Source organism: Sorex fumeus, unplaced genomic scaffold, assembly GCF_029834395.1.
Source record: "Sorex fumeus unplaced genomic scaffold, SorFum_2.1 ptg000002l, whole genome shotgun sequence".
NCBI classification, from domain to species: domain Eukaryota; kingdom Metazoa; phylum Chordata; class Mammalia; order Eulipotyphla; family Soricidae; genus Sorex; species Sorex fumeus.
In genome coordinates this window covers 32,576,494-32,637,441 of record NW_026606059.1, presented here as the reverse complement: position 1 = coordinate 32,637,441, position 60,948 = coordinate 32,576,494, and the positions used below count along the sequence as shown (strand labels likewise).

General features: G+C 38.7%; 2 protein-coding genes across 4 annotated transcripts; one reads left to right on the top strand and one right to left on the bottom strand.

Annotated features, from left to right (window-relative positions):
• The first annotated feature begins 5,162 nt into the window (after nucleotides 1-5,162).
• On the top strand, nucleotides 5,163-49,250 carry TRIM55 (tripartite motif containing 55). Of its 3 annotated transcripts, XM_056110698.1 has the most exons (11): nucleotides 5,163-5,459; nucleotides 5,980-6,152; nucleotides 12,890-13,055; nucleotides 14,189-14,284; nucleotides 28,653-28,886; nucleotides 29,410-29,432; nucleotides 29,536-29,660; nucleotides 31,030-31,352; nucleotides 32,712-32,999; nucleotides 34,232-34,319; nucleotides 48,244-48,353. In XM_056110698.1, exons 1-11 carry the CDS (start codon nucleotides 5,292-5,294, stop codon nucleotides 48,252-48,254), a joined length of 1,695 nt encoding a protein of 564 aa, XP_055966673.1. In that variant the 5' UTR covers nucleotides 5,163-5,291; the 3' UTR covers nucleotides 48,255-48,353. The 3 variants fall into 3 exon arrangements, with proteins under 3 accessions (XP_055966673.1, XP_055966656.1, XP_055966664.1); XM_056110681.1 differs by lacking the exon at nucleotides 34,232-34,319 and having other exon boundaries at nucleotides 48,244-49,250; XM_056110689.1 differs by lacking the exons at nucleotides 32,712-32,999; nucleotides 34,232-34,319 and having other exon boundaries at nucleotides 48,244-49,250.
• A 1,112-nt stretch (nucleotides 49,251-50,362) lies between these two features.
• CRH (corticotropin releasing hormone) lies at nucleotides 50,363-52,339 on the bottom strand. The gene is made up of 2 exons (XM_056109996.1): nucleotides 51,987-52,339; nucleotides 50,363-51,229 (listed from the first exon to the last, which is right to left on the bottom strand). The coding sequence occupies exon 2, from the start codon at nucleotides 51,214-51,216 to the stop codon at nucleotides 50,599-50,601; it is 618 nt and encodes a 205-aa protein (XP_055965971.1). The 5' UTR covers nucleotides 51,217-51,229; nucleotides 51,987-52,339; the 3' UTR covers nucleotides 50,363-50,598.
• Between the last annotated feature and the right edge of the window lie 8,609 nt (nucleotides 52,340-60,948).

The following is a 60,948-nucleotide window of genomic DNA, read 5'->3' as shown; positions in this document are numbered from 1 at the left end:
TATCTCTTGGTTAGTCACTAATAAAAATTAAAAAAAAAAAAGAAAGCTGTTCAGGTCTACCCTCTTACTTATGCTGCAGTATCTCTACGGCTGCTCAGACTCAGGACGTCTGAGTTCCTTTGTGCATTCTATTTTCCTAACTAGAGCTCATTTCCTCCCTTCCTTCCCCACTGCCATTGCCAACCACTCAGGCATCATGATCCTTCACTTAGGCTCTTGTCAATAATATCCTGTTTGGTCTTTAGCCAAGTTTCCTTCACTTTAATCTATCCCAACCACCAATGGGAGATTTATCTAACCAACACAGATCTTATGAGTTCACATGGCAGTGGGTGCTGCTGCAACACGTGTGCATTCTGTGGCTGAGAGCTGCCTCCCATCCTCCCCAGACCTTCCCAGCAGAGAGACAGAGAGAAGGGGACCACAGCCTGATGGTAAAAATGGCCCATTTAATGCAGAGCTGCTAGCATCCTTATAGAACATCCAAAGGGACCAGAGGTGTAGGGCTGCATGTCTGTGTGATTTACAGAGGTAAAACATTCCAGCAGAGGCAATTCTCAAGGGGAGAAACTCAAGGAGACACTCTATCTTCTAGGGATATCTATATTGCTTTTCTCTCTCCTAGTAGTATATATCAAACAATTAAGTCAGTTAATCAAACAATTAATTCTACTTCTTACCAATACTTTCAGTCATTTGGATAAGCACAGTAAGAGCTAAAGATCCCAAAACTTAATTCTCTGGGCCCTGAGAACAAGCGAGGCTTTTACTGTAAATCCCAGACTTAGTTCTCAGGTCAGTTCAACTTGTCCTTCCCCATGGGGTTCCTGTCTCTTAAATCATAACAACTTGCATCAAGATCATGCATTTATGCTTTCTAAAATATCCCATTTCGATGCCGGGGCTGCTTTGCCACTCGCCCCAGGTCCATCCCAGTCCCACGGTGGGACCTCCCTTTTGGGATATTTGGAACTACAGCAACTGAAGCCTGAGTCAAGTCATTATGAACAAGTAATTATGCCCAGTAGTTATATTTCAGAGTCAATCAACTCTCAAATATCAGGAGTATAGTATTAAGGTCTTTCTGTGTTTAATCAAAGAACATTGCTCTATAGTAAAATATGAAAAGGCTATAGGGGAAATAGAAAAGCAAGTAATTCACTACAAATACAAAATCCAGAATTACCAGAAAGTTTTGGCTCATAAGTAACCAAGATTGACTTGGGGAACTGTGACAATGAGGTATAAAACACAAAGGAAATGTTAAAGAGAAACTCAGGGGATTAGGGATGCTCCCTGTGAGCTTCACTGGGAGAAAGATAAGGGGCAACTTCACTGATGAAGCCCAAAACACTTAGGGTTAATGTACAACAGATCTCATGGAAACGTCCTGCAGAAAATGCTTAACCACTCCTCTTGACTAGTAATTTAAGTGCTAAAAAATTCTTAAGCCCAGTGTCCAGAGTCTGTCAATAAGCCAGCATGCTCTGCACTCTAGTCCCAAGCATCATACACTGAGTATTTCTGGCACTCCTGAGATTCATTCTTTGCTTCTGTTCCTTTTCCTGGACAGCCCCGCCCATGCCCTATTTACATGCCCATCTGTTAAGTTTTTTGGTGGATCAATTCAAATGTTATCCCACCCATGGAAGTATCCTATTTGCTCCAACTCTAAAGTTCTATTAGCATTTTACCACATTTTTTGTACTAAATTTCTGTGTGTGTATATATGTATATATGTGTGTGTGTTTATGCACACATATGTATATGTGTATATATATGCACACACATATATATGCATATATATATTGATCTATATGTTGATCTATACTACCAGACTGAGCTCCTGGAGGATAATGACCTTAGTCTTGTTTGTCTTCAAACCTCAGAGTCTAGCACAATGCAAACACTCAATACATGTTTTTGAAAGCAAGAATTTATCAAAAGAATAGACTCTGATACATGTTTATTATTGAATACTTTTGTTTAGATGCATTTTACAGTAGAAATTGTCTTTCCAGGAAAATAACTTGCACATAGTACTCAGATTTCCAAAACCCATGAAATGATAAAAACAGGCAACCAAATCTAGGTGAGCTGAAATAACTAAGTAAAACATGAATTTCCTTCTTTACTGCAATGAATTAAAATTTTCCAAACAATTCCTGAAATGTTATGAATACATATAACAGAAGAAGACACATTATTATTATAGGAACTTGTCACATCCTTAAGAAGTTCTTAGTACTCAAAGCATTAAGGTAAAGGTAAAGGTAAAGGCCCTCCCGTTGATCGTCGATTTGCTCGAGCGGGCCCAGTAACGTCTCCATTGGAGACTTTGTTGTTACTGTGTCTGGCATATCAAATACTCTCGGTAGCTTGCAGGGCTCTCCGAGAGGGGCCGAGGAATCGAACTCGGGTCGGCCATGTTGGCCGCTTGTAAGGCGAACGCCCTACCCGCTGTGCTATCGCTCCAGCCCCAAAGCATTAAGATTATTGGTAATTATACATACATCAGGATTATAGTCACAATATGTGTCTATTGTTTGAGGTTTATAAATCAATAAATAAGTCTACAAATTCATCACATAAGACACTGATTTTTTTTTTATTAGTGAAACACCATGAGGTACAGTTGTAGATTTACAATTTTTTGTGCTTGGGTTTCGATTATACAATGATCAGATACCCATCCCTCCACCAGTGCCCATTTTCTACCACCATGGATAATATCCCCCCACCCCCATCCCCCCATCGCCCCCTGCCTCTGTGGCAGGGCAATCCCCTGTGTTCTCTCTCTCCTTTTGGGTGTTGTAGTCTGCAAAAGAGGCATTGAGTGGCAAACATGTTCAGTCCATAGTCTACTTTCGACATGCATCTCCCCTCCTGGGAGGATCCTCCAAACACCCTTTATTTGGTGCTCCCTTCTCTATCTGAACTGCCCTTTCCTCTAGGATACCCGGCTGGTCTCTAAGTTATGGAGTAATCCTCCTGGTGCTGATCTCAGCTATTCTTGGGTATTAATCTCATATTTTGTTACTTTATATCCCCCAGATGAATGCAATCTTTCTATGTCTATCCCTCTCTTTCTGACTCATTTCGCTTAGCATGATACTTTCACTTGTATGTAAATTTCATGACTTCATCTTTTCTAACAGCTACATAGTACTCCATTGTGTAGATGTACCAAAGTTTCTTTAACCAGTCATCTGTTCTTGGGCATTCAGGTTTCTTCCAGTTTCTGGCTATTGTAAAGAGTGCTGCAATGAACAAACAAGTGCAGATGTCACTTTGACTATACATTTTTGCTTCTCTGGGATATATTCCCAGGAGTGGTATTGCTGGGTCAAATGGGAGCTCAATTTCTAATTTTTTGAGAATCGTCCATACTGTTTTCCAGAAGGGCTGAACCAGTCGACATTCCCACCAACAGTGAAGGAGAAGACACTGATTTTTATATGATTTAAATTATATGTATTTATTTATGTTTGGGGCCACACCCTGAAATGCTCAGGGGCTACTGTAGGCTCTGAGTACTCAGCAGTACTTGAGCACTGTGTGATGTAGGAAATTGAACCTCTCATTCAAAGCAAGCGCTCCAATTCTATGAATGATCTCTCCAAACCCTGGTTTAAATTTTTTAACTAGAATATGTATTGATGAAACACTGGTTTCACAAAATCCTGGCAAATATCAGACCTGCTGCTTATGATTCACAGGCAGACCAAGAATATCAGGATAGAGCATATTTTTTAAAAATTAACTTGGAGATGTCAGAGTGAGTACAGGGGATAAGGCACTTGTCATATGTGTCTGTGCATCATACCATGCCCCATGATCCTGGCACCCCATATTAGTCCCCAAGGTACAGTTAGGAGTCACTCTTGAGCTCAGAGCCTGGAATAGCCCCTGAGCACTAAAGGGCATGGGGTGTGTCCCAAACTTCTTTCACCTCACCCTTGCCTCTCAAAACAAACAAGTAAAAAAACTAGAGAAAGATATAAATGCAAAGGGTTGTAGGTACTGTGTTTTAGAGCCTATGAAACAATGGTTTTAGAAGCAGAACTCCACTTTTGCTTAATAATGGCACTGGATCTGCCACCCACTGCTAGTTACCATGCCATTATTAGTCATTGTTCCAAACTAACTTTTTAAAAAGTTAAAGATTGTCCAATTTTCTTTGTGCTTTGGGTGAATAAGGGTCATGGGGAACACAAAAAAAATTGGGAAAAGAGAGAGTACTATGGAAGAGAAAAGTGCATTTTATAGTCTTTTTAGACAACTTTAAATGCAGTTGTATCATCAGCTGGTTTTTGGAATTGGTGTGTATAGACTTCCAGGCTAAAAGCAAGAAAACAGCTATTTTTGAAAGTTTATGTAATTTAAATAACACATAATTTAAATATGTAAATAATACCGAATTTAAATAATACACAATAATGCTAATGTTTATGTTGACATATAGAATTACTGCACCCACCATTGAAATCAGTTGTCAAAATTTTCTTCAGACCACAACCCTCAAAGAGATCTACTATTTAATAGTAAGCAAGTCTTTCTCTAGAATATTACTCTGTGGAGAAAGGATAATGATTTGCTTTTTCCCCTTCGCTCCAGGGAACCTAGGTCCTCACACATGTGAGGTATGTGCTCTATATGTGCTCTATATGGATGTATGAGCCACATTCCCAAGCAGGACACAGATTTCCCAGATACCTTTGGTTTGTTTTCACCTAAGATGGTACGATCATGCCACTTTTGATGACTCTTTCTCAACTCTCAGGGTGGAAATGGTCCTCATCATACAGTTAGACCCAGGGCTGTATCCTCTCTGGTCATGGAAAAGCCGTCACCACACTCTTATTGAGTACTCACATAGTGGATGGCTCAGTGACTAGGCATGCACACTGGCATTTGCTGTTGACAACTGTCAGCTTTGACCTCCTTCTCCTCACAACCCAGTCTAAAAGAGGCTTGTAATCCTCCTTTCCACCCACTCTCTTTACTCCCCTGGAGAAAGAATGTTGGCGCCTGTTCTCTGTCACCTGTCAAAATCCATCTGCCTGTCACTGGCTTTTATGGACAAGTCAGCCAGCTGTCACGTGACATCCCCCCAACTGCTAAAAACAGCTCCAGCACCTACTCTGAACCGGGACCTGAAACAATGTCTTCCACCGAAGGAAACAGAAAGGACACTTGATCACACAATCCTCGAAATTATTTCCAGGAAACACTTGCAGAAACCCTTTGGGAACCCTTTGCCTGGCAGCACCAACGGGGACGGCCAGGAGATGAGCGCATCTTTGAATTACAAGTCGTTTTCCAAAGAGCAGCAGACTATGGATAACTTGGAGAAGCAACTCATCTGTCCCATCTGCTTGGAGATGTTCACGAAACCTGTGGTTATTCTTCCTTGCCAGCATAATTTGTGTAGGAAATGTGCCAGTGACATTTTCCAGGTAGGTTTGTGTGGGACGTGGAAGGGTGGTGGTAGAAAAGATTCCTTTCCCTCCATATGATTTACTTCATTTTGAGATGAGCTTCTTTATATGACTTTTTAAAGTGCAGTCACATTCAAGAATAACGAAAATTAGAAAGAATTTGCTTTGTGCTTTGCTTCTTAATCCCCAAACCTTGATTGATAACTAAGTACCATTCCCCCCCCCCCAATCATTGAATTCATTCCAAAACTGTAAATGAATTACTGATCAAAATGTTAATGTTATAGTTTCTGATTGGGAGCTTTTGAAAAAGCTCCCAATTGCATGAAAAAGCATATCTTGCTGAGAATGACATACTGCAGTTGACAGTAGACAAGGGCTGGCTCTGTGTTTTGGACCTTTGCTGATAAGGCCCAAAGAATTCTCTACAGCAAACTGAAAGTACAAGCTGGTGTTGATAGAGTCAGATCATAGAGTCAGATCAGAGAAGTCACCTGTGGCATTACTCAATTTCTCTTTTCTTGCTTGGCAAGAACAGGCCTCTAATCCATATTTGCCCACAAGAGGAGGTACAACTGTGGCATCAGGGGGCCGATTCCGCTGCCCATCTTGTAGACACGAAGTGGTTTTGGATCGACATGGGATATATGGACTTCAGAGAAATCTGCTGGTGGAAAATATCATTGACATCTATAAGCAGGAATCTACCAGGTATTGTTTCATCAGTCAAACCCATTTAAAGTTTTTTTTTATTTGTTTGTTTTAGTGGACCACTACAATGATTGCTTATTTACAAATCATGAACCAATAGTTTTATAGGAAAATATTTTTCCAAGTCAGTCCTTCCCAATAGGAGGATTCTCTTGTGAGGAGAGAAAAAAATTGGGGCCTATGATTATTATTTTTCTACATATAAAAGAATGAAGTGATTCATTACCATTAATCCATTCCATATAATGGTGTCGAATTATACATAATGCTGATCTATACTTGTACTTCACCTATTTTAGGGATTTTGTGACTGTTGCAGCATCAAATTATTTAGAGCAGAAAAAAATATAGCAAAAGATGGTGACTATTAACAGAAATGCCATCTTCCAATATAATCCACCTCCTAGTCTAAATGGTCTAACTTTAAAATTATCTAGATGATTATAATAAAAAAATTCCTCTAAGGTAGTTATTCATAGTATTAACTCTGGTGGTGAAGCAAGATATGGTCCCACCCTTTAGCAACTTGAAATTTAGAGACATTTTAGAGGGGAAAAAAAATCATGGAGTTTAGGTTATGTTTCCAGCTGCCTAGGTTGTGTTCGCTGCCTATATTCAGCACTGACCCATTGATTGACATACAGTACATATATCCATTCACTAAAAAGAAAAATACTACTTGCTCATTGAATCACAATGCCTACAATGTTCCTGCCCCAGACACAGTACTGCAGGGGTTCATTCCTAGAAGGCATGGTGTGAAGAACCTTCCAATTGTATACAGGTCAGTCTGGTCCACAAAGCTTGATAGCACTATTGGACTATTCAGAATGACCTCATTGTGATTCTTTTGAGGAGACATGTATTTATGGAACATCTGGAGGACTCTAAGAGCCGTATGCTCTTAGAAGGAAAGCTGTTCTATAAATCCAACATGCAATTATTATCATCATTATGGTTATTAGTTTCTGCTTAAGATTCCAGTCTAAATTAGAGAGTGTCAGGATATAGCTGGAATTGGAGAAGAATAATTACTGATGGCATATTGCAGAAATATGGGAGTTGGCTGTAATCCCTTGCTTCCAAAACATTTTAACAAGAGAGAAAGTACTATTGTTATTGCTATTTCTTCACGAAGCCATTATATTTCACTACTTTAGAATGCAAATATATGCACTGCTTCTTAAAAATTAGCCAATCCATAAATAACTCGCTAATTATATTTTAAATTCTATTTGAAGCATCCTGATTTACGTTAACAATAGTGTTTTATGCATTCAATGTTTAAATACCATACCCTCCATCAGAGTGGCCACTTTTCTTCGCCATTGTCCCAGGGTCTCCTCCCATTCACCCCCCCAACTCCCCTTAACTAGCCAATAATTAGGAAATGTATGTAGTGACTAATTCAGAGCCCAGTACAGTGCCTTGCACAAAACAATTCCTCCCTAAGTCTCTGTCAAATCACCACCATAAATATTAGCAACATTTCTGTTTTATTACTTGCCACAATGGGAGCTTGAAAGATGTGATATAATAACATTATCAGGAAATCCAGAGAAGAGATGATAAAAGTTGTGGCACTAATAAAACTACAAGAAACATGCTGATTTAACAATAAAGTTGTTGTACTTTCATCTACCCCAAACAGTACTCTGGCAAGCAAATTATTTAAAAGCAATAAGCCAAATACCCAATGATGAAGTTCATAGCCAAGTGTTTTTGTGATATCAAGTTATTTTGATGTTTGTATTAAACTTGAGACTGGTCTCTGGGACATTTTACTTATTAGTAGAACCACATGTTGCATAGAGGGCTCGGGCACTTGTTTAAACATATACCTAGTTGTTCCCTTCTGAAGGCTAGCTATCTTACCAACTCGAACTCTGAGTCTTAGAGGATTTAACAAAACCAAAATACTTTGAATACACAGAGTGAGATGAACCCAGGTTGAAGCCACAGTCATTGGGCTGAGAGTAAAGAGAAAGCTGGGGACAATGCCGATCGGAGGGAGTCAATTCTGATCATCCACAAAAAGGCTGGAGATCATAGGTCTCCAAAGAGCCTGATCCTCTAATCTAAAGTTTACATAATGCTGATTGGCCTCAGTTAGTGGAATGACAAGAGAAGAAACAATATATAAAGTATGAGCACCATAATGACAATTACTATTAAATTATCGTAGCCAGGGATGTGACTCAGTGGTAGAGTATATGTGTCATAGGTATGAGGCCCTAGACTTGATCTCCACCTTTGCAAAAAACTAAATGAAATAAAATACATATATTTTCAATTAAAAGATGTAAAATGTAAATAAAACTAGCATTGTTGAGTATGTTGTGAAACATTGTTAAGAATGCTTTACACATGAAGTTTGTTAACTAGAACAATCCAGTGAAACTGTGACTGTTATTGTTCTCATCTTATTAAAGTCTTCATCTAAAAGCTTAATTTCATTAGATATTAAAGTACCATAATCTACAGTTATTTTTAGCTGAGTTTCAGATGTGGAATGTTCCAACACCAATCTCATCGCTGGAGAAGTATCTACTTCTCTCTACATGTCCGTAGATTTCCCTCACAGAACCTTATCTGCCTCTTCAACAGGCACATTTTAAAGTTTGATTATTGTAGTTTGGATTTCATCTTTATAGATTATTGGCTCTGTAGTTTAAATATATACATATATCACATCTTTATAAGACCAATGTTCTCGAGACACTGAACCTTACTCTGTAAACTTCCTCTTTTTATTACCCCATTTGGTTGCTTCTCTTTCCAGTGCTCCTCAATTATATGCTTAAGGGTCAAGGCTACTCTAGGCATCCCCTCTTTGAGACCATGCATTCCCTTTTCTGTTATTCTATATACAGTAGAAAAATGAGATCATCCAGTAGTTGTCATTCTTTTGACTCACTTCACTTAACATTATATTCTCCAATTCCATCCAAATTTCAGCAAAATGCATTATTATATCCTTCCTTACAAATGCATGGTATTCCATTGTATAAATATTCCATTACACACACACACACACACACACACACAGACCATAGTTTCATTATCTATTCTACTGTTGGACACCTAATCATACATATTCTAGATATTGTTTTGAATGCTGAAATGAATAGTGTTGTGCAAATGTCCTTTAGAATGAATATTTTTTCTGTTCTGGGGATAGATACCAAGAAGTGAAACTGCTGGATCATATTATAACTCTATTTTTACTTCTCTGAAAGAGCCCCCATACTATTTTTCTTCGGGGTTGAATGCAACAACATTCCCATCAGCAGTAAACGAGTGTTCCTTTTGTACCACATCCTTGCCAATATAGATTGTTTCCAGTTTTTCTGATGTGTGCTGTTCTTACTGGTGTCAAATGACATCTCATTTTACTCTTGGTTTTCATTTCCCTGATAATAAGTGATGATGAGCACTTTTTCATGTGGTTATTGGCCATCTGTTTGTCTGTCTTCAGGAAAATGTCTGTTCATCTCTTCTCGATTGGGTGGTATGTCTATTTTAAACCTTTGACTTCATTGTAGGTGATGAGGGCTGTGCCCTGACCAGGTTTGCCTTTACTTTTCCCAATGACAAATTCTTTGTGTCCTGGGACCTGTGTTTCCTTTTGGTTGGTTTACTTGACTGCTTTATTTTGTGCAGTAAATTCTCAAGTAACCTCCTGAAATGTAGAAAAAGTCCCCTTTTCAGTGTCTCCCACTGAAAGCAGGAAAAATTTTCTTTTGTGAAATCAGTTTCTAAAATCTTGAAGCTAGCTGTTCACATAATTTCCTCACAAGATTTGAGCCTGCAAATACATGATCTCACCCATTTAAATCGATGGATGGACTGGGAATATGGCGAAGCTCTTGCATTGCTTATGCAAAGTCCTGGGCTTGATCACCAGCACTGCATTATCAGCAGTTTATGAATTTTTTAATCCCCATATCACAATACAATGTATATACTGTGATCCAGTGACATACATTCATTCTTTAGGTGTGTATAATATGTGTATAGATATGCATTTATACATTTATATAGAAATGTCAATATAATAGAGTTCCTCATAACAATAGCTTTTCTTACTATAGATAATTTATAATATTTCCTATTCTATTTGATTTTTGAGTTTTAATAATGATGGCCATGATCTCCCAACTTAATTTCATAGTCCATAGTAATCAATTTGACATTCCATTAAAAATATTTAGTTTAAAATATTTTAAAATTTTTAATTAAAAAATTTCAATTTATCTTTTGGTCTCCCAAGGCAGTGTTCTGGGATGGGAAGCAGGGGTGGTTACTGGTGAGTCTCAGCCAGATATGATATTGTTTGGGAGGTGCCGAGGATCACCAAAGCCACCCCAGTGCTAAGAGCCTCCTTGACCACACTCTCAGTAGTGCTGGTGTTTGTGTGTGTGTGTGTTTGTGTGCATGTGTGTGTGTGTGTGATGAGGGTGGTATAGGAAACTTCTAATGCTGCATCCAGTGATGCTCAGATAACCATGTGGTGCCTGGAATTAAACATAGGATGGGTTTATATTCAGAATGCACCCTAACCACTGTCTTACCTCCAAGTCACCCAAACCTACAGTTTTCAAAAAGAAGATTTTGAAAATAACTTGAAAATATTTCAAATTTCAGTTTCAAATCTGAGATACACTTCTAATAATATGTTTGGGAATATAAGGAAAATTTTGGCTTATATCTTTAAAAAAATCTCTTAATAGCCTCAGTATTTACTTCACGATCACGATCACGATCAGGATCATCCTGTTGTTTGTTGATTGCCTCAAGCAGGCACCAGTAACGTCTCCTTCGTTCTAGCCCTGAGATTTTAAAAGAGCCATATTCAATGCTCTTTCAGGGTTAGGAGAATGAGACCCATCATTGTTACTGGTATTTGGCATATTGAGTACGACACGCTTGGCTCTGTGGCGCAATGGATAGCGCATTGGACTTCTAGACTAGATTGAGGCAGTCTTTACTTAGTATATATCAAATCCCAAGTTTTTGTATTATAGGCTCTGTATCCCACTATGCTCTCCATAAGGAGCATAATGCACCATAATTTGGCATAATTCTGATTACAATGGCAAATCTACATTGGTGATTATAGGAATACACAAACACATGCTGTGAAGTTAGATTGCTCCACAAGATACACAGCCAACTGGTAGCAATAATTTGTCACTGGCTCTCTCATGCTTTTATCTTTTCATTTCACAAACATATGCAAGCCCAATTCCGCAGTATTACCTGCTGTGACTCGTAGAAGTTTGGGTGGGTGTCGACCTGTTGAGAAAATAGAAAGTTGGGAGTTATGTGTGAGATCCACATATTCAAGATTCCACCATGTCCCAGAATAACAATTTTTTTCATTGCCTAAAGTTAGGAGAAATTTATTTATTATTTTTAAATGCAATCACGGTGAGGTACACAGTTACAAAGTTGCTCATGATTGGGTTTCGATCATACAATGTTGCAACACCCATCTCTTCACCAGTGTACATTTCCCATCACCAATATCCGAAGTTTCCTCTCCTACCCTCCCCCTCACCCCCCTTCCCAGCCAGGAGGAAAACTTTCAAATTCATAATTTTTTTCAAATGTTGCAATATTTATTTTTTAAAAAAGCAGCAGTTGAACACTTTTTTTCTTTTTTTCTTTTCTTTTTTAAAATTTTTATTACTAAAACACCGTGAGGTACAGTTGTAGACTTACAAATTTTCGTGCTTGGGTTTCAATTATACAATGATCAAATACCCATCCCTTCACCAATGCCCATTCTTCACCACCACTGATCCCAGTATCCCTCCCACACCCCACCCATCTCCCACCCCAACCTCCCTCTGTGGCAAGGCAGTTTCTTTTGTTCTCTCCTTATGGGTGCTGCCTAAACCTATAATTCTTAAAATCAACATGGGAAAATGATGCACTGTAGCACTGTCCTCCCGTTGTTCATTGATTTGCTCGAGCAGGCACCAGTAATGTCTCACAACAAATTGTGAGACTTGTTGTTACTGTCTTTGGCATATAGAATATGTCACGGGGAGCTTGCCAGACTTTGCCCAGTGGGCGAGTTACTCTCAGTAGCTTGTCTGGCTGTCAGAGAGGGGTAGAGGAATCAAACCCAGGTCGGCCGTGTACAAGACAAATGCCTTACCCGCTGTTCAATAGCTCCATGAAAGTGATGATGTTTAGAAAAATTTTGGTTTGAAGTCACACCTGGTTATGCTCAGGGCTTACTCCTGGCATTTAGAGCTCAGGGATCACTCCTAGTGGGGCTCAGAGTGTTGGGGAGAGAACCCAGGTCCTGGCCTGCAGGCAAACGCCTATCTCACTGTAATATCCCTCTAGCCCTTAGAAAGTGATTCTTGAGAAACCTGGGGGCATGCAAAGACAGTGCTAGAGCACAATCCTAACACCAGAGCTCAGGGTTCAACTTTCAGGAGTTTCACTAGCTGGTTTTCAAACCTTCTGCAACTTGAAATTGGACACTTTGGGACTCCTCACACCACGGCAACTGTTCCTGTGCTACAGTCAGCCTGCTCCTCCACTGCTGAGCTGTAGGGAAACGGAATTTGAGCTCTGAACCATGAGAAGGACTTTGGGAGCCTCCCGGAGCAGAGATGCTTCAGCAGGTTCCAGGCACTACCTGGGGGTTGTGATGTGTCTAAGCCTCTCCTCTGTTCCAATGGGCCAGTTCCATTTATCTCCTTGCCTTCTCCCAGACCAGAAAAGAAATCAGACCAGCCCATGTGCGAGGAGCACGAAGACGAGCGCATTAACATCTACTGTTTGAACTGCGAAGTACCCACCTGCTCTCTGTGCAAGGTCTTTGGGGCACACAAGGATTGCCAGGTGGCGCCCCTCACCCACGTGTTCCAGAGGCAGAAGGTAACAGAGCCCAAAGACCTCTGCTGTGGCCCCTCCCAAGGGCCAGCGGGAACGCAGGCTAGTGTTGCATGGCTGAGGAGGCAGGAGCAGAAAGGGTCTTCCTGGTCCGTGCTTGACCCCAGGCAGTGAAGTGGCGTCACGCGTGGAGGATGGCAGGAAAGGGAAGCTGAGGGCCAGGAAAAAGCACAGAGCAGAAGAGCTGCTGATTTCCTGGGCTTTGGAGGCCGCTAAATGTTACGGACCCAGCAAAGTTAGAGGGCCCAGTCCAAGCTCAGGCTATTCTCACACAACTTGAATTTGGATAATAGATAATAAAAGGATACCTTTTTGCACTAGGCACACAATACTTTACTAAAGAAAGGTACCTGCCACCCCACTCAATGGTCTTTTCTCCCTTACTCCTAGTGGAATAAGTAATAAAGAAAAGTATTTAGATTAATAACAATTTTAAAATATTGCCCTCAGTGAGCTACCAAGGTGAGCATAAACTGGCTTCCTAAACTTTCACCTTGGCTTCTTCTCAAATTGGCTCTTACCTTAGAATCACTGCCACAGTCCCCTAATGCTTATCAAATTCAGCCTGCCCCCCTCCTTATCACTAGCCTACTAACCAGATCTCACCAATGGGCAAGTAGGAACTTAACCATTTAATTAGAGTAAGTAAGGGGTCCAATTGGTTCAATTGGTACAGACATTCCAGACACCTAGAATTTGAGAAGATCTGTATCTCAGCATCTTCCTGCTAGAATGAATCATAGATTCCTCATTTGGTCACGGTTTTGCTCTGAGAATGCAAGTTGAAATAAAATTTGAAGGCCAAAGTTTTGGACAACACCAGTTACAACCAATGAGTATATCCCTGTGGTCTAATATCCCCCATGCGGGGTCGGGGAAATAGCAGAATGAAAATGATGAACATTCTTCCTAGACATTTATTTACAAATGAGACATATTTACATATCCACGCAGAATTTTCTTTACAAGATCAGGATGTTTACAGGCTCCTCCAAGCCTTGCTGTTGCTCTTCAGGGATACCATGGACTCTAGATTAAGCAGCTATGAGGCAATTTTATTACAATCAGTGCTAGTAAGAAGATCTCTAAGACCTCTGGACCCTCTTTTTCTGCATTAGTCTGAGCTCAGCGATGGCATTGCAATCCTTGTGGGGAGTAACGATCGAGTACAGGGAGTGATCAGCCAACTGGAGGACACCTGCAAAACCATTGAGGTAAGTCATGACACTCTAAGGACCTCTGTGGCTGCCTTGGCGCCACCTTGGCTGTCCTCACTTTAATATTTCAGTCTTTCCTCATTGAATGACCTCCTTTCTCACACGTTTCTAAAAATGTTTACTCCCTGACACAGAAAGAATCCATCGATGTGCCAACAAGGCAGATTTCCTCAGAATCTTTCTTGGGTATTAAAAGACTTCTAGTATTGAAAATGAGGACTGTCTACTATGACAGCAAAACTTTCTCTGAGGAAATACAACCTATCTTACAAAGTGCTCAGTACTGCAGGTTAGGGTGTACATCTGCCCTCTAACAGCAAGATGTGCTTCTGGCTTCAGAGAGGTCAATAAAAGGAGAAAGATCTTCGTGTGTGGTTAGCAAGTATTTCAAAAATGAGAACTCACTGAGCCCAGAGTTCTCACTTGCTCATCTCAACCCTGTCACACAGAGAACATGCAGTTAAAACTTGATGAATGAATACATGTGTGATATGTTTCACTGGCTCTTTACCTTAACCAAACTTAGATTTGGCATGTAAGAATGTTATAAATCCACTTCTCAAAAAAATATTAACTGCAATTTCTGAAGGTAAAATATTAAAGTCTCAAGTGATTTAACCACATAGAAGGGAGAAAAATTGGGAGATTCGCAAACCAGTTAAGTCACGGTGCATAGGGACAGGTAAGAGACATCTGGATTTGAGTCTAGATCTTTGGGTCTTTGGCTTCATCCTTAGAGCAGGTTTTTTTTTTGCTATTTATCTGCTCTAAGTTTTGAGGTTATTATTAAAAAGTTAGGTTTTAAAAAGTTGGGTCTTTTTAAAAATTGGGTCTCAGGAGCAGAGAATTAAGGAACTAAACTGTTTACTTTATGGCTTGTCCTTATCACCATGGATAAGACCACTCTTGTTGCCTACTTATCACTTTTTATTTCCATTTCCCACTCCTGTTCTCCTTTCCATAGTTAACCACTCTAACATGTTTGGTAGTCTATTAATGTGAATTGTTATGTAAGCATGTCTTGATTTTTTATAAATGGTGTTGTGTTTCTCATTCTGTTTTTTGCTTTCTAAAACTAAGCATTTTGTTCTTAAGATATATTCACATGTACGTTTAATCTGTTTTCTGTAAAACTGGAACAATCTGAGTAGCAGCTATAAAGTTACTGTGAAAAATTAAATAAGCATTTTTTAAAAAAATGCTTTTCACAGTAACTACTGGCATATTCTCAGTGCCCCCAACTAATTCCTTGTTCTTATTATTTTACCATTAGAAAGGCAAATCCTATCAAAAGCCAAAGAACAGTTCCCCAAACATGAGGTAGTCATCTCATTTTAGATTACACTGCATTAAAATAAATCTCTTTTCTTCGCCTTACTCATATTACTGAAAAGAGGCATGATGAATCTGGGATCTACTTAGGGAAGGTGGTCTTCCTGGTGAAGAGCCCAAAGAGATTCCAAAATGATCATTCTGAACTTTTTTCTTCCCACTTAGTTACATCCCAGACCAGATACAACTTAATCATTAAGCAGTGAATCAGCACTCTGTGTGCTGTCCACACTGAGTCTTCGGGGTATTAATAGGAGTGTATTGCTGTGGCAAGTGAGATCATGTCTATCCTTGGCTTTGGTCTGGTCTTCGTCAGAGACTTCTGATGGGGACCACCCGGAACTCCATCCAGATTTTGAGGCTGGAGGAAGATAGGAAAGAGGTGTGGATCTTGTTTGGCTTTGGGAAAATGCAAAGGGCTCCAGCTCCATTTTAGCAACAGCAGAGGACACGGAGGGCAGAGTGAAGAGTTTCTTCCTGGACGCCAGACAGGAAAGCAATCCGAAGCAACTGTTTTCCTTCCACTCTTGAGAACAAGACAAGACAGAACAGGTTGGAGGTTGTCCGCAGAAGGGATTTAACGCAGATATCAGGAAAAGCTTTTGATACTGAAGGTCAGGATTATAACCACTATCATTACCAACTAAAACATTTTTCAAAGTGACACACCTTTATTGGTATTTGCAGCTTACTAAAGGAGGGTATGTAATCACTCTCTTTGGGTCTTGTTGTTGTTTGTTTTGCTTTTGGGCCACACCAACGATGCTCGGGTCTGAGTCCTGACTCTGAATCAGGACTCATTCCTAGTGATGCTCTGGAGACGTTATAGGGTTCTGGAGATCAGCTCCTGTGGGCACATACAAGGCAGATGCCCTAACCACTGAACTATTGCTCCAGTCCTCCCTACAGATTTTAGGATGAAACTGCAAATTGGCTGGAGTGTCCAAATGGACTGAAAGTGCCCATCCTTTCTCCCTGTTTAACTGCTAGTATTTTACTTTAAGAAATAGGTTTTTAAAAAAGCAGCATCCAAAATAATATAAAATGTATACACTCATTTTTTTAAAAAACAAATACATTGATAAGGGGCCAACCCCCAAACCACAAGGTTAAATGGTTTTCAATATTTTCCTTAGATTTGTTTCATATGCGTCTTATTTTATTTAAAAAGAGACTGGGCTTTTAAAATCACCAGTAAAATAAAGAAATAATGAGTGACCATGGCTGAGATTAACTCAGTTCCTTCAGACCTCATTCAGGTGGCTCATCTGGAAAACACAGCGATTATCTCAATGCAGATATCTGCTCTCTGAGATATCTGCTGTTACATTTCTTGCTTACTATAAAGAGCCTCCATTTGAGAGACCTCTGCCTGTGTCACATACACAGTAAATCCTACAGACCCACCATACCCCATCTGCAAGGTAGCATGCAGTGAACCGCAGAGGGGCCTTCTCTCGAAGTCAATAGTCCAATCTTGCCAGACAGGCAAGCTTTCTGCCAGGTCACAGAACTTCAATCATGTCTGTGGTGGTGATGTGCCTTTATGGCTCTGCTCACTACCTGCCGCCAACATTTTCTGAAAAGCCTGTGGTGGAACCTGGCCAGGGCGTGGGGAGCTGTGGTTAAAGAATATTCTTTTCTGATTAAAAACATAACCTCCGAGAGAGGAAATGGAGCAGTCCCGGGGATCTTGGTTTTTCCTTAATTATTTCAACTCTTCTCATTTGGGGGCCTGACATGAACCCTTTGGGACTGAAGCCCGTCCTTATGCCTATCTAACTTTGTCCCTCTGCATGTAATGCCTTGCAGGGGTGGCTGGGGCAGACCCGGCTATAGACTTCTTGCTATGACTGTAGACTTCTTAGCATTTAAAAGTAATGCACATAGGGCTGGGGAAATGGCTCAAAGAGCTGGGGCATATGCTTCACACATGGGGGACCCAAGTTCCATCCATCCCTGCCCCTGCATAACAGTCTCTGCCCCCATACCTCTGGGAAGCAGCCCCCAAGCACTGACTGACTGCCAGGTGTAGCACTGAAAACTAAAAAAAAAAAAATTGTGAGCTTACTGAGATAAAGGTGGCTACTTTGAGAAGACCTATAATCACAAAAGAGAAGTTTGAATGGTTCAAAGGAGGTGTGGCATCTTCAATCTTTACTGTGGGCTCACATGGGGGACGGGCCTTCAGTGTTCCGCTCTCTTGGCTGAGAAGAACCTAGCATGGTCTGGCACTTACTTGTCTTTCCAGACCTGGAGCTGTCCAGGGCTGGGCAGTGCCTGTATAGTGGAAGAAGTGAAGTTCTCTGCTTCACCGGCACACTTGACTTTCATTCCTCATTACTATAAAACATTTCCTTTCTCTTACTCTTGACAAATGGAACTCAATCGGTGTTAACCAGTTTTAAGGAAAGCAACTAGAAGATGAATGATAGATATTTGATCTCAAGTATTTCCAATGTCTAAAAATGGAAAACTTTAATAAAATCCTCTAATGAGTTTACTCGAGGTAAAGGGCTGTAGCGATAGCACAGCGGTAGGGCCTTTGCCTTGCACGCAGCCAACATGGCCGACCCAAGTTCAATTCCTCCGCCCCTCTCAGAGAGCCCGGCAAGCTACCGAGAGTATCTCGCCCGCACGGCAGAGCCTGGCAAGCTCCCCGTGACGTATTCGATATGCCAAACACAGTAACAACAAAGTCTCTAGTGGAGACGTTACTGGGCCCGCTCGAGCAAATCGGCCTTTACTTCACTTTACTTTACTTTACTTTTATGAGTTTACTATGAAAATCAATCCATTGCAAATCGATGAACAACGGGAGGACAGTGCTACAGTGCTGCTTCTAAAATAATGACTTTGCCAAACAGCTTCAAGACACTACTATGTTATTACAAATAAAAGTATGAATAGAATAAGTCATTTAATAGGTATATCAGAATTTTAAAGACATGCAATATGTGCTTTATTTTTAATAGGTGTATTTTTATTTTTATGTCGATAAAAGCCATAACTCTTTATACAACACATGTACTTTAAAGAACAGATTTTAGAGTTTGGATTCCAGCTCAGCCACTTCACTGTATAAGTTTGGATAATTTGCATAAGTTCTGTGTCCCGCAGCTTCCTCGACCTACTGTGAGGATAATAATACCTTCTGCACAGTGTGCAGTCCTTAATGATTAAGTTAGTTAATTTTATTTGTTAAATTAAAATTATTAATTGTATCTGTTAGAAAACTTGTATAGTTTTGTAAATTTAATTTCTATACTTGTATATTTTAATAAATATAGAATTAATTTATAATAAATAAATTAATCAGTTAATTAATTAATTTGGATAAGGTATGCATTCCAGAGACTTGATAATATCCCTTTATTTTATTCTCAGAGTCAGCTGGAAAAGACACACTTATTCTAGTGATGTGAAGTGATGTGAATAATCATTTGATCCATAGGTACATCTGGAATAATATTGTCAGAATAAAACTATCCAGATTTTGGTCAATTATAAAGTCAGAGTGAAGCAACCCTTTGCAGAAGGGAAAATTGAAACTGAATGAAAGTAGATATTAGCTTTGTTCTTTACCTAAAAAGCCTCTGTGTGATTTAAAATATTGGCAACCAAATGAGGCAAGCAAGTATCTCTGCTGGGATGGGGTGGGACTGACAGTACAGTGGGGAGGATGCTTGCCTTGCATGTGGCCAACCCGTGTTCAATCCCCAGCATCCTATATGGTCTCCCAAGTACCACCAGAAATAATTCCTGAGTGCAGAGCCAGGAATAGGCCCTGAGCATCACCCCTGAGCATCACTGTGTATGAAACATGCTGACTCCAAAGCAGGCAACACTGACTTCTCAGCTGCTCTTCCGGCCACGCTCTTCCAGCTGTCATAGAATTCTGGGGCCCAAGGTAACACAGGTCCACCTGGCTCTCAGTCTTCAGAGGATGTAGTTATCTGGATCAACCTATAAGACCCCTAAGGCCAAGGACCTCAGTATTGACTATCAGAAGTCTCATTAATTACAACAGAAGTATTCCTGTATTCCTGTATTCACTCATATGAAGTGAGTTGGTTATAGCATGTGGTGAAAAAGAGCCTGAATTATAGACCCATGAAAGAATGGACCGGGACCAGCAGCAGAAGGGCTGAACTGCAGCCTGTGTGCCTGAAAGCATAGAGCCATAGAGCTTTTCTACCTTCCCTCCAGCCTCCTTAGAGAGCAGGGTTCGAATCTAGCCTGCATTCCTGGACCTCCCACAAGGGTTTATCAATGAGGCTTCACCAATGAAGGGTTGATCTTGATCCTTGGGAGGATTTTCCTACCTTGACCAGTTCTCTTTTTAGTATTGTCTGCCTTTTACTTTCTTTTTTTCTTTTTTTTTTTGAAGGTGGAAGTGAGCAGTGAGTGGGAACCTCAATTGGGTTAATGAAAGAAAATTTAGTTTTCTGTATTTCAAATCTTACTGGGTGCTTTTAGACCTAGAGCTGCAGGTCCCAACAAGTGTGTCTTCATGAATGCTAGAGGAATGCAGTGGAGATATGAATGGTCTGTGTAGAGCCACAGTTGTTTGCTCACTGACAAGTGGGGGGCAAGAGCTTATCTTCAGCTCTATTTTGATCCCAGAGTCATGCTCCTTACATGGTAAGAATGGTGGTCACAATTGCCTTCTCTTTTTTTCTTTCATGACCCTGGCACATTTCCAACATGGACTGCAGGGGTAGGGTATCTAAGTTATACTTTGTGCTCTAGATGACCACTCTGAAACTTGACAGGCATTTTATAGCCTGGGACACGGAAATAACTCAGCATTTATCTAAATTGCAGAGTCAGAAGGGATTTTAGCAATCAGAATATCCCATTATTTAATTTGGGGGGGGGCGGACTGAGGTCCACTGAGCATCCAGTGGTGCTCAGGACTTACTCCTGGCTCTGCTCCATCCCATCCTTTATTATATAGAACTGTCCACTGTCCTCTCATTGTTCATCAATTTGCTTGAGCAGGCACCAGTAACGTCTCCATTATGATACTTCTTGTTACTGTTTTTGGCATATCGAATACCCCACAGGTAGCTTGCCAGTCTTTGCCATGCTGGCGCGATATTCTCCGTAGCTTTCCAGGCTCTCCGAGAGGGGCGGAGGAATTGAACCCGGGTCCCCGGGATGGCCGCATGCAAGGCCTAATTACCCTACCCGCTGTGCTATTCCTCCGTCCCTTTATTATATAAACTGTCCTGAAATTAATGGCTTCCCTAAAATTTCAGTCTGTCTTTGCTTATTTTTTTTTGAGCATCGAATGAAGAAGAATATTGGCTATCCATTTAAATGCTTAATCTTTTGGAACAGAGAAAAACATAAAGTTTTAAGTGAGGACTAAATATCCATTGATATTAGTTTATATTTTATTCATTTAGTCAAATTATATAAGCCATATTTTCATTTAAGTATTCTGTACTGTGTTCTATACATATTATGTTCAGAAATAGCAATGAACTGAAGAGAAAAATGTTCTGCTCTTGGAAAACATACATCTTTGTAGAGAACTTAGGTAATAAAGTAAATGAATAAAAGATTGCATTAGAGAGTAATCAGTGGAAGAGAAAAAGGCAAGCCATCAAAAATCTAATCATTCAGAATAGTGATATAACAGTATTTTACTCTTTTAGTATAAGATTGAGGGCTAGAGCTGTAGCGCAGTGGTAGGGCATTTGCCTTGCATGCAGCCGACCCAGCCAAACTTGGTTCAATTCCTCCGCCCCACTCGGAGAGCCTGGCAAGCTACTCAGAGTATTTCGTCCGCACGGCAAAGCCTGGCGAGCTCCCCATGACGTATTCGATATGCCAAACACAGTAACAACAAGTCTCGAAATTGAGACGTTACTGGGCCTGCTCGAGCAAATTGATGAACAACAGATGACAGTGCTATAGTGCTACAGTATAAGATTGCCTTTGTTGGTATGGAGAGATAATACAGCAGGTAGGGCGCTTTCCTTGCATACAGCTGACCTGAATTCAATCCCTGGCATTCCAGTTGGTGTCCTGAGCACCACAAGGAGCAGGAGTAATTTCTGACTTCAGAGCTAGGAGTAACCCCCAAGCATCGCCAGTTGTAACCCCCCCCCCATCCCTAAAAAATCGGGAGGGGGGAATGGACATATTTTTAAAAATAAATATTTGAAATCCTGTATACTGGGGTTCTTGATGGTGGAAAATGTGCATTGGTGAAGGGACGGGTATTTGATCATTGTATGACCGACAGAGACTTGAACTAAAAGGCTTTGTGACTGTTCTTACAGTGATTCAATAAATAAATAAAAAAAAATTGAAATCCCCCAAGTATATAGTTTTATCTATTTACTGATTTTTCCATATAATGGGGGTGGGAAGAGGGTGAGAAGGGAGAGCATATGACCTGGAATTATGCTTGATGGAGTTTTACTAAAATAAGTGAAAAATCCTATTAAAAGGAGGTAGAAATCTTTCATGTGAGGAAGTTTGGTGAAGAGAAAAACATGGTGACTACCATGCTTTTGCATGTAACAGTAATTCTTAAGTGCTATTTGTAGACTTGTTAATAATGCAGAAGCTCCCATTTATCAAATTACCTGTCATTTGTTCTTGTAAGGTTCCCATTCATAACCATGATAAACGGTGTAGTTTAGAGTCACTAGCAGTAGTGAGGGGGCCTTTGAGAGCATCTTTTCTTTTCCTGTCCCCTGTGGAACATGTTCTTCACTGACTTTCATCATATTGTAAAGGTCTTGCAGTCAAGAAAGAGTGGAAGATGCCCAAGAGTCTCTCATGTGTTGATTATATTTCAGAGAGCATGGGAAAAATATAATTTTAATTTGTAGAATATTCCTTATTTGAATCTGAAATGAAGTTAACCTGAATATCTTAAATTAATTTGTAAGTCTATAAATACTACTTTCAAAATTTTATTTATTTATTTATTTATTTAATTTTTATTAGTGAAACACCATGAGGTACAGTTGTATATTTACAAATTTTTGTGCTTGGGTTTCAATTATACAATGATCAAATAGCCATCCCTCCACCAGTGCTCATTTTCCAACACCATGGATCCCAGTATCCCTCCCACACCCATTCCCCCATCCCACCCTGCCTCTATGTCAGGGCATTCCCTTTTGTTCTCTCTCTCCTTTTGGGTGCTGTGGTTTGCAAAAGAGGCATTGAGTGGCAATCATGTTCTGTCCATAGTCTACTTTCAACATGCATCTCCCATCCTGGGAGGATCCTCCAGACACCCTTTATTTGGTGCTCTCTTCTCTATCTGAGCTTCCTTTCCCCCTAGAATGTGTGGCTGGTTTCCAAGTCATGGAGCAAAATTCCTGGTACTAATCTCAGCCACTCCTGGGTGTTAGTCTCCCATTTTGTTGCTTTATGTTCCCCAGATGAATGCAATCTTTCTGTCTCTATCTCGCTCTTTCTGACTCATTTCGCTTAGCATGATACTTTCCATGTTGTACCACTTGTATGTAAATTTCATGACTTCATCTTTTCTAACTGCTACATAGTACGCCATTGTGTAGATATACCAAAGTTTCTTTAACCAGTCATCTGTTCTTAGGCACTCAGGTTTTTCCAGATTCTGGCTATTGTAAAGAGTGCTGCAATGAATGAACAAGTGCAGATGTCACTTCGACTATACTTTTTTGCCTCTCTGGGATATATTCCCAGGAGTGGTATTGCTGGGCCAAATGGGAGCTCAATTTCTAATTTTTTGAGAATCGTCCATACTGTTTTCCAAAAGGGCTGAACCAGTCGGCATTCCCACCAACAGTGAAGGAGTGTCCCTTTCTCACCACATCCATGCCAGCATTGGTTGCTTTTGTTCTTTTGGATGTGGGCCAGTCTCTGAGGTGTGAGATGGTATCTCATTGTGGTTTTGATCTGCATTTCCCTGATGATTAATGATGTAGAGCATTTTCTCATGTGCTTTTTTGCCATTCGGATTTCTTCTTTGAGAAAGTTTCTGTTCATTTCATTGCCCCATTTTTTGATGGGGTTGGATGTTTTCTTCTTGTGGAGTTCAACCAGTACTTTGTATATCCTTGATATCAACCCCTTGTCAGATATGTATTCGGTGAATATCCTTTCCCATTCTGTAGACTGTCTTTGTATTTTGGTCACTGTTTCTTTGGAGGTGCAGAAGCTTCTTAGTTTAAGATAGTCCCATTTATCTATCTCTGTTTTCACTTCTCAGCCAGTGGCGTGACATCTTTGAAGATACCATTAGCTTCAATGTCATGGAGGGTTTTGCCAACTTTGTCTTCAGTGTACCTTATGGTTTCCGGTCTGATGTTGAGGTCTTTAATCCATTTTGATCTTACTTTTGTACTGGGTGTTAAGGACAGATATGAGCCCACTTTTTTGCATGTAGCTGTCCAGTTTTGCCAGCACAATTTGTTAAAGAGGCTTTCCTTACTCCACTTCACATTTCTTGCACCTTTATCAAAGATTAGATGATCATATGATTGAGGGGAGATGTCAGTGTATTCAACCCTGTTCCATTGGTCTGCAGCTCTGCCTTTGTTCCAGTACCATGCTGTTTTAATTATTACTGATTTGTAGTAGAGTTTGAAGTTAGGGAGGTTGATTCCTCCCATTTTCTTTTTCCCAAGAATTGCTTTAGCTATTCGTGGGGGCTTATTGTTCCATATGAATGTCAGGAGTGTTTGCTCCATTTCTTTGAAGAATGTCATGGGTAGCCTTATAGGGATTGCATTGAATTTGTACAATGCTTTGGGAAGTGTTGCCATTTTGACAATGTTAACTCTCCTGACCCATGGAGCAGGGGATATCTTTCCATTTTCTCATGTCCTCTTTTATTTCCTGAAGTAGCGTTACTTTCAAAATTTTAAGGGTAAACCTAGCATTTTCCCTGCCTCAGAAACAAATTTGTCTTACTTTTATTATATTTTGCATACAATTCTATTCAAAGGACATTAATCCTTAAATAAAAAGAGAAAAAGTAAAAGGTTTTCTTTGTTGTTAAAAATTAAAAAATGGCATATTATGTTTACTAGTATTCTAAACAGTAGAAAATTATGACAGACTTTCATAAAACCTTATAAAGCCTGGCACATTGTTAGCATTTAGTGAATTTTCTTGAAAGAATGAACTAATTTTATTGAAGAAATGAACTAATGAATGTAATTCCAAAACAATATGAGATCACATGATTTAAAAGTTTACTAGCATACTAAGTTTGTTCAAAGAAACATATGCAGTTCACATAAATTTTTAAAAATCACTTTGTGGTATGGGCTGGAGTGATAGCACAGCTGTAGGGCCTTTGTCTTGCGCACAGTCAGCCTGGCTGAGCCGGGTTCGATTCCTTCACCCCTCTCAAAGATCCCAGCAAGCTACTGAGAGTATCTCGCCCACACGGCAAAGCCTGGCAAGCTACCCATGATGTATTCAATATGCCAAACATAGTAACAACAAGTCTCAAAATGGAGATGTTACTGGTCCCGCTCGAGCAAATCGATGAACAATGAGAAGACAGTGACAGTGACTTTGTAGTGTATTTGATATGCTAAAGACAGTAACAAGGCTCACAATGGAGACGTTACTGGTGCCTGCTCAAGCAAATCAATGAACAATGGGAGGAGAGTGCTACAGTGCAGTGCTGCTTTAAAGTATGTCACAACTGATTATGTCTGGAGTAATGATCTAAAAATTCAAAGATTTGGCTTAAAGTCAGGGACTAAGAATAATTGACAATGGTTTGAGAAACTTGACTTACATCTGGGTTTTGGATTCTACATGTGGAAATGAGGAATGTGGTTTGAAGCATAAGCTACTTCTGATCCCCCATGTTGTTTCACAATTTCACTATTAAATAATTCAAATAGGAAATTTATATATATTTAATTAAAAAGATGCAAGGCTTATAGTGTGTCAAGCAATATTACAAATACAATAATAATAAAATGCAATAATAATAAATGCAAAAAATATATTATGCATGGGCTAGCATTTTCTCAGTGTAAAATATAAGCAAAAGGTTGTTGTTATTAAAATACTAGCAATTTTATCATTAAAGTTCAATATGGTACAAGGGCTGAAGCAGTTGGCATTCCCACCAGCAGTGAAGGAGGGTCCCTTTCTGGTCACATCCTTGCACTATGGCATTATTTCATGCCAGAGTCATTGCAAACAACTTATCTTCAAATAAATTAAATGATGTAATGTGTATTAAATCCTCCCAACACCCTTTATTTGGTGCTCCCTTCTCTATCTGAGCTCCCTAAGATTTCAGTTTTCAGTTCTCCCTTCTCTCTTATTTATTATTTATTTATTTATTTATTTTGGGGTTTGCTTTACTTTGGAGCCATACCAGTGTTGCTCAGGGTTTAGTCCTGGCTCTGCACTCCGGAACCACTCAGGGATCATATGGAATGTTGGGGATCTCACTCAGGTCAACTGCATGTAAGCGCCTTATCCACTGTACTATTTTTTTATCCCCAGACTTCAGTTCTTGCTCCCTAAAATACTCCAAATCTTAAGTTAAAAGTCTGAAAATAGATAGATATTTGGCAAGCCCATCATTTTTTTTTGGTATCTGGAGATGCTATGTGGACCCTCATTACTTTCACAACTGCAGAGACACCCTGGATTTTCTTGTCCTTTTCATACCTCTTCTTCCTCTCCTTTCCTTTATGGTGGGGCTCTGGTAGTTATCCTTTAAGAAACTTTTCTACAGTTAATTTCCCAAACCATTCCCCGAAAACATCCTCCACTCTATACAAGTATTCACATCTGTTGTACATAGGCCAGGTATAATTCTACTATATTTTCTGATATTATTCATTCATTGTCTTTTTTTAAATCGGTAAACTGTGAGTCTGGAAAAATGGAACTATGCTTGTTTATTATTTATTTATTTTGGGTTTGGGGTTACACCCAACTGTGTTCAGGGGCTCTTTCTGGCTCAGTGTTTGGGGATTTCTGCTTATAACCAGTGATCAGGGGTCCATGTAGTGATGATAGTGATGAGAAACGAGTCTAGTCCATTATCTTTCTGGTTCCTAAAATTTTAAGAGAGGGGTGGGTGAAGATATATATATATATATATATATATATATATATATATAGAGAGAGAGAGAGAGAGAGAGAGAGAGATGGTTTTTTGAGCCATACTCAGAGGTGCTCTGAGGTTGCTCACAGTGTTCTAGGGCCCATATGTTGGTGGGGATTAAACTTGGGTGTCTTGCATAAAAGAACAGTCAAATTTCCTCTGGTGCCTTAAAAAAGAAACTGTGTTAAATTCATTATTGGGTTCCTAGAGTCTTACAAATGACATACCAATAGTTTGTTAACTATGGATAGGTCAATGATAAAAGTTATTATTATTAAACATTTATTTATAATTCACTATTTACATTTATTATTAAAATGATTTGAACCATTTCCTGTTTGTATTTTAATTTGGTTAGAAAATAAGATGATAATTGTGTTGTATTCTAGAGGAGACAGTAAAGTAGCAAATGAATTTCTCGCAGAAATATGGAGTATCTTCATAATCAACAATTTGGTTTCGGTGATTCTACCTCCAACTCTTATTTTGAGAATAGCAGAGAAATTAAAGAGCAATGAACCATAATTGTTAAGAAATAGATTCTACAAATATTTACTGAACTTTTATTGTTCAGAATGCTATGTGTCCTATATGGACCCAAATTCTATTTTCAAGAATATAGTTGATTCAAGAAACTTGTATAAGAGAAGGAAGCAGTATATACAGCAAAGAGAAGAAAGTTTACTAAAATGAAAAAACATGTAGTGATGGTCATACAAAACTCAAAGATAAATTGGCTGGATATCCAAGAAGCCCCTTCTAGGCAGGAGAGCTGCACTGGATCATGTTGGTTGGTTCAAAATCAGCTTCCAGCGTAAAGTTCTGCATGCAGGTATAGCCAGTCTGAGGGAACTGGCATATCATATACCAAGTCTACTAAACCTGAAAGCGCAAAAGGCCATGATCAGACCAAATGGAAAGTCAGTTGTGGTTTAAGAATGAACTCAGTAATAAAAGGAGACATGTGGTACCAGAAAGACTACACAAGCCTGAATCCCCATCCCGCTTTTCTCTTTAGGAATCAAAGACCTGATTCAGTACTTCCCTTAGCTAGAATTTAATAAATAATGTATGCAAGTACATACACCACAGAAGGTAACAGTTATGGGATTTGGGGTGATTAAAATGATGACACTCAGCTATAGAAATTAAAGAAATTCTTATAGAAATGCCATTTTCAACAATGGTATCTTTAAGATAGTGTAGGGTTTGTAAGAGGAAGAATATTCTAGATGGAAGAGCATGAGCAAGGAAACCAAGTGCTAATTTTTGCTGTACTCATGCAAGATACATGATGAAGAAAAGTAGGATAATGTAAGCAAAAAGTTGGAACCAGGTCATGAAGACCAGTTCTGGAGGTTAAGTGTTATTCACTGGCGAATAGAAGTCATGAAAGAGAAAAAGGACTGCATTTGGGGTAAGCAAATTTTACTACGGCATGTGTGTGTATGATTCAATGGGAAACCCCAGATGAAGCAGTTTTTGGTAGGAGGATGAAACTAAGACACTTAACAGTATAAGAGGAGCAGAGACTGAAAGGTGCAAACCAAGAACCACCAGAGATTTTTTTTCCTTACAATACATACATTATCCAAAGCAAAATGGAAGTCTATAATCTAAACGTTGACCTAAAATCTAACCCCAAATTTTCCTAATTTATATAAAATTATAACTTTATAAATGATTGAAACATAATTGATTAACATAGTCAATTTACTTTATTTTTGAATTACCAAATGTCAAGCTTGATAAATACAGGATTTTTCAGAGCACAACGAAGTGTGTGTCTATTTCTAAAGAACATATCAAAGAAAAGAAAAAAATATATTCTACATAATTAAATATTATTTCCCAAAATGTCCTGGTTATTTCTCCAAATAGATAATTTTTCAAAAATTTCCTAACATTAGCTAACCCAACTAACAGGAATATTGCAGAAAACAGAAGCAGGATCTCTGTGAAAAGTTTGATTACCTGTATGGCATCCTGGAGGAGAGAAAGAATGAAATGGCCCAAGTCATTACTCGAACCCAAGAGGAAAAACTGGACCATGTTCGTTCCCTGATCAAAAAGTATTCTGATCATTTGGAGAATGTGTCAAAATTGGTTGAGTCTGGAATCCAGTTCATGGATGAACCAGAAATGGCAGTGTTTTTACAGGTAAGTCTGCCTCAGTTTGATACCAAGGAAATTAACCAAAATGGTTTGTGATAGGAAAGAAGTTGCCATTACACTTGTCAGGGGTGGAGGTCATATCCCAATATGGCACTCAGGGGTTATTCCTGGCAATCTCAGGAGACAATGCAGTGTCAGGAACTGAACATAGAAATTACATGCATAACATGTACACTAGCTCTTTGGGTTATCTCTATATATTATAACAAATAGAATTATTTTATAATATATATAAATTATATTTCAATTTAATCTATTTTAACAACTTAAATACAAACACATTTGGATCATAATTTTATGACTGTTTAATAATTTTCAAATAATATATGCTTCAAGCATTAAGATATTCATATCTCTGAAAAATGAGACTGGTATAAGACAGATTTTAGTTATGGCATTTAAAAAAGGAAGCTATAAGATCTTCAGAGTCAGCAAAGAAAAGAATTAAGTCTCAACACTATCTTTGTAAAAGAATTTAAATAGGCCTGTTTTTTGTTTGCTTCCACAGAATGCTAAAACTCTGTTACAAAAGTAAGTAATATTCATTTTATAAAAAAAATGCATACTTTTCATTTCTATCAAGGCTGTCAGACTTTAAACGGTGACGAAAAGTCGCAACTTGTCTTTGTTGCAGAATTTCTGAAGCATCGAAGGCATTTCAGATGGAGAAAATAGAACATGGTTATGAGAACATGAACCACTTCACAGTCAACCTCAATAGAGAAGAAAAAATAATACGTGAAATTGATTTTTACAGAGGTTTGTTATATTTGTGACCATTTGACCAAAATTGCAGGTGTGTGAAGGTTGCTGAAGTCATTCAGCAGGAGGAAGATGGGGTTCATAATCAGCTCCAGAATTAATGTTGACAATTTTACAAGCATCGTAATCCAAAGTGAAGTTCTATTTCATTGCAGAATCATAAGTTTGTTGACAGGATTTATTTAGCTTTGTATGATGCAGTGAATATTACAGTGCTATTGTTGGGCATTGGCTCTCGGTAGTCAAATATTTCACAACTGATGGAGATGGTGACATCTCAACTTTAACCTTGTGCAAGGTACTAGCACACTGATATAAACTGTCATCTGGTGGAAGTTTAAAGATAAGATAAAAATAAAATAGAGAAGACATCTGGATAGATATTATAGCACATCCAATTAATCAAACTTTAGAGAGCAAGAATAATAGCAAGTTACAGAATAAGAAGTCACAACCTGGAAATAGAACTAGGTCTCTGCAATCATATCTACTCTAATATTTATAACACCATACCATTTAACCTAGCAATCCCACTCCTAAAAATTTATTCTAATAATCATTGCAAATACTACACTTGGAATTCACAATAACTTTGGTATTCTCAGACCACTAAGATTGTCATAATGCTATGTCAGTATCCATGGATATAACTTTAGAAGCAAATCTTCAGGATGGATTTTTAAAGTTACTTAATATTGTTCTTCTTTAATTGCTCATAAGATCAAGAGTTAGCATTGTGTCAAAAGTAAGAATTCAGGGGCTGGAGAAATAAGAGCAGATAAGGTATTTGCCTTGTAAGTGGCTGATCTGGGTTTCATTCCTAACCCTGAATATGAGCACTCCCAGAAATTATCTCTGAGCACAGAGGCAGGAGTAAGCCTTGAGCACAGCTGATATGACCCCAAAACAAAATAAAAATTAGAATTTACTGAATAGAATGGATAAGAAATTAAAACAAAAGTGGGAATTTGTATGTTTCTGAGATAGTAAAGAGTTAAATTTTCTTTAAATATAACAGAACTAAGTGGGTGACAACCTCAGACTTTTAAGAACTTGAAAATGTGACAGTGCAGAATAAAAATGGAGCTGTATATTGGGGATCAGGTGGATGACTCATGGTGGTGATAAGGAATGTATTTTGAACTGGGAAGGAATCCAGGATGATGTTGATGGGTGAGCCCACCTCCCCACTTATACTGTCCACATTTAGTGGAAGCATAAGGTCCAGAATGGCATATTTGGACCAGTGTTTGTTGAAGAGGGTTTTCCCATCTTTCACCTTAAGCTGAGTTATATATACTGGCCACTCATTGCTTTCATGATTTCAGTGGTAATTATAAAAATAAAAAATGTATTACCTTACCAGAAGAGGAAGAAGAAGAAGAAGAAGGAGAAGAAGATGAAGGAGAAGGAGAAGAAGGAGGAGGAGGAGGAGACGGAGAGGAAGGAGGAGAAGGAGGAGGAGAAGGAGATGGAGATGGAGAACAACAAGAAACAGAAGAAGTAGCAGAAAGAGAAGAGATACAAAATGTCATAACAGAGTCCTGGGGAGAAGAGGAAAGTCCAGAGGAAGTTTTGGAGACCCCTTCGATGGCCTTAGAGCTCCAGGATGGTCCAGGGAATGTTCCAGTTTCCTCCCCAGAGGCACTTCTTGTCCTGCCACCTGCTGCAGATGCCCTGGTGACACAGGTAATCATCTCCAAGTTCCTTCCTAAACTGATGCAGATGTGTCTCTTTGTTAAAAAGCGTAAACAATTCACTCTTTCTTAAGAAAAAGGGATCTATATGCCAGACCTGTCCATATGGACCACAAGAGATTTCAGAAAGTCCCGGAGTCAGGAGGAAAATTCTCTAAGTGATCCAATAGGTTCATAGTTGTTATAACTGATTGGCTATAATTTAATACTTTTTTTTTCACCAATAGCACCCTTCAGTCTGAGATTATCTTTGGAAGCCGTGTGTGTGTGTGTGTGTGTGTGTGTGTGTGTGTGTGTGTAACAAGTTCTTCATAGAAAGCCAACATCAGGAGGACTATCTGCCATAAACATGGATGAATAGAAAGTATAATGAGAAATTAAAATGTTTGTTATTTTAAATCAGAATTTTTGGTATATCATACATGAAGTAAATAGAGAAATCATGTTGGTCTATGTCCCTCTCACTAAACCTAAAACACAGTAAATATTTTATTAAGTCGGAAAATGAAGCCTAGTTTCCTGTGTATCTGCTTTTCTCTGTATCTGTGTAAGTTTGTCAAGATTATATGTTGATAGAATTTTAAAAGAAATCTCTAGGAAATTAGTTCATGACAGATGCTTACTCAATTGTTTGACCTTGTTTCTAAGATGTTACTGTCCAGTTTTCAAGCCTTTGTGCTAACTTCATAACATCCACAGTTGATAGCTCCCAAACCGCTGAGTTTGTGGACCATGCAGACTCATCAAAGGAAGTCCTGGTTTTGCACCTTTCAGAGTGGGATGAAATGATCCATAGAAACAAAAGCTCAAGGGGAACTCAAAATTAGAGTTTATATTCTTGTCTCCATAGGAAACTAGGCTAACATACTATTTATAGTTCCTTAGAATCTCAAAATTCTGGATATATCAGTTACACTGAAATTGAAAGAGGTGTGATTATCAAATGAGAGTTAAATTTAATCAACAAAATCGATTTTGACTTTCAGAAGAGGTTTTTGAGGAGCCACATATAATGTCAAAACTTAATATTGGTCAAAAGAGTGAGTGACCTTTGTCCTGTACCTGATATTTTATCAGGAGATTTCATTTAGGCTCCTGTTCCCTGCCTGCCCAGGCTACCATACAAGTCCAGAAAGGAAACGGGGGCACATGCAGATGACATGACAGAAGGGGCCCATCCGTCAGGACTCCTTCCTTTAGCACCTGCAGAGAGTGGAAGGAACTAAAACACGCACAATCAAACACCGCACTCAGAGACCTCTTAGTTCTCAAAGGCAAAGGAAACTAAAATCAATTGCTTTTTTTTCTTCTTTTTTCTTTTTTACTTTTGAATGTATTTGTCCTGATTAAGGGGGAGGTTGTGCCCACTGGCTCTCAGCAGACCACAGAGTCTGAAACTCCAGTTCCGGCAGCAACGGACCCTGCGGATCCCTTGTTTTACCCTAGTTGGTATAAAGGCCAAACTCGGAAAGCCACCACCATCCCACCCTCCACCCCTGGGAGCGAAGGTCTGGGGCACATAGGGCCTCCAGGTTCTGAGGATGCGAATGTGCAGAAGGCAGAAGTGGCAGAAGCTGCAGCCAATGAGAGGGCAGCAGTGAGTGGTAAGGAAACTAGTTCACCTGCAGCTACTTCTCAGGTTAGTGTTCTTGCTTTTGTGTCTGAATGCTTCCCTGTGCTGCCTAGCGCCCTTCTGGAATCACAGCAAGAAAGACTCTCAAAGGGGAAGAGAGGAACTCTGTCTTGGGGAAATGCAGGCTCCCAAGGTTGACTTGTTTGTCTTATGTAAAAGGAAAAACATGAAACAAATTTGACTTCATTTTGCCCCTGCGGGTTGATCTCACACGTAGTTTTCCAGGGCAATGAATCGCAAGCGAGGCTGGCGCTTTGGCCTGAAGTTGAAAGGCTGATGCTTTGGCATGCACTGGAGACCACTTTGTCTACAGCGACTGGCTGGTGTTTTGGTTCTCCTCTGTCATGGACTCTTGCCCTTGTGCTGCTTTTTTCTGTCTCTACCTTGGGCTTCTAAAGACTAATGACTTGCTTTTATGTCCTTTCCAGCAACCCCTAAAAAGCACATTTTAATTGGGTTTTAAATATGCTCTGGAAAATAACCTCTCATTCATGTGTTCTGGGAGTCTGCTGACGATGGCTAGACAATAGTATAGAATTGGCTTGGTGAACTAGTGCTTCCTAAGCTGTGGTCCTAGTAGCAGAAAAGTACAGGTTACTCTCTTTTTTTTTCTTTTTATAATAAAAGTTTGAAGTCTGTGTCTCCTTCCTAACACTGGGTGCTAGACATTTGCATGACTTGAAGATTCTATAGGAAGAATCTTCTGCAGTTTCTTCACAAGGAAGAGTGTACATGGTTACTCCACCCCATGAGCATTCTTAGATGATATGCGGGTCTGACTGTCACCCCATCAAGGAACTCTCAAAAAGTACTCTCATTCTATGCTCCTGAGCCATCAGGTGAGATGAACAATAACCTTTTTTCCCCCCAAAATTCAGAAAATTACTTATTATCATCACCATATCTGGTAAAATGAACTTCAATTTCATAAGAGAATGAAATTGTTTTTAGAAAATTATAAAGAAGTTACTTTTGTGCTATATATTTATTTTTACAAATTAAAATGAATGAAAACATTTTGAGGTGAAAATTTAGGTTAAAACAATTTAGAAATGTGATTTTTCTAACAGTTTGAAAGTTTTTGAATGTTTCAGGGAAGTAGAGTCTAAAGAGACTAGTACAATTCCTCACTGAGAAGCATGGAATAGGGTTCCAAACTAAATGAAAAGTCCATATAAATGATATCAAAAGATTATTTGTGATGATATCAATGAAGCTTTCTTCTTGTTTTCTCACAGGAGTTAGCAATCTGCCTAGCACTTTTGGCTTTTCTTATACTTCACTACATCTGGCGTCAGATTCAATGCTTGATTTTTACTTTAATGGGTAGGAAATATTTTTTTTCCCATTGACTAACATCCAACTCACGTAGTTTTTTTCTCCCATAATGTTCCTCTTCTGCAGGCTGAGAAATGAGTTTTTCCCCAACCTTGAGACTCAACCATCTAAAATGAAGCAAATTCTTTGATAATACTGTATTCCGCTTCCTAAAATTCAATTACCTGAAGATACTTTCCTGCATGTGAAAGGATCCCTGACTCAGAACAGTGATTCCGTGAATTGTTAAAGATAATTTGGTCATCCTGTAAAAAAAAGGACAATCATTAGGGTAGACCATTTCTAAAAGTAGTCCAAAATGTTATGAGAATATGCTGTCCCTAACACAAAGAGAGGAACAGTAATAGACGGGTCAGTAATAAGTAAGAGTTTCATAGATGAGGTCAGAGTATTTCCTTTGCTCACACCAAAGATACGTAGGAAGAAGCCAGAACTCTGTTAGGAATACTGCCACAGACATTCCTTGTGCTGGTGTGTCAAATGGGCTACATGATTCTTCAGTTCTCCTTGAGTGCTCAGATTCTATAGTGTCTCCACTAGAAAAGGAGTCCCTAAAAGAAGGGTGTCCCCGGTGCAGAAACAGGAAGAGGATTGCAGTTGTGCTAAGTCTGAATGAAGAGAGTCGGACCCTCATCTACATGTCTTAAAGAGTAAGAACCGAAGAAGAGTTAGAAAGCCAACATACAGCTCCTGTACTTTTCCGTCACATTTCACATAATTAACCCTTTTCTTATTTCTTTTTTTAAAAGCTTTTCTTGATTCTTAGGAGGTTTACTTAAGGACTGTTATATTACTTCTACAATTGCCTTTTGAATGTTATCTCTAATTAGTAGCATTTTTAAGATTCAAACTCCATATACTTTGAGGGTAAATGACTTTATGAACCTGGGGCCCAGTTGCTTGGCCTGTAGCTTGGAAGCAATTCAGGGTGCAGGTGCAGAAAGGTCCCAGCTCTTGTTATCTATTATGTTCTTTAACTTTTCTCTGGGTTGACTGACTTCTGAAAGCTTTATTACAGAGTTCCCCTGTCTCCTTAGCTCCCTGTTCAGCAGTGTTGGTGGGAATTACATGAATCCTTATCATGTCTGTAACAATGTGGATAGGACTTGTCCCACAGGTCAATGGTCAGCCAAGAATCTGTGTGCCCCAAAATTTTTGAGTGTGTTTACAGTCTCTCAAGTGCTTAAATCCATCTTCAGTTGTAGTTTGTGGTGAATAACAGAGGAAGAAGTACTGGCCAGCAGAACAAAAGAGGGAGAAAGAACATTCCTTGCTAAATAATTGAAGTTGGTATATAATCAGAGAATTTAGGTTTGGGGCTATGTTAGTACTTTGTTGCTATTTTGAGGCTTTAAGATAAATCATGCTTGTTTGTGATTTACTGACCCCATGTCATGTACCCTATATTCAACTGCATCTTTCAGTGGGATAAGGTAGACTAGGTGAGGGTGGGGTCGGGTAGTTAAATTGACATTCAGTCTTACACAGACTCTTGCTAGTGTAGTTCTCAGTGGTTATGAAAGAGCCATTAACCTAGAGAAGGAAACCATACACTACACGGTTTCTGATCCCTGAAAAAGAACGTGGACAGATATTTAGAAATCTTGTTGTATTATCAGATTTCTGGCTTCAATATATTCAATTGAATATAATCAATTATTTGAGGTAACAGTTACAATAGTTTATGTTTATGCATTTGGTACACAGATTTAGTGCATCTTCAGCACCATCCAAGAGACAAAGATTCTTTATCATTATGTTTATGTCACTTTGACTAGTCTGCACTTCTTTCCCCATGCTTCATTCATTATCTCCTTCCTACACCCCCACTTAGTGACCTTAATTAAATAACAAGGGTTTGTTTTCTATGACTATTTTACAGACACAATTCTTCATAATAGCCTAAGAACCCAACTCATTAGATTAGTATTTGTCCAGTGTTAGGTTACCTTGTTGAATTTCACACTTCATTTTTAATGTTTCTTGAATAAGTAGGATGTAACACAAAAGTTCTCCTTGACTCTTAATCTGTTTCATTGTTCTTTATTTTATAATATCATATCAAGAAATGTTGTTGCCTAGAAACTCAGAAGCATTTCAAGCTCAAAACTGAACTAAAACTCACTTCAGCCCCATCAATGGTACCATAAATTTTTAAAAGGCAAATGTTTTGATTCCAGGTGCTTTCCTCAAAAACCACTCCCAAGAGTGAAACCTGTCTGTGATTTCAGAAGCTATTAATTTCTACTTTATTTATGTCTCACCTTTTTACCTATTTATTCTAAATTTTTTAAGAAATTGATTATGGCAAAATTTAAGTGTCAGTTCTCTCCAGTGGTAAATGAAGGGCCTTTTTTTAAAGTTAGGTCATAGAAGCATCACTGCTTCCTCAATGTCATTCTTAAGAAGAAAATAATTTCTCAATAATTTTTAAACTTGGCCCTCCATCAAATTTCATTCCTGTAGTACAGCCTATTTAAAACCTTTAATATAGAAACACCTGTTTCCCATTCATTCTTCAGGAGTTATTTTGAAAATTGTCACGCTCCATTTCTTCCAGAAACCTTAGTAAAAAAGGTGATAAACCACACTGTGCAAAGCCCCTCTTTATGAACTGGTTGTTCACTGCAATATCACCCTCTAAATTTTGGTATTCTAGGCCCTACCTGCTATATGTTTAGTTAATACAGAATTTGGTGAAAATAGCATTTAATCAAACTAAAAAAATAATTCTTGAGGGGTTGTAAATAGCATAGTAGGTGGGGTGCTGGTCTTTCACACAATCAACCCATGTTCGATCCCTGGCACCCATATGGTCCCTCAAGCACTTCCAGGTGTAATTCCTGAGTGCAGAGCCAAGAATAAATCCTAAGCACAACTAGATGTGACCACCCCACAAAACAAATAAAATAAATAAAATTTGTTAAAAAAATATATCATATCCTAGTCAACCTCAGAAGACAGAATAATAATTAGGTAATGGAAAAGGACCCTAAGAAACATATCAACCTTCCTTGGAAAGCTGCTTCTATGAAACCCATGACCTAGGTGGACTCAATCGAATCTGTCTCCATCTGCTGTAAGGACAGCATCTTCCTCCATCACTTGCGTTGTATATCAACACTGGAGATCAGCACAAAGTCTGTCCAGCCAACTACTATACACAAATGGGCATTTTTTGAAATATATGCTGCAATTATATTTTTCTAGAAGTAAGAATAGCAACAATAAAGTACTGTCCTGTTTTCCTTCCTCTTGTTATTTAATGTGTCTTAGTATCTTTGTATAGAAGAATTTTGCCCAGACCATTTATCAGAAACTGTTTAAGGAAGATTTTCCAGAACAATAATGCCCTGTTTGGTGGATTAACTGGACAGCTGCTGAGACTAATATTTGAGCTGCCTCAACGTCAGAGGACCCTCTTTTACCCTGTAAGACCCAGTGAGAGACATTTGCTTTGGAGATAAGAACTTTAACAATAAAATCTTTGTAAATTTTTATTCTATAAAGAATAAAATATACATATTTATATATGTATATATGAAGTGGCAATTGAAAAAGCACTTCAAGTCTAGTTATATACTGTTTCAAGATTAGACTGTTAATTTGCCACATTCCATTTTTAAATCCAGAAAAGAGACAAACAAGTTCTGTGGAAATTATTACGAGTTCAGAGTGCTGGAAAGATGAAAGTAATTGGGAAAAAAAGACTTAACTATCAGCCCCATTACTTCTTGTCTAACTCATGTTCATTGATTTATATAATATTCGACAGTGAAAAAGCCTAATACTAAGAATTTTATAAAGAATTTCAAGATATTTTCTTGGGAGTGACTTAGGTCTGATATCTGATATTCGGTAAGTGACAATAACAATAATAATTGATTCTCAGTAAAATAGATGTCACTATATTTTTCAAAATGTATTACTTGCCTTAACTAATCCCCATGTTTCAAACTGTTTTCAAAATCTCTTCCAGAATACTCATTTATCTGAATGATCATACTTCTGAATGTTTATATTCCTTTGAGATGTGATATTGGCTCAACTATGAAATTATTCAAAATTTCTCAGACCTCTAAAAGACCTCTTTTCCCAGTAGTGAAGATTCAGAATGTTCATGTTAGAGGAAGTCACAGAATATCAGTGGGTTTTGGTAGACAAGTATCATTATATATCCACCACTACAAATAAGATATAGAATATTTCTATCAATATAAAACACCCCTCAGATGTTTTTTGCAGTTGATTTTGTCCATGAACCCCAGCTAATGTTTTCCTGTCATAGTTTTGCAAGTTTTGGAAGGACCTGTAATTTAAAATAAAGTATGTAGGGGCCGGAGAGATAGCACAGCGGGTAGGGCGTTTGCCTTGCACGTGGCCAACCCGGGTTTGATCCCCGGCATTCCATATGGTCCCCCAAGCACTGCCAGGAGTAATTCCTGAATGCAAAACCAGGAGGAACCCCTGCTGGGTATGATCCAAAAAGCAAATAAAATAAAATAAAATTATGTAATCTTTTATAACCAGCTTCTTTACTTAGTATAAATTAATTTCTTTTGTTAAATGTATAAATAGCCTATTCCTTCTATTCCTGGGTTGTATTCCATGGTATGGCTATATTTCAATTTATCTGTATATCACTTGAAAGCTGCTTGTTATTAGAAGAATTGCCTATCCTAAAATACGTTGAATGACAACAAAATTCTTTCCCTTCTCTCTTTTTGTGTCTGCCTGCTAACGTGGGTATAGGGAGGGTCCTTGATTCCATATTTTACTTTTAGGGTAGTTTAGAAAAGTACAAAGCAGGGTATAGGAAGAAAACCTGTAAGAAAAAGTAATTGATGATCAGTCAGAGTTCAAATGGTTGGCCCTAGGCAAGAGTTCACAAGAGTTCAAACAAAGCAATACTGTTTCTTCTTTTTCCCTAGCCATATACAGGGTCATGCAGAGCTGAAACTGGGATCGCTGAGGTGCCTGGTGCTTTTAAATGACTGAGCTGAATTTTGTAATCTCATAATTAGTTGTCACTGGGCAGTGCCACTGTAATTTTAGCTTTGATACAAAATTTTTATTTCCCTGTGAACTAATATCTTATTTACAATTTTATATCAGACAGACAGACATGTACGTGAGCGCGCACGCACACACACACACACACACACACACACACACACACACACACACACACACACTAACCTATGCCTTCTAATAAAATAAATATTTAAAGGATGACTTTTGAGCTAAAGACCAGTTCATGCCTATCTTAGCAGAGGCCACTATCCATGGACCAGGAACCTCCAACATCAGGCTTGCCTTAACTGATAAAACGTAGGGTTCCTAGCTCAGGCATTTACAAGAAGATGCAGATCATTCCTATTTGGCCTATCATGAGCTCAAACATCAGCCTTTGGAGCAGCATACCTTGGAAATCATCAACCTCCAGTAGCAGAAGGGATATTTGGAGGTCAAGGCCAGTAAATAAAGTGTAAATAAAGTGTCACCTAAAAAAAATGACTCAGGATCATTTTAGAATCTATAAATGTTGGCCTGGTATGAACTATATAAAGGTGCTCCCAAGGGAGCGAGGTGGGGGGTTTGTGGAAGAAGAAGGAGTGTAGGTAGGTAAGAAGAAAGAAAAAAATGGAAGGAAGGAAGGAAGGAAGGAAGGAAGGAAGGAAGGAAGGAAGGAAGGAAGAAGGAAGAAGGATTTAATTTGTGACTTAAATGCTTGAAAGAGACAATAAATATTTCTTTTATTCCCTTACTAAAGTCTGAGATTTATTGACTAGGTTCTCAGAAATCATTACGTGGATTTCAGACCTTAAAATTCAGATCCCTTGAAAATTACCATTTTTCTAAAGAAATGAATAAGACCAAAACTCCAAGGACTTACTGTTGCATGGAGCTCTGAGTCTTCAGAAGGTATCACAAGCAAAGAGATAAAATTATCTTGAGGAGGCCAGTGACATAGTTCAAAGTGGTGGGGCCCTCCCCCACACCAGTGGTTATCCCTTGGTCCTAGATCTCATCACTTACCAAAGCATCACAAAGAGGGGCCCGTACTGCATCTTCACCCTTAGCTCTGCAGGGAGAGAGGCTTGCATAAAAAAATCATTTTCTTGCAAATGAACTTTGAGACCAAAGTTTCTTTAATTTCGAGAGCAAATAGAAATTCCATCTGCCACCAAACACAAAAGGTGAGAGATACTTGAGGCTGGAGAGCTGGAAAACTACTTTTCTGCAAGAAATTAATTTCTCAAGTTATTACGTTATATTTTAAAAAATAAAGCAGGCAACAAAGAAACATGATTTCCCACGAGTGTAACCATAGGTCCTACATTCTTTGAAACGATCTACTTAATTTTTCAAAACAAACGGAAATGAATGAAAATTTAACTATGTTCTCTAAATTTAATTGAGGGGCTCGGTGTCAAGTTATTTTCAAGCAGAAATCCCTACTGAGAGCTCTTGCTTATGTTTTATGAATTAGGAGATTCAGGCTTACAAATCACTGATACCCTGACTGTGTTGGAATTTTGTTTGGTAAAAATAGAAAGAAAATTCATCAGAGTCCAGGACTGGCTTGCGTATATAGAATGGTTTTGGGCTAGATAATCCTGAAAATTATATGATAATAAAACTCAGATATTTTTACATTTTAAAATTTTAGAAGAGTAAAGCTTTTCTTAAACAATTAAGTTTTTGCAATGAGTCTATCTCATTAATATGATTAATACCCTCTTGCATTCTACAATGGTGGTCTTTTCCTATGCTTTCATTTTTCTTCTGGGGATATGACATACAGCCTAATAAATATCAGTTTGAAGGCTTTGAAAAAAGTACAAAAAAGATCTGCACTAAAACTAGATTGTATTTCTTAAGATCAAAGAACATGCTTGTTAAATGTCACTGTAACAGGAAACTAAAATGGTTGTTTCCATTATAAAGAGAAAAGTGTAATGTAAATTGTGTGTGAACAGTGTAATGAATTCATTTCCCCTGGCAACCTGTGCCCGTAGTTCTACAATTCCATGAAAACAGTAATGCAGGGGAAAGCTCTCTGGGGGTTATGTATGACATAGTTAGCTGAGTTTTGTTTCCTGTATTTTTTAATTGCTTATTATTCTGATGTAACATAAGATCCTTGTTAGTATTATACATCCTGTGTATTTTTCCTGTGTTAGTGTATTTCAGTGATTTCATGAAACACCCTTTCCCCACATTTTTTATAATGACAAAGAATTAACCTATCACCATGTGAATATAATTTTAAAAACCAATACATGGGCCAGAGACAGTTGGCAAGATGCTTGCCTTGCACTCAGCAAACCTCTTCAACTTCAATCCCAAGCACCCCATATGATCCCCTGAACACCTCCAATAGTGATCTCTGACTGAAGAACCAGAAGTAAACCCTGAGCATTGCCAGCTATAGTCCCCCCCCCCCCTCTACTTTGGGGCATTATGGTTTGCAGTACAGACACTGAGAGGCCATTGTGTTTGATCCTTTATCTACTTTCAGCAAAGAAACATTGGTACATCTACACAATGAAATTCTATGTAGCTGTTAGGAAGGATGAAGCCATGAAATTTGCTTGTAAGTAGATGGACATGGAGAGTATCATGTTAAGTGAAAAGAGTCAGAAAGAGAGGGACAGACATAGAATGACTGCACTCATTTGTAGAATATAAAATAACATAATATGAGACTAAAACCCAAGGACAATAGAGACAAGGGCCAGGAAGATTGTGCCACTGTTGAAAGTCTGACTTGTGAGCTGGGGGAGAAGGCAGCTGGGATAGAGAAGGGATCACTAAGTAGGCTGAGAGCACTTTAATTCTTTAGTTTTGCCCCATGCTGATGACCAGCTTTCCATTCAATTTCAAATGGTGATGTCAGTTCCTTTTCTGGGGCTTATTAGTTCAACAATATGAGCTACCTTCTTTGGACTTCCTGTTATTATTAGCAACCCTCAATTCTTTATCCTTAGGTTATTTAGAACAAGTTTCTCAACTTTATTCAATCTGAGTTTTCTTTGAGGTTGAATAATGCTATCTACATCCCAAGGCTTTCTTGAAAATTTTTGTTTGGCCTATTTATCTAACAATAGAACTTATTCCTGTCTATAAGAAATTACTGAACTGATTAGCTGTCCTTTGTAATTAAGTTTTCCTTTCAGAACACATACACATTGAACATATAGTCATGATAAGTGTATCTGAGAAAGCTGATTTTAGAGTTTTGCTAGGTTATAAGTGACATCAATGTTTTCTCATCAGTTTCTCATCCTTGTTCTTCACTCTCTCCTACCAATTTCTAGAAATCACGTTTCAGAATAAAACAAAAACAAGATTATTCCATATATCTTCTAAGTTAAGAAAAAGTTCGTGAGCTTAATTTTTATTTTTTGTTTATTTTTTGGACCACACCTGCAGATACTCAGGAAACCATATGGGGTGACCAGGGTCCAACTTGGATTGGACACGTGCATGACAAATGACCTTCACTTCAGCCCAGTTTCTGCTTGTTTTTATATAGGTCTGAGGAAATCTTTTTTGATTTCTAATCTTCCTTTAGCAAGAAATGACAGTGAAAGCCCCAAATCACATCTAGTCACTTGTAAGAAAGCCATACATCACTGTGTATAGCTATAAATCCTCCAAAGTAAAAAAAAAAGGGTTTTTTTCATGAGTGTTTTACTTCCAGAATCTTTGTGGGCAGCAAGTGCTGCTTTCCTTACTCTAGCTTTCATGGAGAGAGTGTTATATTTTCACAGCTCTAATTCATTTCTAACATACCTGGGTTTCTCTGCCACCAAATAGAGATGTCCTCATTTATATGAAGGAAAAGTCCTCAAGGCTGACCTGCCAAACAGTTTCCAAGGCAAGGCCCTTGCTATGAGGCATAAATGATGCCTCAGTTACTTTGCAGGCATTGAGGGCTGACCCAGTATCTTGGCTATACTCTCATCCTGTCTGGAATTCATAGTGCTTGGGTTTTCCAAGGTTCTTATGTTTAGGAATTCTAAGTAGCAGGGGCAGGCCAAAGCTTGGGCTTAGTCTTTCTGAACAAACCTTTCCAAGCATGACCTCACATAGCTAAGCACACCTGTTTCCTGCATTTGGCTTTAATTCTCTGACCCAGCCTAGCAGGTGCAAGGCAGATACCAGATGGTTGCCCACTCAGCAGCCTCAAGTCTAGCCTTACTCCTCCCATTCACATTCCTCCAAGACAAATGTATTTTATAACTGGTGGGCAAGAGTTCTCTGGATTGACTAAAAGGACAAGAAAATAAGGGAGTAAGCAGAGCCTCGGTCAGGAAGAATCTGTGATAGACATTCATAGACAGAGAGAACAGGGAGGCCCAAGCACGGGAACCTAGACACAAATTCCCCCACTGCTTCTAATATTCCCTTAGATGTGTCCAGTGACTAACCATATATATCCACCACAGTCATCTTTCAGTACAGGCTAAGAATATTAAATGATAGTCAATGCTATCAGGGTTGGGCCTTGAGCCACCACCAACCATTAATGTCTTTATCGCAAAGCAATTCATAAGATCATTTAGTATTACTTAGATAAGCCTAAAACATAGAGCAGATACAGTTTAAAAAATCATTCCTGGGTGGTGTAGAGAATGACCCTTTGGGGAAGAGCTGTGGCTGGCACTCATTGATGCCCTGGGAAACTTAGATGGAGCTGGATGCTCTGGCTGCTGATCAAAATTACCTGGCAGAGCTTAATCTTTTTCTTCAGAAGAGCTGGAAAATAATAATTTCCCTACGTGAATGAACGACTCTATCCTGAAGTATACCAGAGTAAATACTGGGAGAGCATCTGTTTAATTTTGTTCAACCGTGAATCACGCATGGCAAGAAGCATCTAGGTAAAGGAGTTACTGGTGTGGCACAACAAGAGCATGTTCACCAATTGGCACCAGGTTTTGTCCCCCATGTGAAGTGCTTAAGGACAAGCCTGGAATCACCTGAACACTGAAAACTATTTCATGGTTTGATTAAACAATTTTCCTACGAGAAGTTTTTTTTAAATAGTTCATCACCGTTGGGTGGGAGTAATAATCCAACAGGTAGGGAACTTGCCTTGCACATTGTCAACCAGGGTTTGATTCTGGTATCACATATGGTCTTTTGAGCACTGCCAGGAGTAATTCCTGAGTGTAGATCCAAAAGTAACTTCTGAGCATTGCAGTGTGTTATAAATAAATAAATAAATAAATAAATAAAAGTCCATTACTTTTAGCGTAAAATCAAACCCAAGTCTCCACTGTTTATCTTACTCTTTTTCCTTTGATATCATCCTGCGAAAAACTAGCCTACTAACAGCAGCATTAGGCGACTAGAGAACAGAATGTGTTAATAAAAAAGGTAGGCCTGGTGAAAGAAAAATATTAATAGAAGCATAAATACAGTATCTACTTTGCTGCTTCTTAGGTTTACCCTGAGCAGAGTGACTCTGTAAGTACAGTGAGTGGTCAAGGACCCAGAGACCAGCCCTACAGCAGAGGAGAAAAGCGGGACAGCAAGCTGGCTCTGAGTTGTTCAAGTTCCACTTTACTAAGAAAAAAACCATGTTTTAGTGTAAATTCGCCTAACTAATGTTTAAGCTGCTATTTTTGATGTTGTTGTTTTGGGGTCATAGCTGGCTGTGGTAATAGCTTACTCCTGACTGTGCTCAGGGACCATATGGGCTGGAGCTATAGCACAGAGGGTAGGGCATTTGCCTTGCATGCAACCGACGTGGCCCACCCTAGTTTGATTCCTCCGCCCCTCTCAGAGAGCCTGGTAAGCTACTGAGAGTTTCTCACCCACATGGCAAAGCTCCCCATGATGTATATGATATGCCAAACACAGTAACAACAAGTCTCACAATGTTACTGGGTGATGGATGAACAACGGGAGGACAGTGCTACAGTGCATGGGACCATATGTGGTGCCTGGGGTCAAACAATCCAGTCCTTACAAAACCTATGTGAGATAGAGTTGAATATCTATTTTACAAAAGATAAAGCTAACGCTCAGAGAGATTGTGATTTTTCTATGTCCTACAATGCTTAACTTGGACTCCAAATACAGAATATTTCTTTACACATAACTCCTTGGTGATATGCTTGGTAAGTCCTCAAGTTCATATAAACAAGACCAAGTTCTTGTTTTAAGTCGTAATTTTTAAGAGCAATCACTTAAAGGTGCTCATTCAGGTCAGAAGCCAGGGGTTTAGTACAGGGGTTTAGATGCTTGACCTTGCTTGCAACTGACTCTAGTTCAATCAGTCACCACATATGATCCCATAGCATCATCAAGTTTGATCCTTGAGCACATAGGAGTAAACCCTAAGCACCACTTGGTGTGGCCCTAAAACAAAACAAAAAAAGATATTCAAGATAATCACTGCTTCTGTCCCATTCTCTGACACTAGTCATTTTCTCCAAAAGATTACACTAAACCATAGTATTTTGAATCATGGATCACGGTCCTCCCGTTGTTCATCGATTTGCTCGAGCGGGCCCAGTAACGTCTCCATCATGAGACTTGTTGTTACTGTGTTTGGCATATCGAATACGTCACGGGTAGCTTGCCAGGCTCTGCCGGCGGGCGAGATACTCTCGGTAGCTTGCCAGGCTCTCCGAGAGGGGCGGAGGAATCGAACTCGGGTCGGCCATGTTGGCCGCTTGTAAGGCAAATGCCCTACTGCTGTGCTAAAGCTCCAGTATTTTGAATAACCACTGGAAATCATGGGTGGTATAAAAGCAGCAAACCCATATTAATTCTTGTCAAGTTTTGAAGACTAAGAATTTTTAATGGATGATAAAATTTCATCTCAAGTATATAAGGGCCCCAAAATATAAATATGTTCCAAAACATGTAATATGCCAGCAGATTCACAAAGGTTATATCCCACTACAGAAAACCCCTTAATAACTAGTCACCCTTCAGCTACTTTAGAATAAATTTCTTGCAAGTTTCCTCTAGTTTAGGAATTGCCTTAAAGGAAAAGAAGCTATAGAGTGGAGCCTGAAGTTCTCTTTATTCATGTAGAACTCACTATTCATTCATAAAGACTGTCTCCCAAAGTATCAGCAATATGTCCAGATAATTGTCCAGTTTTTGGGTTTTTGATTTTATTAAGATTCATGAGGATGAGATGTTCATGGTGGGAAAGAAAGGTTTGATGTGCATAGATAGGCACTGAAATCTGACAGAAGATGTTTTTTCCACTTCAACTTCATGGACACTGCAGTCTCTAACCCATTGCCAGAATATTCTAAAATCAGCTTTTAAAAAACATTAATAAAATCCAATTTCACTTGATGGCTCAAATATTCCTTCAGAGAAAAGCACATTCTTCAGTTTTATTCTACTGTGGTTAATATAATTTTATGTTAAGTTTCTACCAAGGAGTAATACGGCAGTGAGAAAGATAATCTCAGAGACATAAGGATTTAATATAATTTTACTGAACTTAAAAACATGATCTGAAACACACATTTAGGGAAAAATCTGAAAAGGTATAAATAAGCACTTATTTTTTTCTATTAAAAACTATTTTGACTGGCAACAAAACAACATACTTACCTAAGTTTTACTTTGCTTGTACAGATGTTGTCCATTCATATAGTAAAGTAAAGTAAAGTAAAGGCCCTCCCGTTGATCATCGATTTGCTCGAGCGGGCCCAGTAACGTCTCCACTGGAGACTTTGTTGTTACTGTGTCCGGCATATCGAATACTCTCGGTAGCTTGTCGGGAGCTGGAGTGATAGCACAGCGGTAGGGCATTTGCCTTACAAGCGGCCAACATGGCCGACCCGAGTTCGATTCCTCCGCCCCTCTCGGAGAGCCCGGCAAGCTACCGAGAGTATTCGATATGCCAAACACAGTAACAACAAAGTCTCCAATGGAGACGTTACTGGGCCCGCTCCAGCAAATTCATATAGTAGCTTCATAAAATCACCCAGAGCTTCTAAATTTAATGCATGTGCCTATCTTATTGCTTTGAAATCAATGGTTTTCTAGTCTGTTGAATAATTTTACCTGCAAAATCATAAGAATATGATCATTGCTTTTGATAGATTTCTTGGTAAAATTATTTTATCATTGTACCTGGAAATATATTGAGTTTTCATTTATATATCAAATTCGATTTCAGCCTGACTTCCTTATGACTGTTCCTCATTTTGTTAAATCCTTGCTCTTAATTCAAAGCAATCTAAATTTCACTTATTTGATTATACTACTTCTAAGTCATTCACCTTGTGTCTGATAAGTATTTATCAGATAAGTATCTTTTATAGAGATATTCATTAAAGAAAGATCTCTTTAGAAATGAAATCTCTCTTTATTAAACTTCATTGCCTAGAGAAAAAGTTTTGTTCACTCAGAATTTGTCAAAATTTAGCCTACAGTTTTGCAAAATAAATAATCATCAATACCTACTTTTACATCCTTGTAGAAAATTTTACTGTTACATTGAAAAAGTATATTATGCCCCAAAATATCATATGATGATGTAGAAGTATCACTTCAATTATGATTTTCTTCATTACAAACATTTCTAAATCCAAAATTCATTCATTTCAATGAAATTTTTATTTCAGTAAATAATATACACAAAGACTTAAAAAATTAGAATAGCCTAAACTCTTTCCCCAAAGCTTCCCTCCATTGCATGCATTATTATGACCCTTTTTGGATCATGAGCATGAATTATTTTATGGCTCTTGATCATAACCAAGATAACCTGAGTTTGCTTTCTGTCCTTAATATTATGCCTTATATTAGCATAATAATAATAGTTATTATTATCGTTTCTCCTCAGTACAAAGTGCCTCAATCTATCCCCAAAGAAAAAGTCTCTGTTCTCTCTGATTCAGATTTTCTTCTGTTGCAGATTGGATTTGAAGACCCTCCCCTCCAGGGACAGGCCACAGCAACAGGGAGTGGAAATGGAGCTGATTCTGAGCTGGCTCGGCATGTCTTTTCCTTTTCCTGGTTGAATTCCCTGAATGAGTGATGGTCATTTCCACTCAGTTTGTCTTACTAAAATAATATAGGCATCAGGGAACCTAAATGAAAATAACCTGATGCAGATTGATGGGAAGGACCTCTGAACAGGATTTCTGCAAATAAGTGAAATATAAACCTTCAGTTCCTAGTGACTTTTATAATACATGAAGGAAAATGAGTTTGAGGGGGCAAAAGTTGCAGAAAGCATTGGAAAAGAGAAATTTGATCTTATGCAAATCTTTTATTGTGTGGGAAACATTTTGATGAGTGTGTGGGTATGATGTGTGTGTGAGTCAGTAATAAGTGGCAAGTGTTGAAAAAAGTGGGCACTATATTAGTGTGTCTCATAGGTACTGGCTGATTAGTATGGCAAAGTAGCTCTTATTCTCATTCTTCCTTAACAATACAAGTGGTCAGTGAAATTTAGTGTCTATTCAGAAGTGACTGATTAATCAATAAATGGACAAAAGATAAAACATTGACCAAAGTTATGAAATATTTTGTGAAGATTTTTCTCTTTTTCATAATAGATGTTGTTGGATATATATTCAAAAATGTTCAAGTCTGGTGATACTTCAGCAGTCCAAAAGGCTTAAGATGTAGGCCATAGTTGTGATGTTTTTTTCCTAACTTAGTTTTAGCTATGCATATATCAGGCACTTTAATTGAAAAGGGTAGTTCTTCTTATAACAGCCACTGAGTTATCACTCTCATGATCTGTAGAACAGCTGCATGTATTTACATATATATCACATAGCAGAATTTAGATATATATATTTAAAATAAATTAAATATATATTTAAATCATGCTTTATTTGTCCCACCACAATGCCACTTTCAGAAAATAAGTATGACTTTACTCTGTATGTACTCTTAAATAAAGGCTATTTCTAATAATCTAGATTGTTTATTCAGCAGTTCATATTGTTTTATTCATTCATTCATTAAATGTCTTTAAAGTATCCCAAGGGAAGTATTTAGCATTTTATTGATTTTTTAAAAAAATATATATAAGTAGCTACCATAGGTGAATGTTTTGTAAAACTCATCAGGAGTACCTTCAGTTAAAGTAGTGAATAGTGATAGTTTACATTTTTAAGAATTATAGTTATTTGAGTTGGCATAAATAAAAGTGAAGAGGCTACATGTTGTTAGAGTTAAAATATTCTCTTTTGTCTTTAAATTTTCCCATGTGTCATTTTATAGCAATCAAACTTTATTGTCTTAGGTGGATATGCTATAGTGTCTCCTTTTAGAAGTAGGCATTGAAAAAGAGAATAGAAAACATATACTTTATGGCACCACAGTAGTAACCTTTATGATAAAGTGAGTATTATAGAAAAAGTGCAGAATTTTGACCCTATAATTTAGAGGTATGACCTGTATAACACTTCTCTTCTATCCCTCTCCTCTTTCTTCATTCATCTTCACAATCATCTCACCAATTATAGTTAGACTTAGATGTTATTTCTATTAGGAATCCATCCTAATTATAGAATTAAAGTTTTAAAACTGAAAGCAGCTTCTTAACTTATTGTGCTCAGACCCAAGGAGTAATTGGGGTCCAAGAGATGAGCTCAGGGAGATTGCAGGATATGTTTTAGCCACTGACATAAGTTTGTGTTTTAGTAGAATGTAAAATGCAGATTGACCTGGGGAAGTCAGTTTGAAAGAAGCCTGGAACTGAAGGTATTTCTCTTAGCATTGAAGAGGAAAAATAAAGTCATGTTTACCTTTGCAGCTTTTATTAAAAATATAAATATTCAACATTCTCTTAACAACCACGTTGACCAAGGATTGGAAAGATTTTTTTTATTACTGAAACAGTTACAATAAAATACTGATTCAAATAGCTTACAGATTTTGTCTCACTCCACCCAAGAGAATAACCTTTTCTTTGGTTTAGACCAAAACAAAATCAATGGTGACTTCTGTTTCTTTCTGTGAAACCTTTCCTCCTGCCTCAATATTCACTTTACAACACAAAAATATCTGGAATGGGAACAAAAACGTGGACCACATACAAACAACATTTTGTTGATTTGCTGCACGTGAATACACTAGGTGCATGCTAATTAAGGAATATAGGCTCTTTTGCTGTACATTCTCTACGTTTCAAGCTATATAAAAATAAACAAATGGTATCAGAGCAACGCTATGGTACAGAATACTGTGATTTTTTTTTAATTGTGTGTGTGTGCGTGCTAACTGCAGACTCTTTTCGGTCCAACGCCCCGTTTTATTTTCCAATGATCTCCATCAGTTTCCTGTTGCTGTGAGCTTGCTGCGCTAACTGCTCGGCCCGGGCCATTTCCAAGACCTCCCGCAGGAGGTGGAAGGTGAGATCCAGCGAGATGGGCGGCTCCTCCGACCGCCTCTCCCTCTCCGGCGCCTCCTGGCGGCCGCGGCGCGCGGGCTCGGCTCGGCTCTGGGCGGGACGAGCCGGGCTGTCGAGCGGGCGCCGGGGCAGCAGCAGCTGCGGCAGCAGCGCGCGGAAAAAGTTGGCGGCTGCCTCGTCGGGCGCTGGGCGGCTGCTGCTGCTGCTGCTCCTGCTGCTGCCGCTGCCGCTGCCTCCGCTGGCGAGAGGCGACGCGGCGGGCGCGAGGGGAGCGGCCGGGCTCTTGTTGAGGTTCCCCAGGCGGAGGAAGTATTCCTCCCCCATGCGCAGCAGGACGGGTCGAGCCTGCGGCTGCTGCGGCTGCGGCGGCGACTGCAAGAACTCCAGGGGCTGGGGATGCTGCTGCGGGACCTGCCGGGCTCCCGGGACCGGGCCCCGGCTGAGGATGGCCCTGCACGGCGGGCAGGACAGCAGAGCCACCAGCAGGACGCCTGCGGACACGAGCAGCGGCAGGCGCATGTTGGGGCGTTAGCTGCAGCACAAAGGTGGGAAGGGGGTGGGATGAGAAAAAGGGAGAGAGAAAGAAAAGTTGGTCAGAGTTGATTAGTGGCCGTGGAGTTGCAGTCGGGGGGTCGGCCTACCGGGTGTGGGGTGCAGGCGGGAGCTGTCCGCGGTGCTGAAGCTCCTTAGGAAGGACTTCGAAGTGGGCTTGAGCTGGGCAGCTGGAAAAGGGGCGTCTGCAGGGCTCGGCTGGCTGCAGGGACTCCTAAGAGATAGTCCGTGAGTCCCCCGCCCCTTTAACCATCCTCAACTCCGAGCCCCGCCTTCTAGAGATCTGTAGATTTAAGAGCTCCGCCGTTCTAATGCTCCCCCAGCCCTTTCTAAATGTTTCAGCGTTTTCCTACCAAATCGGGGACTACTATTACCCCCTCCCATACTTCCAACCCCTGCCCTGGCGACCTTATTTCTGGGTTCGGCACCGAGGAGGGGCTCCTGTACTCAGCCAAGGAGGAGTGAGTGAGTGAAAACTGTCACCCAACAACCAACAGCCGTCTAAGTTTGCTTTTGCCACATCCCAGCTACTAAGGGAATGTTGAGGTACGGTCCTTTGCGCGCGCGCGCGCGCGCGAACATACACACACATACACATATACACGCGCGCGCACACACACACACACACACACACACACACACACATACACACACCATGCACGCAAACACACGGGCAACGGCTTGGCTGCTCTGGCGGTGCAAAATTGGACGCGCGTTTCCGTCTAGGCGCTCCTTACCTTCTCTGGCGCGTGTGCAGGTAGATGCTGCCTCTCTGCAGAGCAAGGACTCCGGGAATTCTTTTCCCCAGGGGATTACCTCTCTTCTTTCTGTTGCCACACTTTTCCTTTCTCTCTTTCTCTGTCTCTGTCTCTCTTCTGTTTCTCTCTCTTCAGTCTCTTAACGGACGTGGGCTCTGAGTTTCTCCACCCCAAAGCCTGGAGTGGGGTTTTATAGCGTCGACCCTCTTCAGAAACCACGCAGCATTTGCTTAATAAGCTGACGCTCTCTTGACAGCTCGATTGCGTGCTGCCTCTGCTCCTGCATAAATCATAGGGCCCCTGCCAGGGAGCGAGGGGCAGAGTTTTGCTATCTCAACACTGAATCTCACATCCAATTATATCAACAGATATTTATCGCCTCCTTGGTGACGTCAACGAGCCCTAAAATGGAAGGGCTTCTTATGACTTGTCCATTGACAAAAATTCTTGAATGAGATTTCCCAAGTGTGAAAACATACTGACCTTACTATGAAAGACCAAACAGAGGGTCAGAAGAGAGCCGAAAGGAGGGGAGCGGAAGGGAAAGCGTGAGTGAAGGGACATCTATCAAGGTAATACACAGTCCTATGGTGAAAGCAGGCACCTCCTCTTCCCTCTCTCCTGACTTATCTGGCCAGTTGTCTCTGAAACAACTTGGTAAATGAAATATCCCTTTGCTAGAGACAAAGTGTTCCATCACCTTTGTCTGGATAAGAATGAAGAAAAAAGGAGATAGCAATGCAGGGACAAGCAGCTTTTAAGCCTCTCTCTATAATGTTTTTTTATGAGACTGCAGAGACCAAACCAATAAGTCTCTTAGACTGTCGATCCTTTTTTTAAAAAAAATGATAGAAAAGCTACTTCCACAGTGAAGGTGCAATAAACCTGAACCATCTGGATTTTAAATTCTCCCAGAACTTCACTGCTCCTCCTTTCTCTCCTCTCAAAATGAAAATTAATTTAACTTTCTTCTTCCCATTCCTAGTACTATTTCTAATTCCTGTTGTTTGTAGTCTTGAAAAAAGAAGACCAGTGAATGATTCATGAGTTAAACAATTGGTCTGTCCAATGCAAACCCAATGCAAGAAGCATCCATTCTAACTTCCTATTCTATTTTGCAAAAGGTTTAAATTGCTTGATAATGGGGATGAATTCTTTATTTTTAAATTCATTGATGAATATTAACTCCATAAAAGATCACTTTACTCATTTTACTTCCAAATACTGTCAACATTCATGAAATCATTCATTCATCCCATATCTGGGATGCCCATGTTGGTTTGTTTAATCATATCTCTTTCCAAATTCAACTATGTTCCCTGAACATATGATTTATAAAGAGGCTCTCTGGCACTACCTCAGGATGAAATACTTATAAAAATCACACTTACATTTTGAATTATATTGGCAATCATATATGTATGAAAGGTAGTTATTTCTAATTCTACAATTCAAAACGAAGTCCCAAATGGCTGTCTCTGACTCCATTTAGTTTCTATACAATAATCCAAGTTGTTTACCAGAAATTTCCTGTTCTTTGTGTTACCTCTAATGCTTTCTTTGTGATAACATGACAAATGATGTAATACACATTTCAACTCTGATTTCAGGTTTATAGTAATCCTCAATTGCTCTTGGAAACACAAGGTAGATAGGAAAATTCTGACACCTTCTATAGTTGAATCATTACAATATAAAACATGCTCTTCTTTTGAGGTGGTGCTTGGAATCTAAATGCAGGGTACCATGCATGCAAGGCAAGTAGTCTACTGTTCAGTCATATCCTCAGGCCTTGGAATGTACTTAGGACATAAGAAAAATCTTATGGAAAAGATATGACTTGTGACTTATTAATAGAAGATTTATGGAAAATATTGAGCTTTGAGAAGAAAGTTTTGTTTTATTTTGGTAGGAAGCACACGGAACAATAGTTTTTGTTATTGTAAGCTTTCTCCTGCTTAAAATTGGAATAAATCTCAACTTTCTTGCTTACCTTCATACCAGCATGGTCCCCATTGGCAAATTTCATCTTGGATGCTAATCTGGAGGTTAGCATTGATTTAGAATAGGAAGTTCAGGTAAATGGATACAAAAGAAGAACTAGGAAAGGAGATGAGTTTTATGGGCACATGTAGGAGGTTGGTTCTTCCAGAAAAGATTCAACATATTTTGGGATCTAGAAAATCAAATTTCTCTCCTATTGGACTATATGAAGGCATTTTATATAGCTTTCCACTACTGCTGAACCCCACTCAGGATTTTTTGAAATAGAATGTTGGTGTGGGGACGAAGAAGATCTGACTAGAGGTGAAAAATAAAAGTTCTGCAGGAGGAACTGTGTAGAACAGCCAGTACTTATCACAGTTTAATCAAACAGATTTAATTAAATCATTTTATGTGAGAATTGGAAGTGATTATTTGATTTATCTAATACTGGGGAGTTTGAGTGACTTGCCTGAAGTCATTCAACTAGTCTGTGGTAAAGTCAGTATTAGAATTCATTCTTTTGACTATCCGTGTGTATTATTGCTATAACATAGCTAAAGTATTTTTTTCAATAGGAGTCACACAAACAAATTGAGTTGAGGTTAATTTGAGTAAAACAACACTTTTTTATGGAGGGACTTTTATACTTTCATTACCATGATGAAATCTCCTTAGGCATGAGAATACAAATATGGGCATAGATACCCTAGTACTTCATTTGCCCCTTTTTATATTATACTATTTATTTTTTGAGTCATATTACTGATGGAGTCATAACCCCATCCCTGCCATTCCCTTTAACCTTTATTTGCCTCTGCTATGCTTTGGTAATCTCAATTTTACTATCACAATCCAAAGATTTGGTTTCATTTGCATTATCCATTCTGTCTCTTTGTCTCTTTACATACCACTTTTGAGTGAGGATTTTTGTCTCTAATATATTTCACTTAATAAGTCTTCCTCTATTACCATCCAAGTTGGAGTAACAGGATTTTTTATGACTATCAACGACATTTATCCTCCTTGAATAAAAGACCCCAATAAAGTCAGAAAAGTGTAAGGAAAAATAATAACTTCCCTAGACTCTAGAATCTAAATATAATTTGCTGTTTCCCTTGAATTTTTTTTCTGAATTCATACACTACATGTAATTGATTTCTACTGTGTTCCTAAGTGTGAATCTCTGCTTAAAAGAAAACTCACTTAAAACTTAAAAGTGCGGGGCTGGAGCAATAGCACAGTGAGTAGGGAGTTTGCCTTGCATGCAGCCAACCTACGTTTGATTCCCAGCATCCCATATGGTTCCCTGAGCACCACCAGGAGTAATTCCTGACTGCAGAGCCAGGAGTAACCCCTGTGCATCGCCGGGTGTGATCCAAAAAGAAAAACAAAAAACAAACAAACAAACAAAAAACCCTTAAAAGTGATTTTCATAGGTTTTTAGACTGGCCTTAAAAGCTGTGCTCTCATGTATGCCAGGTATGGCCTCCTCATCAAGTCACACTTTATAAATTGTTACTGGTACAAAATGTGTTGTCCTTATTGAATAAAGGCAGAAGCTTGGTTGCCTTTACAGTGAAATTTCCATGTTCGTGCTATTCCAACCCTAGCACAATGCCACAACATACTGAGAGTTCGATTCCTCCACCCCTCTTGGAGAGCCCAGCAAGCTACTGAGAGTATCTTGCTGGCACAGCAAAGCCTGCAAAGCTACCCATGAAGTATTCGCTATGCCAAACACAGCAACAATTGTCACGATGGAGACGTTACTGGGTCTGCTTGAGCAAATCGATGAATGGGAGGACAGTGACAGTGATCTCCAAATATATATGAGGTCCATAAGGTACATTTTATGAGTTCAGGCATTTCTCAGAATGTTTTTTGGCTCAGATTTTAGTGATATTTTTGCAAGGTGTATACAGATCTGGGTTGAGCATAATCTTCCTTGAGAACTGTGAGTGCACTGTCTGTTTTTTATCATCTAGTGCTGCTGATAATAAATTCATGATGCTAATAAATTCTATTTCTCATTTGTTAATAGGATCAGTTTTTCTAAGCTCATTCACTCTGGAAGACCATAGAAGATTCTCTTTGTTGTTGATGGTCTGAAATTTTATGATTATGTCTGGGTCTGTTTTAGTTTATTAACTTTAATTTGAAGTTTCTTTAAGTGTGATGAAAATATTTTGAATTATTTCTATATTTTCCTCCATGTTCTCTATCCTTACTTTCTGGACTTCTATTAAAATTTTGGGTGTGCACTCATGCTTATTATTTTCACTATTCTTAGAATTCCTTGTTTGGGAATCCATATTATGGAAGTGCTATTAAATATCCTTCAGCTCTTTGTCTGGTTTACTTTATAACCATATCAGACTGCCAGATATGGTTTCTATAGCTATTTGTGCTAGAGAGTTTCCTGAAATATCTTAAGACTAAGTATGAACAAATGAGAGCATTCTCACGTTTAAAATTTTCATAGCATAAAGTCACTTAGAAAGTTTTTGTGACTTATGCTATGGTGATGAGATGTTGATCACTTTGGGGGATTAGTGACACATTATGAAGCAATCTTTTATGATCTGTTCGATTTTATTAAAGCAAAATACATATATGAATTTACTAGTGATGCCACCACAAAGTACCAAAGAAACTGGTTGATCTAAACCATACAAATATATTTTCCATGAACTATTCTAAAGATTAGAAGCCAAAAACAAGATGTCAATAGGATTGATATGTTTTAAAGCCTCTTTACTTGATTTGCGATGACCAACTTTTTGCAGACCTTAAAAGCTGTTTTCTCTGCCTCACTTTTGAAGAAACCACTTCATATTTTCTGTTTTTCTGATTTCATAAGTTTCTTAGAGTCCCTGGCCTCTTTGGGTTTATAACCATGAACAGATTTTGGAAAGAGCTAAAAGAAACATGCAGAATAGATTGGAGGGACAAGGTGATAGACAAATTAGTTATAATTCTTGAGTTATCACCACTTATTTGTACTCTCCAGAATGAATATCACAAGCCAGTGCTAACAGGAGCAGAACAAGACAATGGTGGGGCCTTCTGTGAACTGCTCTAGGAACCAAGACACTGCCAGTGGGCATCCACACACTTGTTTATGAGTTGATGGGGCAGAGCTTTCAGTTCCTCCATTAAGAGTCCTCTCAGCTTCCAGAAGTCATTACTGGGTGCTTCATCTCCTTTCCTCCAAAAATAGCAAGGAATTTGTTACCTGTCCCTTAATTTTTCCAGAAGTTACGAAGGCATCTCCTGGGGAGATGACTCAGAGCATTAGAAAAGGGGCACGTTTCTGGTTTCTGCTTCTCTAACAAGCCCTTGTCTTGATAGACACGACTGACCTTTCTATTTACATCATAATACATTGAATTTTCTGTTTTAGGCTACAGATAATGGATGGAGGGCAATGAGAGGATGTGTGTGAACTTTCTGTCATGAAAAGCAATTTACAGGAACTAATAATCGTACAATAGTTGGTCATAAGAAAGAAATCCATCAAGCATCCTGAATAGGTATTTATATTCATGAACATTTCTTAACTCTAAAGAAATATTTCCCAAAGAGCTGCATTAAAATGTTACAGGTATACCAAAAAGTGGGTGTGGGGAATTGGGGTGGGCATGGGGGTGTGAGAAGGAGGGGAAAGGCAAGGTTTTTTTTAATAAGAGGTTAAATATTTTTATTCCAAAATCTGATTGCATTTTGAAATTTCTATTCTACATTTTAATTCCCAGCATTTTTCAGATAAGGAGTTCAGCTACACTTTCTTTCTTATCCATATTTAAGTCCATGATTAGACTTGAGTAATTTTTTTACCACTTCAGGGAGAAAAAGCTTAAATGACATTTTTCATCATTAAAAAGAGTATTTCAGAGAGAGACATCTAGTTATTCCACTTTAGATATTACTTGCACTTAAAGCAAGAAGCTGTTGAACCCTTTATTGCCTATGAAATGGTCAACTCTGTTTGTGTATTTCCTGGTCAGGGGAAGGAATTTGCCTCCACAGAAATTTAGCTTAATAGCAATCTGTTGGCCCACTTTGCAAACAATGACCTTTTTTGAGTGTGAAAAATGGGAGTTTCCTAGACAAAGCTAATTGCAATGGAAATTGTGATTTGATTCTTTTCCATAAAGGACACTTAGAGGAAGTGGCATCAAGAGGAAAGTAGGCTTGGAGCACTGTATGGGTCAATAGGAACAATGAGACATCTTTACTGGTTTGTGATTCAAACGCTTTGTGAACACTACTGCTAGGATTTTTTTCATCTCTGAAGCTTCTGTTCTACATCTATGGCAAATGTGGTGGTAGCTCCTATTACTGTTTTGTTTGTTTGTACATATTCATCTTGCTGCCTCTGAGCTTTTAAAATTTTTCTCTGTATTCTGTAATTCTTAGGACATGAATTCACATGCTTGTTGACTGATAAAATAATTGTGTATGCCCATCTTAGGAGAAAGTCTACATTAATTTAAAGGTGATATATATCTGTGACTAAATAAAATCTGAAAATAGTTATGTGAACCTATCAATTGGAAAGGAAAGGATCTAGCTTACTTGCCACATTCTCTGTTCACTTCTGCATAAATTTTAGAAGTGATCTAAGCAACAATGTTCCCAGAATAATGGAAAAGACTTAATGGGCTCAAATAGCAGTGAAGTTTAATGTTCCTATTCATATAAAGTTAAATATAGAAACATATTTGAGTCTCACCTCATTTTTCAACTTGTTTTCTTTGTACTTTATTTCTTAGTGGCTGTGAAGTTCTGTATTATACTAATGTTCTTTTCTCTTCCTAGCAGCTGCAATAACTGCAGTAAAGGGTCTTTTTCATGTAACTAACTGCTTTCGCTTAGCAATATGCACTTCAGATTCTTTCATGCCATATCAAAGAAAGGTATATTTTAATTTAGAAATTGTTGTGACTTGGGAATAACTGTTTTACTGGTGTCTGTCTACTTAGTCAATGCCTATTCACTTAAGGATTATTTTATAATCGAAACTTCTATTCTCAAACTAACAATTCCTTGATCTAACTGAAAGCAGAAAGCAAATGCACTCAAATGGGGGAGTTTGCAATTTAAAGTGGGCAAAAATGATTAATATTGTTAATTCAAAGCCATATACAAAAAATATATCTTTTACTTTCTAAGATCAATAACTTCCTTCAGTGACGACAATACAGGGGGTAAGGCACTTGCTTTGTACTTGGCTAACATGGGCTCAATTCCAGCATCCCATATGGTCCCTGAGACCACCAGGACTTCTGAGCACAGAGCCAAGAGTAAGCATTTAGTATCGCTAGGTATGTCTTCCCAGGACAAAACAAATAAATACAACTCTTTTCCTTCCTAATGGGATTCTCCACTGTGCCACAGGCAATGACGGGTCAATTAGCTTCAGATTTATCCTGGATAACCACTCACATCAAATTGGCTGAGATTTTTTTCTCTACATGTTTAATGTTCCTGGACAAACTTACTATCATTTCACTCCTAGTCTCTGTTGAAAAATTGAACAATAGAAAATAATCATTCATCATAATTTTTAAAATTCCCTATTATTCATTTTATGTTTCTCTTGATCAAACCCTGGAGAATCCTTCTTTATCCAGCTGGAGGGAGGTGGTTGGAATGGCACCGGTAAATGCTACCTTCATACCATGGCAGGAGGCCCTCCCTTAGAGTAGTAGCCTCTTTCGTTCATCATTTCCTTGATAATTTTAATGTTTATCCTTTCCACCAGGCATTTGTATATATAATTTTTCAGTTTTCCATCTTTCTCATACTCTTAATGCTCATAAGGCACTAACAAATAGTATGTATCCCCACTGTAGAATATACTTGAATATGTTTTAATCCTTCCATCCTATATTTTCTGTAGCTTATTTTATTTATTTTTTACAAGCTATCTGTAATTTAATACTTAATTAAATTCTAAGTACTAATAACCAACATTCTTGTGTTAGAAATGAAAAACAAATCTGATTTAAGTCTAAGACTCAGTGAATGAAAATGGAACTATTCCAATGCAGTGGTCAAAATTATGAACTTGGAAACTGACACCATATGGCCTCATATTCTCTTTATTCCAAGATCTGCTTAACTTGTGTCAACATAACACAAGAACTTGCAATTTTTAACAAATCTACTAGAACTGGCCAAGAATCAACGTGGCAACTATTTATCCTTTTCATTGATGACTTACATACTCCTAACTCTTAGTACTTGCTCTATTCACAGATCTTTTCCTCCACTTTATTTAAATATTGTGATTTACAAAGTTCTTCTTGATGATTTGTTAACAGGCATTCAATATTCCAATACCAATCCCGCCACCACTGTCACCTTCCCTCCACCACTATCTCCATTTTTCCAGCCACTCCTCAAGCCTTTCCCCTAGCAGGCCTACAACAATTTATTTTAAATTTCTTATAATCATTAAATGGATAATGGAATGATCAAAAAATCATTTCTGTAGAAAAATTGTGAAAATTTCAGTATCTCAACATGGGTACATTAAGTACTTGTCTGAGGTTTTGCTAAAGCTGTGCTGCAAGTTAAACCTTCTGTGCTAATTTTCTAATTAGGCAACATTGGCTGGTTTCTGCCTTACATCTTCAGTCAAAATTTAAAAACTAATCTCCAACTTTTTAAGGACCTTCTTTGGAAGGAAGTATGAGGGACATAGGAAAGTAATAAATTTTGCATCAACCACACCCTTGGGCTTGGGTGATTAGAGTTCTTTTTCTCCTGTTCTCATTTTCGAGTCTACACTTGGGGGTGGCTTTGATCATGGTATAGTATCAGAGTGGCATGAGATTTGACAAGTATACCAAGTATACCAAGAAGTATAACAAGAATAGCAAGAGAGAGGGAGCTCCAAGCAGGGCCTCTATGTCTATTCAAATTTCGGTTCTATCCCCAATGCAGT

Coding starts and splice junctions, on each gene's coding strand:
- TRIM55 (XM_056110681.1), top strand. CDS start 5,292: ATGAGCGCATCTTTGAATTACAAGTCGTTTTCCAAAGAGCAGCAGACT. Junction 14,285..28,652: donor ACACCTGCAAAACCATTGAG/GTAAGTCATGAC, acceptor CCCAACTAACAG/GAATATTGCAGAAAACAGAA. Junction 28,887..29,409: donor AAATGGCAGTGTTTTTACAG/GTAAGTCTGCCT, acceptor TTGCTTCCACAG/AATGCTAAAACTCTGTTACA.
- CRH (XM_056109996.1), bottom strand. CDS start 51,216: ATGCGCCTGCCGCTGCTCGTGTCCGCAGGCGTCCTGCTGGTGGCTCTG.